Below are 72,089 nucleotides of genomic sequence, written 5' to 3' on the forward strand. Positions count from 1 at the left end.
AGAACGTGTGTGAGAGGACACAATACACATATTAGTGAAAGGTTGTGGTTAGCTAGGTAAACTCCCTATGGTAAGTTATTTCCTGCTATCATGGTTCAGTAAGCTAGGAAGGTGATCTACCACACTATTTCTGTCCATGTGGCACTCATTTCAAACCAACAGGGTACAGAAACCTCATCACGTACCACATTCTAATCAATCATTGTTTGTTAGTATTCTTTCCCCAACTTGTATTTCTTTTTGAAGGAATTCCCCCACTCCCACCCCATACTTCTTTACCCTTCTTTTGAGTAAGACATTAAATAAACTAGAATCAACAAGTTCAAATGATGCATTGAGCCATGCCACATTAAAAAATATTATGAAGACAAATGGCTTATCAATCGGATTTCTCTCTCTAAAGCTGCGTCCAAGAGAATTGTATGATGTCTATAAAAAGGACAAGCAACAATAAAAGTTACAAACACACTGGGTTTGAATTTAGTTTTAGAGTATAAAAGAATCCCAAATGTATAATTCAAATACACGTGCCTTCAAATGCAGTTGATGTAAGGGGAAATATTGAAAACAAAGTGAAAAAGGAACCAAAAGAGCATGCAAAATAAAGCCAGCCATACACACTCACTAAGGATAATCCACAGCCTCTCTCTTAATTCATCTGTTGGTCTTTGTCTTTTCTATTGAATAAGCTTTTCAGGACAGGGAAAGTGTCTTGCTCTAAGTTATGTCTCCATATTATCATTTACAGTGAAATGCCTTGTAAACCTATAGCAGCATAGTAGATTTTTAATAATTAATACTATTAATACAATGTAAGTTCAGTACTAACATGTGAAAAAGAGGAAAGCTTTGAGATCTCATTATTTGTTCATGGACAGCCCAACACTAGTGCTGCTGAATTCTGTAACATCTCCAGATTTGGAACAAGAGTACAGTCCCACAAGGAACCAAATTAGGGATAAAATGAAGGTCTGAATTTTCCTGTATTCTGATACCAATCTTGGAAGCAATAGTCCTACTCTAGTTTGGTTCCTGTGGTGGTAGCATTGCAAGGTATTTTCATAGTTGCAAGTTTCAAATGAAAGCTCAATTCTGTAAGTGATAACAATACATTTTTCTACATGCTAAAACCAAGTATTTCAGCACAATGTTTAAAAAAAAATTACTCCAGTATGAAAGGAGCAGTTCAATTTAGCAACTATATTACAGCCCAGTTATTTTTGAAACAGAGACGTGCCTTCAGAAACTGTCCCTTATTGCTAAATTATTGATGTGTGTTCCTTAGTGTCCATAATCCCAGGCATAAACTTCTCCAACAACTGATGAGTGACTCAAGCAGGGAAAAACCAGCGTGAGTTTTTCTTGCCAAAAACACACTGGTAGTTTAAGCCAATATATTTATATTAGCACCCTATAATTTAAAATAAACAAACAAACCTCCTAACGTATTAACTTTTCATTTCCCCTCCCGTCCTCTCCCCCGCTTTTTTTTTAATCTCCCCTAATGGCATGGACTGGGAGACGTGGCCAGCAGCAACTACATTTCTTCTCTAGAACCTATCCCCTCTTCTTCAGGAGGCAGAGATAGCAGCTGTAGGAACAAGAAAGAAGCCATTCTCCTTCCACAGCTTTCCCCACCCACTTCAAAGACAGAAGCAGCAGCAGGGACTGGGAAACAGTGGCAGACTACTTCAACTGCCACGAGCTTTAGGAGCTGCTGGCTTCCTCCCCTTTCAAAACAACTCCAATCGGAGCTACCAACTGCTGGTTGGTTGGCCAATTCTAATTTCCTCATTATGCCAATCTTCTGGTCTGTACCTCATAAAGCAAAGCCATGCTAGGCTTTATACAGCTATTAGTGAAGCAGAAAATAGATAATAAATGCCTAAAGGAGAGAAAAGAGATCCACAGTTACAGACTTGGAATGTAAAACTGATCTGTTGTAAAAAAAAGATTATAGCAATGGACATCTCAATGTAACCAGGCTTAAAGAAACTAATCAAATGTCAACAAGTGTAGTACATAATTCAGATTTATACTAAGTAGAATTTGTGAAAAAATCAGTTTCTTTATATAATAGTTGTGTGCTCAGTTTAATGGAAGGAGAAAAAAAGTAGATTGCTTGTAAAATTCTTAGAAAGTTGGGTACCATTCATATTGAGACTGAAAAAGGGAAATAGCTTAATGTATGTGGGGTTTGGGGGAGACATATCAGATTCTGCTGAGGTGGCCACGACAGGGAGGACATAACATTAATTTTTTGTGCTACTGATAGGCCAAAATAGTAAGAGGAGCAAAATAGCAATCTGAGATTCAATACCAACAAAGCAGGGTTTCTTTCCCAAAATCATTACATTTGCAGGTACTCAATCAAAAGTCAGGAAGCTTCTCTTTTAAAAAAAATATTTGGTGAAAGCAGGGACAGACATTTCTGTGCTATATCTTTATGCACCTTGAGTATTAAATCTCTCTCTTGTTGGTCAAAACCCACAGAATCTCACGAATAAAATACCGCACAAAGAGATTGAACCTAGACAATTTGAGGGCCAAAGTCCAAGAAGCCTAATACCCCAGAAAAAATGGGGAGAGACCAGAGAATAGAAGTCAGTCATAGTTCATTACACAAGAAACAGAAGCCATGCCTAACAAAGTATTTTGAGAAAGATATTGATACTTGTCCTTTTTATAACATCTGTTTACATATGTAACAGTTATGCCTCCACATAGCTATCTTTTCTCTTGACTGAAAATGCTCCATACTTTTAACCTTTCCTCAGTGGTCTTATTTTCTAAATCTTTTACCATTTCTGGTGCTGACCTTTTGATCTCTCTCCAATCCGTTTGTCTTTTTGGAATGTAGTGGCCAGAATAGAAAACAGGATTCTGAGTGTGACCTACCCAGTCACAAGTATAGTGGAATAATTAGAGTGGAATTATTCCTTTGATTTTGTTACTCTTGAAACACCTGTTAGTACATCTCAATAAGGCATTTGCTTCCCTCTTCCCACACAATTTAACCTCCACTACAACCTCCAGATCCATGTCTGTGGTACTACTGCCTAGCCACTAAGAACATAAGAACGGCCATGCTGGTTCAGACCAAAGTTCCATCTAGCCCAGTATCCTGTCTTCTGACAGTGGCCAATGCCAGGTGCCCCAGAGGGAATGAACAGAACAGGTAATCATCAAGTGATCTATCCACTGTTGCCTACTCCCAGCTTCTGGCAAACAGAGGATAAGGACACCATCCCTGCCCATCCTGGCTAATAGCCATTGAAAGACCTATCCTCCATGAACTTATCCAGTTCTTTTTTGAACCGTTATAGTCTTGGCATTCACAACATCCTCTGGCAAGGAGTTCCATAGGTTGACTGTGTGTTGTGTGAAAAAATATTTCCTTTTGTTTATTTTAAACCTGCTGCTTATTAATTTCATTTGGTGACCCCTAGTTCTCGTGGTCTGAGGAGGAGTAAATAACTCTTCCTTATTTACTTTCTCCACACTAGTCATGATTTTTATAGCCCTCTATCAGATCCCCCCTTAGTTGTCTCTTTTCCAAGCTGAAAAGTCCCAGTCTTATTAATCTCTCCTCATATGGAAGTCGTTCCATACCCCAATCACCTTTTCTAATGCCAATGTATTTTTTTTGAGATCTGCAAACAGTACTCAAGATGTGGGCGCACCATGGATTTATATAGAGGCAATATGATATTTTCTTATTATCTATCCCTTTCTTAATGATTCCCAACATTCTGTTTGCTTGACTGCTGCTGCTGCACATTGAGTAGATGTTTTCAGAGAACTACCCCAATGACTCTAAGATCTCTTTCTTGAGTGGGAACAGCTAATTTAGACCCTATCATTTTATATGTATAGTTGGGATTATGTTTTCCAATGTGCATTACTTTGATTTATCAACACTGAATTTCATCTGCCATTTTGTTGCCCAGTTCACCCAGTTTTGCGAGATCCTTGTGTAGCTCTTTGCACTCTGCTTCGGACTTAACTATCTTGAGTAGTTTGTATCATTTGCAAATTTTGTCACCTCACTGTTTACCTCTTTGTACAGATCATTTATGAATATGTTAAATAGCACTGGTCTCAGTACAGACTCTGGGGGACACCACTATTTACCTCTCTCCATTCTGTCATCCAATATTTGTACGTTTGATTACTCCCGCCTACAGTAACTGAACCACTCTGTTTTTCTTTATTGAACCTTATATTATTTACATCAGGCCATTTGCCAAGGCATCACAATCATGCTGTATTTTAATCCTAGACTTTTAAGTATTTGCAATCCTTTCCAGCTTTATACCATCCAGAAGTTGATTAGCATACAGTCTTCACTGTATTCCAAGACACAAAATGAATTAATAAATAGAACTGAACCAAGAAGATATTCCTGTGGGACCTCTGTCAATATCTTCTCCTAACTTAAAACTATTAAATAATTATTTTGAGTTTGATTTCATTTCAAACGATCAGGTATTATGACCAATTCAGCAAAGCATTTAAGCACATTAGTAGTCCAATTGACTTCAAGTTCTCACTGGCTTCAAAGTAAAGTATTTCGCTGAATGAAGGCTTACATCAGTCTTCCTGGAGTGACTGCTACATAAAGTCTCAAAACTATCATTAGGAAACACCAGCACCAATTTTTTTTCAGACGTTCTTAACTGTGAAGCAGTCACTTTTAGGGCTAAAATTGTACAGGTTTGGACTCTACTCAAAGGTGATCGCTCAAACCTTCCCATCATGCCCCCCAAATTATTTTGCTGAGATGAGGACCTAAGGGAAGGAAAAGACCCACAATCTTCCCCATTTTAAGAAATTCTTGAAGATGGTTTAGTTTTAGTTTTTTAGTACAATCCTGCAGCTGAGGTTTGAAAGTTACAACTTGGCAAGGAAGAAGCCCTCAGTGATAAGGCCATATACTTAGTCTAGAGGAAACAGGTTTTGCTTTGACAGACTCCTGCATGTTTGAAAAATCACATACTGAACACATGCAGTATAGTTCAAGGTCCCAATTCTGCAAAAACGTATGCACATTTTTATCTTTAAACATCTGAGTTATCACATCCCACTGAGTTCAATGGTACAACTCAAATGCATTAAGTTAAATGTGTGTAGATCTTTGAAGGTTCAGACCTAAATGTGCACCTAAGAAATGGCATTCTGTGTATGCATGCAGTACTTATGCCTAGGACAGTGGTGTTCAACCTGGGGGCCTCAGACTACATCTAAGATTTCCAAAGGAATCTGCACCTACATTCAAAATTTTTGGGGGGTCCACAAATGAGAAAAAAAAGATTGAAAACCACTGGCCTAGGAGAATGTGCACAAGGTTAGGAGCCAGCAGTTCTATTCTTACCTTTTCCCATTAGCTGTCCTTATTAGCTGCAAATCATAACCATTATTTAGTGAAGTAAATAACTTCCATTTTTCAGTGGTAGTAAATGAGGCAAGAGGAGTTAAGAAACTCGCCCACAGTCCCATGTGAAGTTTGTAGCAGAGCGGGAAATGGAGCCCAGGTCTTAACAGCTAGACCCACAATACCCAAACAGTGGTGCTTGGACAACTGATGGTCTTCCCCGAATTTAATCAAATTTGAACTAGATTAGGAAATATATTAGCTAAAACCAGCTTTTGTTCCTGGATTTAGCTGCACCTTGAAATCACATGCAGTTGAGACTGATCAAGGTGCTTGGTACAGAATAAACAAGCTACATTTTCAGTTGATCCCAAAACTAGATTAACTGTTGTGGCATCCTAGTAGCAATGGCTATTGCACTATAGCCTTAGTCAACGGAGGCTGTCCTGTTCAGAAGTGTTGCACACCTGATTAACAGGAGTTTACATCTTAACACTTTCATAATCCGTGTGAATAAACAAGATAAAAACGTTAGAGGAAGACCAGAGCTGGTAAGTGATGAAGCCAGTGACTTGCCTGGTTCTATAATTCGTTAAATAGTAATTCTCATTAGAAATTGTGCAGAAGGGAGGGATGGAGTAGATGTTAGGTGTATTGTACTGGTAAGATTTCCAAAGCCTGTGTACGTTCAGGATCTGAGGAGTGGAGGGGGGAAAAAGAAAAAGAGGTTTATGGGATAAGCTAGAAAAGAGAAATAAGGCATCCAACAGTATGAATGTGGGAGATGAGAGGCAGAAAATACAGATGGAAAGGGTAGAAAACAACATAGGTACAGAAAAACAGAATAAAGGTGAGGTGGTAAATAAGTGAGAAAAGCAAAGCACAATATTTTTAATCATTTGAATTGCACATGGGGGACTCTTGAGGGTGGCAGGAACAGGGCATGGCATAGGTGTATGGCATCAAGTACTCTTCACCCTTGGCTTCGCAGGTACTGCTAAGATTTTTGTGCTCAGGGTATTACTTTAAATTATGATTAATGAAGTTTCTTACAATTACAATAATGTTCAAGCAAAGACAACTTAATATAAACAAGTTTTGAGTAACAGATAGCAATAGAATTTCACTCAGATTTCAGAATGATTTTTTTTTTTTGTATTTAGCAACCTTCTTATAATGAGCTACAATGGATAAACACAGTTCAGAGACAAAAAACCAAAAGGTGATAAAACAAGCTATTTGCCTAGTAAGAACATTTTAGTACATCTAAAAAAATAAATGAAACACAGTAAGCCTATGGATCTTAAGAAAGAAAGATTTAGTGCACACACAGAAGCTTAGAAGATTGATATAGTACAGTCCATTCCATTTAACCAAGACATTTTTAATTAGGAAGTCTGCTTAATAGGTGCTGATTTCATCTAATGACAGTGAACACCAATGTCTGTTACTTAATTGGCACAATATTAGGAGAAATTCTGCATAATAGAGATGCATTTGGCTGGTGCATATGGGCTCAATAATACTGAGAGGTTTTAAATAAGTGTGAAACCCTAACCTCTTAATAGATAAGTTGTTTATTTCTTTCAATTTTTATTTGAAAAGAAATTCCATGAATATTCTTTTCTTGTGCTTTTATTCAGTACAATATTTCATTTTAAATCTTTACTTTTTTATAAATGGACTTCTTTTAAGCATAAATCCTTGCCCCATTAAAATCAATGGCAACCCTCTCAAAGCACTCAAGGGGACTCGTGACCCTTAGAACTCTTCAATGCCAACTGACAAGGGGGGTTACAAGAAAATCCTGATCCGGCTATGTACATTCTGTTTCACCAAAGAATATCATGTGAGGTCTTAAACAAAAGCCAGGGTCATGCAGGTCATTACATCATTGTGAAATGTATGTACAGACACTATGTAAGGAGTTATGAATGTATACCGAAAATATGTTCCTAAGGTGTATATCAAGGATCAGCAACCTTTGGCACGCGGCCTGTTAGGGAAATCCGCTGGGAGGCCAGGATGGTTTGTTTACCTACACCCGCAGGTTTGGCCGATCGCAGCTCCCACTGGCAGCAGTTCGCTGTTCCAGGCCAACGGGGGGCTGTGGGAAGTGGCATGGGCCAAGGGACGTGCTGACCGCTGTTTCCCACAGCCCCCATTGGCCTGGAACGGCAAACCGCAGCCAGTGGAAGCTGTGATTGGCCGAACCTGTGGATGCTGCAAGTAAACAAACCAGCCCGGCCCGCCAGCGGATTTCCCTGACAGGCCGCGTGCCAAAGGTTGCCGATCCCTGGTCTGTATCAAGAGAGAGTTGACAAACAGGTTTTCTGCCAAAGATGTGTATTCACCTGTCTCTGAGTAGATGTAAATTAAGTACTGTAGGCCAACGCCAGGGAAGTCCCATTTACATACAAAGTCAATGGGGCAGGAGATATAAAATCAACATGGGGGGAGCACATCCGAATAATGCAGGGATTATCCTCATTCTAGCTACAAACAATGAACTCTGGGGAATACAAGGAGAAGGTAAAGTAGACACCCCTTTATCCTGCCCCTAGGAAGTAATCATGCATTGCTGTCACAACCAACCTTGGCTGAAATGCTGCAAAGGACATTTGGGTGAAGTAAATTTCTTTATAGACAAGGTTAGTCTATTAAGTTTAGTATTTAGAAATCATTTTACTATTTTGTTTGATATGTAACCCTTCTGTTTTCATTATCCATTCTCTATATCTCTTGAACCTTTGATAATAAACATGTTGTTTTCACTACAAATAAATCTCAGTGCTGTGGTATTACACAAGGAGCTGATACTGAAATGAATCATTTAAGCTGGTTTGCACACTGTTCCCTTGGGGAAAGCAGCAGACCTGGTATTTCTGCAAGTGTTCAGTGGATAAGGGGCTGGACGCTACAGGGGAACGTTTCTTAGGGCTCAGGGACTAGTGTACACCCATTGTTAATCTGCAAGGCAAAGGAAGGGGTGGCTTAGCTCATAGGAGATTAAGTGGCTAACAAACTCGTGGTCTCAGGGAGCTGACACACAGTTAAGCACCCTCTTGATGAAGGGAGGGGAGTAACAAGTCCTGGGTTACCAAGAACCATCTCAGGTCCATCATCTGGCTCTAAATCAGGCTAGTTGTTTGGGGCCTGAGCCCCCATTCCTTATGAACCCTGCTCTTCCACTGAAGCAAGGGATATTTTGGGCATACAGTAAATTACAGGATTAGTTTCTTATTTGAAACAAAAGACAATTCACCTTGGTGGTTCCTGTTCAGAGAATTCTACATAATCCCTCTACACTGTAAAAAGAGCTTCTCTCATCATTAAAAGGAAAATTTGTGATGCAACATTACAAAAATTCTCATTAGCACAAGTTACATAAAGCTCTTAACTTCCTTATGAGAGTTTTGAGGTGTACGTGCTGTAATTCTCAAAACATTTGTTCTTTAACGGCTCAGTGGGACTTACTGAATTTAAGTATCCAGTTCTCCTTTATGAAAACTTTGAAAACTCACTTAGCTAATATGCCTTTTGATCTTAGTATAAAAGAAGCTGAAGAAATACTTAAGACATTTAGTGAAGTCTGCTTCATTCCCTTCGGTATATTCTATACTGTTTGCTTTAGTTATCTAAGTGACCAGCAATGGTACTTCCATTGTCAGACTATTCTATAATCTAAAAAACTTTACAGTTGAGACATTTTTCTTCCTAGCTAGAATACATTTCCTTTCCTTAACTTCATTCATTAGTTGTTTGAATCCCTATGAACAATTCTTCTCCCTCCTTAAAATTTATACCCTTCGAATACTTCTACATGATTTTCATATCTACCAACTCAATCATCAGTTAGCCAGAACATACTTAGCTATTTTATTCTTAATAAATCAATCTTTCTGTTTTAGTAATTTTCACTGTTTTGCTCAGCTTTCCTTTCAACAAACAATTTTGGGCATGAGATATCTAGAATTATATGCAATATTCTAGGTATGATGTCCCCAGGGCCCTGCAGAAACTACCAAGTCTCCAGTCCATGATGCAATGCATCTGTCAAAAAACATTTATTTCATTACCGTATCACAAAAAGAAAAGGAGGACTTGTGGCACCTTAGAGACTAACAAATTTATTTGAGCATAAGCTTAAGTGAGCTGTAGCTCGCGAAGTGAGCTGTAGCTCGCTTAAGCTTATGCTCAAATAAATTTGTTAGTCTCTAAGGTGCCACAAGTCCTCCTTTTCTTTTTGCGAATACAGACTAACACGGCTGCTACTCTGAAACCTACCATATCACAGTATTTCTGTTGCTTTTCCAATATATGTTTTGGTTTTGCTATCAGATCTTTGAACAGTCCACTTCAAGATATACCGGCCATTTATTGGCTTAACAGTTTACATTGAGAACGTAGAATGAAACCTGCAGATGGGCTCAACACCTGTGAAACATCAAGTCACTTTTTCAAGTGCTTTATGGTAGGTCTACATTGCAATGTAAGCCCACACTTGAGCATGGCCTCAAGCGTAACCTCCATTGTCTCTACGCTGCAATTGCGCTAACCCAGGACCCCAACTCAAGTCCCACTAACCCTAGGCTTACATTGCAGTGTAGACATACTCTAAAAGTATGGATTTGGGTGCCTAACTTTAAGTTTGAAAATGTTGACATGTGTGGAAGAAGGCTAGGACATCCTGAAAGACACCATACTTGTGGAAAAGTAAACAGAGATTGTCAAACGTAGAAAAAGAATTTTGTGAAAATTTTGAAGTTAGTCCATTCTGAATCCTGTAAAATGAGAACAACTTTTGGTGTTTTTGAAATATTTCATTAGTAAGTCATTGATTCCCTCTCGTCTCCCATTTTTCAGGTTCTCTTCCTTTATTCTTCACCCCTCCAGTCATTTTCAAAATAAACCCTAAACTTTCAAATATGATTTGGGAGGCGGGGGGAGAAAGCAAGAAAGGAGAGAAGGTGGTAAGGGAAAAGAAAAATTATAATCAAAAACATTAAAAATATTGTGAGCATTTTCATTAACAATTTATTGACATGGACAATATGTTGCAAAAAAATATTCTATTTTCAGAAAATGCCATTTTTTGACAAAAATCTTGTTGGTTGAAAAATTGTGACCAGTTCTAGTAAACAAGCAGCTACAATAAAAGGAAATTTCTCAGACTTCTTCAGGACAATATTTGCTCTATTTGTCAAATCTGTAAACTTGAACACATACAAGGAAAAGAGCAGATTTCCCCCTGTTCTGAGGGCATGGCTCTGTCAGGCTGTCACCAAGGAGTCACTGATCAGGATCACTTGCCACTTGTCCCTTTCAGTACTTTCTTTTTCTTCACTGATCATTCCATTATCTACCAGGATGTCTCTAGGTCAAAATTTTAGGTGGTACACTTTAACTTGCTGTAGCTTTATATATGTTCATTAAGTAAGGATGCTTTTCAGTGTTGTGTCATGGCTGAAGGCTGTATTTTTCCTTCTGCTTTAGTGCCTATTTCAGGAAAGCGTATTACAAGTTGGGCACTGGAATGACTACCACACACAACAGGTGGGCCCTCATATGGAATAGCTATCCCATTAAATTAGCATTGGTGACCTATGCACAGAATTGAGATGGAGATACATTTTATTTTCTCTTCTTCTGAGTGGGGCTCCACCTGTCCCAGTAATACCTTGACTAGGGTGTCTACCTCCAAACATACCTCCAAACATACACTCTTCAGTTGTCCTATATTCTTCCATCTTCTTACTCTGTCTATTCCATCTGGAATTTTCACTTACCAGAGACTTCAGCTCAAACCTTCATCCTCTTGTAGAAACAGGGACATTCAACATGTCTTACATAAAACTGCCTTTCATCCTTGATAACCAGTCTATATTTAAGTTTATGCTTCTTAACTGAAGTAGTGGCCCTTCACTGGTTGAAACTTATGGTGTAAGTACCATACTCTCTCCAAAATGCCTCTCTGCAGTCTTTTCGCCACCGTTCAGCTAGGCTTCCTGAATGTCAGCAATTATACTGGCTCAACCGCACTGTTCATTAACAATGACCCACAAAGCTGGTCTTTTCTCCCAATCCCCGCATAACACTTCCAAGGCAATCCCATAAAAGTTCTAGCAACACAGGGAATATAGGATGTTATTGTACAAAACCACAGTACCATAACAGATTACTACATATATTTCATACTAGCATGATTCCATAGCAGTTGTAATGCTGACTTTAACTATCTTTATGATAGCCATCAAATGATTCACTGTGCAGCCACTTATGACAAGAAGAAAGAGTGCATGGAGCGCACCGAATTTTCAATTAAAAAACACAGTATCAGGAGATGGTTCTCCCTGCTACAAAGATATGAAATTTATTGTGCCATTGACACATGATGGATTTATACGGGTAACTCCCATTAAAGCAAACATTTCTATATATTTTATTATTACCAAGACATTCTGATTCATACCATATCAATCACAAATCTAACGCTACAACTGTAGCTTTCAAATATCACAACTAAGTTATTCTTTATTAGTTATATTGTATACAACATGAAACAACAAAAAACCGGTTGAAGTTTTAATGTTTATCATTCTCTATAAATACTGCAAGAGAAACAATCATGATTACTTTATCTTGCATTGAGAGGTGTATAGCAAAGGGAAGGAAGCCATATACCAATTAACTGATTCATAGTGAAGGCTTTATTCATTTTCATTTCATATCAGCTTGCACTATTTGCCACTATCAAATCCAATTTAGATAGTCCAATGCAGGGCAAATACAGTTGATCCTCACCAATTTGCACTAGTGGCAGACTGATTCATTACAACTGGCTGCATTTTGTGAATTCTCATATGCAAAAAGCAATGGTTATATACCACAAAATATACTTTGAGAATTTTACAACTATAGTTTAGTTTAATTATTGATAATACTTCATAGTGTACAGTACTAGGCGCATGCAGAATAGCAAAAACTCTGTAATATGAATCCTTAACTACAGCACTCTGCTTAGTAACTGCTCTTCTTACATTATACATTATGCTTAATTTTTGTGACTACTTACTATAATAGAAGAACCTACTGAAATTTTACATTCCTGACACAAATATAAATATATATTTTCATTTTCTCATCTACACGTTGATACCAGAGTGAATTAATGTTTTCAGCAAAGCACTTAAACACGTGCTTAACATGAAGCCTGCAAATGGTCCCATTTGCTTTAAATTAAGTACTTAAAGCACTCATGTGCTTACCTGCTTTACTAAATCAGGATCACAATACTTACTGTTGTGTTGATTTTCCCGTTATTTAGCTAATTTCCCTTTCCCGATAAGCTACAGGTTAAATTCTCCCTTTGGGGTGGAAGCGATCGGCAAACTGCCTAATCAAAAGGTGGCCAGGGTTAGCCTGGCTATCCCCTGAAAATAATTGAGAGAACTGGTCTCTGCAGCATAAACAAATCTAGAACTTAAGAAGAGTTGTTTAAATATTTTTGGGCGCGTTAATTTTTAGTAACTGTGTTAGAACCATGTGTTCTACAGAACTATCACAGGTGTGGGATATTATTAATTACATATATCGCGATAGCACCAAGAAGCCCCACTTATGAAGCAGGACCTGACGGTACTAGGCACTCCATCAGCAAAAAGATTGTAAGCTTTTTGAGGTAAGGACAATTGAAAGGCTTCTCTAAATGGGACGTTATCCTGGTACAATTATACTAGTACAGTTAAATTACTTTAACGTTTCCATGATGACCTCTTACTCTGGAATAAGACTGGCTTTTTCAGCTTAGTTTCAAAGCAACATAAGCTAAACAAAAAGAAGGCCCTCTTAGATGAGAATAAGAGTATCCACAGCCGATGAAGTGAGCTGTATCTCACGAAAGCTTATGCTCAAATAAATTTGTCAGTCTCTAAGGTGCCACAAGTACTCCTTTTCTTTTTTACATGGGAGTTATATGAGTATAACTAGAGTGATATAAATTCACACCTTACCTTACAAATTGCCCTATATAACAGAAGTTCAATCCACTGGTCTGTACCTTCTTTCAGCCAGGGCCTCAAAATATTCAGATAATTTGGTCCCAGGGAAGAGTTTCTATAGGCATTGAAGACACAGAGATAGTCTTGTAGAAAGGATATATACCTTATTTCATTTTTGTTAATTAACCAGAATTCATCACTAATTACTCTGATTTCCCCCCTTATTATAATACACAAAAAGATTCCATGCAGCATCTCTATTAGAGCTGCCAATTTTTAGATATTTGTTGATTTGGTATTTTATAGTAACCTTATAATGAAAGATTAGTGATGTTATTTTATTATTGAGAACTACATGTATTTGGAATCACATTGATTTTTTTATTGCACTGTCATCTGTGTGTATTAAAGCATATCTAAAGATTAAAATACTATATTTAATTAAAAGATTAACACCACTTCTGGACAATTTGAGGACAAACATTTTTGAAGTTCCTCTATCTCATGTCTAAAGCTTTTGACTCTGCATGAACTTTAAAAGTACTAATAAGATTCCTAGAACATCTAGAAATTGAAACTTCCCATTACAACTGAAATTTGTCCATTTTAGTTAAAATAAGTCCTATTTGATTTAGGAAAAATGACAGTATGACTAATGTGAGGCCATGTACTTATTTAAGAAAGCAAGTTATTTAAAGTACTACCCTGTTCAAATTCTTTATAGCTAAAATAAACTGGGGAAAGATGTTGAAATACCCCCTTTCCCGCACAACTAACTCAGATCATTTTTTCTACTTTAGTTATTGCATATGATTTTTTTTTACCATATGGATTAGGATCTTGATTTAAATGCATCAGATAACTCAAATGAAATTTGGTCCAAAAATATCTAATGAATCAGTAATATCAGGATACAGTAAATATTCGGAGTATCATAGGCAGTTAGATTAATCACTTCACATACCTGTGGTTTTTCAGGTTCCTGTGCTTAGTCATGTGTACGCTCTCTTCATTTTCTTATAAAGAAAAGTAACTTCTGTCAGTTTTTGTTCTTGGCTTCTACACTGCCACCTGTAGTCATATAGGAGAAATTAGTCACGTATTATCCTGTAAAGCCTACCATCACAAAATATTTCATTTCGTTTATTTTACTACACAACCATACTAGTAAAATGTTCTCAAATGTATGAGCACAGTTAAAAGACTAACACTGTGTTATGTGTAAATGTCTTTGTAAGGAAATATATGATTCCAACATAATTTAATTCAATATTAAATTGAATATTTAAAGACTAAAAAAAACCAAACTCTTGTATCCCACCATCTACTTCTGAGTTGTTTAATGGATACTTTATAAACCTGAAAGGCAATACTATAACTTTTTCAGGCACAAAAATATCTGTACATAGTTTTCTATTAAATATAAGACTATCCCAACTTCCATTTAAACATCACCATTTCACAAAAAGGTACTTTTCATGGATAACTTGGTTACCCCATAGAATTTGTAATGATATGCACAAAAAATTAATCTTGACAACATGAAATTTATTTTCAATACGACATTGAACTATGTTAGAATCTGTAATTTTCTTATTGCATAAAAGTCAATTTTACATTTACTGTAATAAATTAGAAAATAACTTTTACTCCAATATGACACATTTACACACTGGTCAAACAAAACTGCCGGCTAGGTATTCAAAGACCTTACAGTCATCATATATTTTGGGGGGGAATATTTTACTTGTAAAAGCAAAAGCCTATTTGTATTTCCCAGATTTGTTTCATTCAGCAACTGAATGAGTTTCAAGGGAAAATAATCTTTTGAAATATTATGGATTTTTGCATGTGCACACTCTCTCTTGGCTCGACTTATTAATTTTTTGATATCCTGTCTACAAGTAACCGTAGAACCATTCTCTCGAGTACCATTCTACCTGGAAAAATGCTACAAAGTCATTAACTATCTGAAACTAAGTCATTTCCTCATGCCACTGCGAGCACATGCACGACAACGGCTCTTCTCAGATTTGAAATCTGAAATCCTAAAAGCTTTTTATAATTAACATAGCGTTGCATATGATGACAACATCAAAAAAAAAAAAAAAAAAAACAAAAGTCACAAACTTGGAGAAACATATTTTTCCCAAACAGAGATTAAACGTGATTTGCCAGCAAATTTCTCTAAAACAAAAGCCTGATGGTGCTTTATTGGGTCCTGCAGAGCACAAACACAAAAAGCCAGGTAAATCCTTGACTATACCTAGCCCTGCCTCCTTTGAAGTTACTAGCCAAAATTTCACCTCAAAGGGCATCGCGCTTTCCACAGTGCTCACTAAAAACGCCAATCGTTTCCCTGCCAAAACGTACGCGTGCAGCCACCTTCGGCACCCGCATTGCACCGCTTGGCTGTTCCCAATTCCCTCACGCAAGTAGGAGAACGAACTAAATGACCCGTAAGCCATGCAAGGAAACTACTGCAATCAATAACCGCCCCGCCCCCGCGCGCGGTGCCTCAAAGGCTCATACACACGGGATGAAGCTGAAGCCCTAAAAAAGAGCCGAGTGAAAGCAGGAGACGATGCGTCTCTCTCACACTCACGCACCCCTGCTTCCAGCTGGGAACAGACTCGTGCAGCACTAGACGACCCCGCGTCTGAGCCGCCGCCCCCCCCCGGGGGGGGGGGGGGAGGGTCACGCGCGCACCCAGAGACCCGCCAAAGCGGGCTGGGGGACGCTGGAGCCACGCGGCTGCCCTGCGGCAGCCGGCGCGCCCCGGGGGCAGGGGGCTGCCCACCTGCGCGCGCCCGGGCTCCTCTCTGCCTCCCGGTGCCGCAGGGATGAAGCGGCGGTGGCGGCGGCTCCTTGCAGCGCGGGGTCCCTCCTGCCGCCGCCGCCGCCTTTCCTCCTCCCCGCGCTACACAGCCAGGGGGAGCAGCTCGCTCCGGCCGCTTGGGATTCCGCGGGAGGGGCGGCGGCGGCGGCGGCTCTGCCCCGAGCCCGGCTCGCTGGCACCTTCTCCCGCGGCGGCGGCTGCTGCCCGGCTCCGCTCCCCAGCGAGCAGCACCTACCCGCCTCCGCCTCCGCCAGCTCCTCTTCCTCTCGCCGTCCTGCCCCCGCCCCGGCATCACATGGCCCAGGCCCTGCCGGCGCCTCCGCCGCGGCTTGGGGCGCAGCCCCCTCGCCAGCCAGCCAGCCAGCCCGGCCGCCGCCGCCTCCTCCTCCTCCGCCTCCACGCGGCGTGGCCGCCCCCGCCGCCCCACCTGCCACACACGGGGGTCACCTGACTCGCTGCTGCGCGCCTCCTCCCCTTCCTCCCCCGCCGCCCGCGCCCTCCAGCCAGCCCACCTGCCCGCGGCCCCGGCCCGTGCCGACGCAGCGGCCCCCCCGCCGCCCCACACCCACACCCGCTCCGCCCGCAAAGGGGCGCTGACCCCCCGAGAGCGGCAGCGCTTGTCCCTGCCAAAGCAGAGGACGTTGAGCTCTGCGTGCTCCCCAGGGCAGGTCTCCGCCTGTGGGGACTGGGGTCTTTTCACTAACCCAGGCAGAACGTAAAGGGTCGTTGGCTCCCAGGTCTGCTTGGCCGCCAGCACAGCCACGCTCGGGCTCGGCAGGCAAGGCAAAAGCTGCAATAAGTTAAATGTAGATATTAACTACCCATCTTTCTATCCTCCGAGATCTTTATATCGTGAAAGCAACAACGAAAACCCGACAGGAACCACTGTGTTTTGGAAGGCACTTCAGGACCTGGGAATGCCTGTCTGAAATGTAATTAAACGAAACAAGTGGACTTAGCGCATTTTTAAAAAAAAAAAAAAAAATCCTGCACGTAGCTTTTAGGAATATGTTCAAAGTCCAGTGTTTGATCACATGCAGGCATCTGATGGTGGAAGATGCCATAGCTGCAAGTCATCAGATTTTACACCACGTTTACCCACTTAACTAAATGGACTCTTTTTTAACATTTGGAAACAAATCTAAAAAAAAAAAATTACTGTAATTATAGATGGAGAATGGAGGAGAACCTTAGTTGGGGTAAAGTTTCATAGTTTATACACTGGCTGAGGATCTGCCCCTCTACCTTATTAAAGAATAGTTCACTGATTTGGTTTTTGTATGTTGTTTAAAATTTTGGAAATAAATGATGTATTTATTTTAGTTAAATTATTTGTCTTTGTTTCCTATAGATCAGATTTCATCCCTGTGAAACTGACTTCAAAATAATATATTTACATGACCCAGCAGTCCAACTGGGTTACAAGAATTATTTCTACTGCATTATTATAGGTTTGAACGGACTGATATAGAATTCTATTTTTTGGCTTTATAAAATAAAAATCCATGATTTTAATACCCATCCCAACTATATATTCAAGTTTTTTTGTTTGATGAAATTATGTTTTACCAACCTTTTAATCAAATCCTATATTTTAGGATCTATATATTTTAAAACCAATTTATCTGAAAACAAAAATCCATACAGTTTTACAAATTAAGCTATAGTCTCGTTATACTGTGAAGCATGCTAAAAGAATCACTGTTAACCCTCTGACCCTTGTCTGCTGAACATTCACCTTGTTTTCAGGTACTCTTCTTTAGCCTGAAAAGTGAACTCCAAAAATTGCTGTAAACCTGGTTATTCTAAATAATATGAATACTGGATAAAAAGTATGTATTTATCAAAGACTAAATGTAGCAAGTGCATAAAACAATAATACTTTTTAATATGGAATATAAAAATTTCATTTCTTTCAAAGCCATTTTAAAAATTCTTGGCTTCATAAAACTAGCATCTTTTCTATTATCTTTCAAAGGTTTATCTATAGATACAAATAAATATTGGTATTGTGTAAATATGTATTTGTTTCCTTTAAAAAAACAGCTTGTAAGCATATCTACAGCCTGTTTTCAATGGGAAAAGATCAAAGCCAAATAAAGCATCTTTACAAGGAAAATATTTGAATAGTCTTACTGAGAAAGGACAGTAACTGATTTGTATACTTTGAAATAACATTTCTACCCTACTTCTACCAGGCAAATGCTTTTGGACTTTGCAACAACCTAACTGTTTAATGGTACAATATTTTAAAAGAGGATAATATGACCATCATTTAGATTTGAGTTTATAATTCTGCTTACAAAGGTAATTGTTTCAAAATATGCCATAATTTTTAAATTCAAATAAATAATAAAAAAGCCTGAAGGTGCTTGACTTTAGACTTAAAGTTTGACCTCTTGTCAGTGTCTCTACATAAAATTATAATACCATCCAATGTGTCCCAAATAGGAAAGGTTTTCCCATTTTCCTCTCCAACTGACTTTTTACTAAAATTTCATTGTGTGTATTACAATTTTTATTAACTAATGAGTACCATTTGGAATTTCAATAATTACTTGGAATTAGGTCTGTCAATGTCTTCATTTTGGCTTGTTGATCTGCATCTCTTTAAACAAAAACTATAGAGTAGGGACAATACAGCCATGCCTCCAATCCAGAAGTATTAGGCCATTTTCCATTCAGTCCACTATATATATATATATATATATATATATATATTGCTTTGTCTGAAAGTGTCATACTTATACCTGCTACAAATGCAGTGAATCTGTAGGAGCAAGTTCTTTCACTGAACCATGTTGTCTGCCCAGGTTTTACCTTCCTTATAAAAAGTCATCAATCTTTCAGGTCTTATATTAAGCCTCCCTAAAATCTAGATATTTTAAGTGAAACCAGGTGGAGGTTCCATCTTTATTCTGATTCTCAAATACAGCAAATAAGCATTTGGCCACTTCCCTACTAATCCAACACTACCCTATTTGCCTGGAGTTCTTGAGCTGCAGAAAATTGCATAAAATCAGGTCCGTGCAAAGAATATCATGTTTCTTTCAGATAGCATTGCTTCTTACCAGCATTTCAGATTTGAAAGAATGAATTGTGACAGGTTTCAGAGTTGCTAAAATAATTCAGAACCAAACTGAGAAGTCAAATAAAATACGATTCTTCTTCTAAATCTGGGAGGGAGTCATAGTGTTGGCAAAAACAAAAACCAAGTAGTTAATTCCACTTTCTTCATATTTGCACCAAAAAAGGCTCCTTTCTGCTTTCACCAATGCCACCAGAATCTGTACTGCAATTGTTTAGTTGCTTCAGTGGTGAGAATTTTCAGTTTTCCAGATAATGAGTTGTGATTCAACACTCCTACTGATATAATGTCTCCACCTCAGCATCCATTTACTTTGTACAGTGTTAAATCAGGACTGTAATTCTTCCCCCAGAACCAAATCAGTGCGACCAACCCAATGATTCCTCATCTAGTCTGCTGCAGCATTCACCTTGTTTTCATTTTCTCTTCTTCAGTCTCATGTATTAACATCTGATCCGCAAGAAATCTCTAGGAATTAGAGGTATTAGCCCAAAGAATGTTCTCATCATCTCAAAGACTGTTTAAACTAATTTGCTCTTCATTTTGACTTTCACTACAATCCCCACTTTTCCTGCTGAGAAACTTTATCCCAGTTCTTGCCCATGTGGAGATAGATGCAGTTAGACTGCCTTTAAAAAAAAAAAGTTATTATTAGATTGGTTTTGGCTTTTCTAGATTGATTTCCTTCTCCAGCCGCCCTCTATAGGCTAATTCTGCTTACTTCCCAAAAATATTGAGGATTCAGGTCATCTTAAATCTGTCCCTCTTCCTCTTCTCTCCAGCTTGGACAGCCTTCTCATTTTTCAGTCAAACCTCAACAGTATCAGTGTCTCCAGTCATTCTATTTTTCCTTTCCTGTTTCCTCAATTCCTGCTCCAGTTGTCACTTGCTGCCTCTTTCTGTACCTCCAGATAAGTATACCTAGCAGGATATTTGCTGTCTGCCCTGTATATTATACCTCTCGGCTTTACTTTAGACCTTTTATTTCCTACAGTTCCCATTCCAAAATATAAAGGGCTCTGTTTCCCCAAATACTTGTGCAGCAAATTAAAATTACATGTAGAATTTAGAAATTACTACTAAGAGAAATTATTTGCTGCTTTCTTTACCCCAAATTCCAGCACAAGTTCTGCATCCCAAATTCCTGTACAAGTTCTTATGCACATGTAATGAGGCAAACTCCACACCATTTAAGTCAGTTTATACCACTGTGAAAGCAGAATTTGGCACCATAAAGTTAAAAGAAGACTGGAGGAAGATAGTGATGCCCATTAATTTTTAGAACTATTTGAAGAGCTTAAAACACCAAAGACAAAGAGACATTTAGTTCACCGTATGGAAGTATAACCATGAGGAATAGGATTAAAGTAAGAAAAAAACATTTACAAGTAAATTAAATTATACAATTCTTCACTAGGAAGTCATTTTACTTATTGCCAGTTAGCTACTATAGAAAGAATGTATAAAATATTTAAAATTCAGAAGTATAGTGCTACGATGGTAATAAGAAAGCTACATTACATAACCCTATGGACTATATATATTCATATCCCTTGTGAGCAGCTGGAAAATAGCCCCAATTCCAAACAATCACCTTGGCTCTTTTTGCTATTCACTGTGAAAATCAACAATCTGAAGAGCGTACATTTATATTTTTGAATCCCCTGATAAAGCTTCCACTTTTGTAGTCAGTTAATTTGCCAGAATGAGATCAGAGATGATGGCTAATGAAAAGGAAGGTAACTATACTAGTCCAAAATAACAATAATGCTCTCTAAACCACTAATTTTCCTCTAACATATAGTATTTAAAACCATTAATTTGTTCATGCATGAAGGGTGAAAATTCACCTCAGTGCATTGCATAGGTCAATAACAGATCCAGTCCCTCAACACAAAATTCAGAAGTAGGATATGAATTAGTGGCAACTGGGAGGGCACTGTGTGGGTAATGATGGGAGAAATGGCCACCCTTGGGTAGAAGTGGAAGGAAGAGAACATATTTATGCTACCAGATATAAACAAACTTTAGTACAAGGCCTGTGCTCCAGTCTGGGGCTAGACAACCTGTAGAAGAAGGCTGATCAGCTTCCACAGATCAAGTTCCCCCTTAAAGGATTTCATTGATCTGAATTCCCTCAGACAAATTAACAGTTGCCTATAACACCTGATATCTTCACAGGCTGCATATTTCCTCTCACGTCAAATTCTTCTTCTATTAATAGGATCTTTCAAGCCTTATTACTCTTTTTTAAAAAATAAGTATGTGAGTTATATATTTAATTATAAGTTCAGAAACTAGACCAGAATGTTAAGAGACTAGACTTCAGTGAAACTGTCTGTTTGATCTTAAATTATAATCCTTCTAAAGACACTGAAATCTTTGAAACAACACTCCAGTCATATTTCAAGGAAGAGAGGAAGATTATTCTCTGACCCCCTCCTGCTTTTTTAAATTTTCTGGGTTTTTAAAATTATTATTGCTCAATGTTTCTGATTTCTTCACTCCATTATAGTCCATATAATCATCCTTGCATAACTGATATGGGCATACCAATAGTGATGGCATTTCATCCAATGTCAAGAGAGAGTACGAAGTCAAGAAAGACACCACTGATTAATAATATTATTCTAGTTCAGCTCTTGGCCATTAAAATCTCTGTCTGTGGAACATATATAGCAGGTTCTTACGTATTCTGGCTTCTAAACTAAATGTTTAGAATTTTTTCAATATTACATCTTTTCTGGCCTTCTGTCATAGTCTGCCCAATCACTTCACAATACTCTTCAAACAGTAGATCTCAGCAGAGCCTAAGTAACTTCTTAGTGCAGACAAGGGGGGCATGGATTAGCGCTAACTTCTCACTTCCCGTCAGTACCTGGCCCGGGCCAGGGAAGCTAATGATCAAACCAGCGGACCAAAATTTGGTGATGAATCCTGGTCATGTGCCACCGGAGGCACGTTGCACATACGCTAAGAATTGCAGACAAGATGCCATTTAGTTTTTGGAGCATCCAAGAGACTTTGGGCAAGATGTCATCTCAACAGCCAAATGATTTAAAAACTGAATTTTTGTATTCATAGACACTGTACATCATTTTTAATACCACTACCATTGTTTTTAAAAGAAATGTTTTTCCCTTCAAAATAAAAGAGAGCTTACCTTACAACATTGAAAGTCTGCTGTTTTGTTATACATTTAAAAGCAGCTGCATTCTTTGTGTATTAATCTACAGAAACACGTTAGCTGGTTGTGGTTAGCCACAGGTTGACATGCTATCTTGTTCTGGAGGACACTAGGATTAGCCATGATCAGCTAATACATTTTGAAATGTTGCTGTCTTAGGCCACACTAAGAGCTAGACAGTGTTTAACTTTGTGTTAGTTAACATGTTTTTCTAATGCAGTGCATTTTCCTGGTATACGCGTATCTTAAGACCTGTGAGGCAAGGTTAAAAAAAAGGGGTATGTTTAGTCTTGAGGAAAAAAAGACTGAGTGGGGAACCTTTAATAGTTTTCAAATATGTTAATGCCTGTTATAAAGGGGACTGTGATCAATTGCTGTCCATGTCTACTGAAGGTAGGACAAGAAGTAATGGGCTTAAGTTGCAGCAAGGGCCATTTAGGTTACATATTAGGAAAAACTTTCTAATTATAAGGGTAGATAAGATCTGGAATAGACTTCCAATGGATGTTGTGGAGTCCTCATCACAAGTGGTTTCTAAGAACAGGTTGTACAAACACGTCAGAGATTATCTAGGTTTACTTGGTCTTGCCTCAGCACAGGGGGCATGACTAGATGTTCTCTCAAGGTCCCTTCCAGCCCTACACTGTTATGATTACCATTCCAAATAATAGTAATGGAGATAATGTGTATGTCTGAAAACTGTGTTCCACATTAATTCTATATATATTTTCCTACATACTAAATATTTAACTGCATACATTATAATGAATCACCACGGTTGTTTAAAACATCTCCCACCGTGTGCGGTCTTCGCTTCTTCCGTAACCCCTCTGATTGGGAAGAAAATTGTTTAGAATCCCTAATCCCAACACTCTGTTGCCACCTCTTCAGCCATGATCATTTAAAACTATACTACGCTATTCTACTAATTGACTGAATGTGTTCTCTACTGTTTAGAAGTCAGCACTCTTGCACATTCTGTTTCTGATGACACTGCTACTGACTTTCCATGCAACGCCATATGACCTTGGTCAAGTTATTTAAATGTCCTTGTAGATCTATAAAATAGATATATAATAGTAATCATGACATAAATACTATGGGTAGTGAGGTGCTTAACTAACTAATCTGTGACTGTAAAGTACTAGAGGTCTTGGGAGGGCAGATACTATGGAAATCCCAAATATTATGTTAGCATTATTAGAAATCCATCATTGCTCAATTTGACATAAATAAAGCCCTCAAAACTCTTTCTGGGATTTTCCCTGAATTTCCAAAGTATGAAAATTATTAATGACAATACTCACACAATGACTAATATTTCTGAATTTAACACTCATTGCCTTTTCCATAGACATTTTCAAAGTGATGCAAACTTGATGAGACTGTGTGGTAGGAATGAATATAAAACACTAAGTCAAGATCATCTAATAGAATGTTGAACTATAATAGTTGAGCATGGCAGTTCAAATTATAAAATATATCACTTTTATGAAACTCATTTTGGGTTAATAGACACATCAAGTAGGCACTGAAGAACATTTTCATAGTTTTATGCTGTGTTCATTCTTTGTTGTTTGTCATACTCTCTTAATATATTTGCAAATAGCATTTTTCCCCTATCAGTTATGTCTGGAGATGTTTGGTCTTTTAAGATCAGAAGGCATCAGCCATGAGGATCAGATCATGATTTGATCAAAATTCTCCCAAAGTCTGGTAATGTTTGAATCTGGGGTTTTGGTTTAGGCTTTTATCTAGTTTTGTCCTTTACAATGCCCAATCAAGAACTGATTTTTTTTCCTGCTTTGTTATGTAACATGTGCAGCAATCGTTCTCTTTCATTTCCTTCCTTGACTCAAAGATGATATAAGCATAGCTCATGGAAAAAAGCATGTTAGTTAACTAATGATACATCACTGGCAGTCTGGCTCTGCATTATCAGAGCTCTAAATTGTTTACACCCTTCATAAACGAGGCTTTTTTGCTCAGTGCTGGAGGGTTATATTTTAAATATATTAATCCAGGGGATATTCTTCACAAGATTATAGTAATTTTATAGGAAGGTCAACTGTTGGGTTGAAAATACTTTACTGCCTCCATTTAATCATGGATTCATATGTTACAAATACTTCACAGATGCACAAAAATATCAAGGCCAATAAATACCCAAATACATGGTTCAACATTTTCGTATATTTCGGCATGCTGAGTTTTCATTTGTTATTAGCAATAAGTGGTTTTTAAATAAGCTGCAGTAAGAGTTGGAATTATAAGACAATTTTATTGGCAATTATAAGATGAATGGAATGATTACTGAAAACTGGTTGGCCAAGTTACAACGGACTAGAGCTAGTAACCACTTCATCAAGTAAAAAAAACCAACCAAACAAACAATGTGCAAAGAGCAGGAAGAGTAGGATGACCAGACAACAAGTGTGAAAATCAGGATGGGGGTGAGGGGTAATAGAAACCTATATAAGAAAGACCCAAAAATCGGGACTGTCCCTATAAAATTGGGACATCTGGTCACCCTAAGGAAGAGCAACAACTTGCAATTGCTCTTGGAAATGGCAAGTCTTAAAAATAAGACATTTGTGGTCTCCTCTCACCAGATTAATTTTCATAGAAGTTAAATCAATGCTTTCAAAGTGAAAAAATATGAGTTGGATAACACTACTACCAGCACTTCTGTTCCTTAATGTTTCTATGTTGGTTTTTTGTTTTTGATATTTCTCCCAAAATAGAAAGAAAAATTAGATTGTAAACTCTTTGGGGCAGGCACTGTATTATTCTCTCTTTGAACAGTGCCTGGCAGTCTCTATGACTCTATGATTTTGAGGCCCCATTTTTGGTTTATGTAATAAACATAATTAATCAACCATCCAAAATGAGAGGATGACCTTTAAAACAAACCAGTAGTAAACATATGATGGTGGGTTTGTTAAGATATAGGCACAGGAGTACGTGTAGAAGGGTACATATGACCTAAACCCACTTAAGAGGATCATAATGGTTTCTTCTTGTTTAAAATCTTTGGGCTAGCAGACGATCTGGCCCCATGAATCTAACAGCCAACAATTACTGTCCTTCTGATCAGAGTTATTTAATATTTGGGTAGTTATCCATAGGGATTTCTTGGTCAGTACGAAATAAATAAACCCTCTGGTGGGCAAAAATCTACCAAAAATACGTGATTCTATGTCACTGATATCCGTTCCAAGAGGGAAATTAACTTGGAAGGGCCTTGATATACGCTAATGCTTGATAAAGGGGCAACAGTGTGATATCAGCAGTAGATGTATGTTGCCCCGGGATGTGTAAATTATCGTACTGAAGTTCTCAAACGACACTTACAGTATTTATTCAGGGAATTCAGATCCTACTACTAAAGTAGTTTGTGTTTGGTTCTTTTTAATTTTGCTGATCACTTTTAATTTCTCAGAAAAGCCTACTGCAGCAGTTGTGTCACTTAAATGCCTCCTTCCCATGGAGGTTTTTGAAATGCTGTGACAGCAGGGAAAATGTTTATATTTTTAATATATAAGAAGATTATAAACAGCAATAACAACCTCAGCACAGGGCATCTTCTGGGGAATTAATGACTAGCTGAGGTTAATAGCCCTTGGCTTCACTTTGGTCCTTCAACTCTCCCAGTCAGTCATTAATTCCCAGGAAATGCCTTGTGCCTTGATTGTTATTACATTAATACATTAAATTCAAGTTAAGGGTCTGACTTAATGTTTAGCTACTATAAACTAAAACACAAGGGAGTGTTCCCCATGGACATATTTACTGTCAAGTATATTTTTATTTACCTTATTTTCCATTGTGTGTTTAAGTTGAGGAATTATATACATTTACTGATTGTTTTGTTTTTACGGCTCATAATAGATTACATAAAGTACTAATACAATTCTACTGAACAGCTCTGATACATTTAATATTTCATTTACAATATCTTGTCTCAAGCCAAACAGAAATGAATGTATAAACAAATAACTATACTTAGTGGATAGAGAAAACAGCCTGATTGGACCAGAGCAATTACAATTTTATGATGTCAAGTTAGCATCATGTCAGTTTTATTATGCCAAATTGAAGATAGCATCGTTATTTATAAAGTCTCAAGCAAAATGTAAAAAACCAGAGTGAACATTTTGGCCCTAAAGTTCACTAGTTTTGAAAGGTGGAAATCTCATGATGCCTGTTGTTCTTGTAAGATTACTGGCATCTTGAGCTGAGATCTCATGAGAGCAGCTGTTCACAAGAGATTTTTGTACATCTTGATGCATATCTGAATTGGATTTGAAAACAGGGCCTGAGATTTGGATCCAATCCAGGACTAAAACCAAAGGAGTATGTTTGAATATTATCTTATCCCCGAGAAACTAAGGAAGAGGGAGGGAAGATTTGGAGCGGAGTTTCATTTAACTGAACCTTATCTTCACTGATACTTTTAATTTATGCAGTGATGTTCACTATTTGCTTTATTTCATTTCTTTGATCATTTTAATGGTTACTAAATTATTCTTTTGAAGGACTAAACCATCTTCCTCAGCAGAAACAAACACTCTTCCGTCAAATCTGTGGGTAGTTTAGATGAAAAAAACCACTTATCATCACTGCACTCAAACTGTTTGTGTTTTTATTTCATTCAAGTGCTGTAATTTAGTGACCAAATGTGTTACTGTTTCCATTGTGGAAAACGCACGTGTTGAAAATGTGGTTTTGAAACCTACATTACTTTACTTAGATGTAGTGGGCTAAACTAGTCCCAGGCGTCACTCCATTAAAGTCAGTGGAGTTACACCAGGCATAAGTGTGGCTCATTGTATCATACTTGTATGCTACAATGGACTTAGATTTTGTGTGTGCATAAAAGCAGGTAAAAAGATTTCTGTAGTATCTTTGCAGCGCTCTGGGAAATGCCACATGAGAGCATGCGAAGATCATTCAAGATAATATATACTAAAAGAGTCTTAAAATGTGGGTTAGTGCTAAATAAGACACAAAACATAGGAAGAAGTATTGTCTATAAAAAAAATCATGTGACTTAGGCTTTATTCCTGACTGAAACACTCTTGCTGATTGACTTTGGGAAAGTCATTTAAACTCTCTCTGCCTCACTTTAGCCATCTGTAAGATGGGGGAGAATATTCACACATCTTACAGAAATGCTGTAAGGAATAATTATGAAATGCTTTTCAACTTAAGCTAAACTGAAAAAGACCATTGCTATTCTGAATAAAAGTGTTAACATGGGGAGTTATACCAGCATAATAATAGTGGTATATTTATACAGGTATAGTTATATTAGTAAGTTTCCCCATGTAGACACAGGTATAGTAATATTAGTAAGTTTCCCCATGTAGACAAGGCCTAAGCTGCCAAAACATATGTGATTGAGCCCCGTAAAGGCACCAATAGACATCCCCAGGCCAAGTATCCTTCTCCTGAGTGGGAAACAGGCAAAGGGAGCCACAAAATGAGAAGAAAAGAATAAAAAAAAGGAAGCATAATAACAGAGATAAAGAAAACAAGATAAGAAAAAAAGAACAGAGGCACAGAGAGAAAGTGGACAGAAAGAAAGGTGGTAGCAACTGTGCTGGGGTACTGCCTAAAGGGACACTGGGGACATGGGTGCCATCTACCAATCTCTGCAAGAGAGGACTCCACCAGCAAAACGCTGGGAAACATTGGTTTATAACAAGGATCACACTAGCAGTTCCAACCATGTAAAATGTGACTATGCAGCCATGTAAGTAGATGTATAATTGCTGATTTTTAAAATGTTACTGTATGTTTATGCACCATAATACTGTAGATGCAAAACTTTATGGTTATGAAGCTAACCTTCCAAATGTGAACTGAATATAAACCAATGCAGTGAAGTTTGCTCAAGTCTGCAGACAGCCTAAAACAATAGCACTAACAATGATTGTAAACGGCTCCCATTCATCTCAGTAGGGTATTCGCTTTGATGCCTAATTATGGTCATTAAATGTCAACATTATCTATTTCCACTGTTGAACATTTCAGCAGAAACATCAAGCTAGTGTACTTATAACTGCCACTAAATGCAACAATGGGAGATTACTCCTGGGGCATTCTGCGCCAAAAAATTAAAAATTCTGCACACAGTATTTTAAAATTCTGCAAATTTTATTTGTCAAAATAATACTACATAATCACACCAGTTTCAAGTATTTTGGTAATTTATTTCAAAATACCTATCAGTAAATATGTCTGTAACAAAATACAGACACACACAAAATTCCCCCAGGAGCAGAGAGTTAAAGAAACCACTTTGACAACCCAGTTCCTGTTTCTCTGCCCCCTTCCCCCTCCCCCACAAGAGGCCAGCCTGGTGGCCAGACACCACAACTCCTCCCCCCCGAGCCCATCTGTGCACCCCCCACAACCAATACACCCAAACCCCCTCCTCCCCAGACCCCAGTCACAGGGCACCCCAGTCCAGATATCTGCAACCATCCCCCGCACCAGAACCCAACCACGGTACCCCCCGGGCCCAGATATCCCCCTGCCCCGAGCTCAGGGATTCAGAGGGAGAAACAGCTTGATGCTCGGTCCCAGGCTTACATGGAGTTTTCTGTGCGCCACCCTCTCCTTCCCTCAGGGCATGTTGGGAACTGCAGTTACCAGGAACCCTCTAGCTCCCTCTCCCTCTCATAGGCTATGGGGCCTTGATTATAGTGAAACAAAATCAGTTCAGCCAATTAGAGTGCAGGGATAATGTACTGCTATGGATCCAAAACAGTGCGGTTGTTTCTCAGTAGCCATACATAGATGAATCCCTGTGCTTTGACAATCTACTACTTATTTCTCAATAACCACACAGTAAGCATATCCTTGCATTATGATTTGCTATGGCCCTCAAAACTGTTCATCCACAACATACATGGCCACCTCAGTTTTAAGATTACCAACCCTTCAGAACTGGCCTGGAGTCTCCAGCAATTAAAGATTAATCTTTAATTAACGATTATGTCATGTGATGAAATCTCCAGGAATATATCCAACCAAAATTGGCAACCTACTTAGTTTCCCAACCTGGCAGAAGGGGGTCTTGACCAGGACAGTTAAAGAGTGATTTAGCAGCTCTTTTGGGAATCAGCCACCATGGAGCTTCTGTGGTGTCCTACTGGGAGTTAAAGCTGCCTGCTCTCCACACCTAAGCAGAAAATTCACCCACGGTAGGGGCAGAAACACGGTGTTTGAAACTCTGCCTTCCTTCCACAAGGGAGACTCTCCCTTGGGCACAAGGAGCAATGCTGGTGCTCCTTGTGCCCCATGTCAGCTTTGCTGAATTTGGTCCACTATGTGTAATGGTCTGTGTAACCAATGTAAGTTGATTAAACTGAACTGAACTGAACTATCCCAGCCAGGAGCAAGGTGCTATTTAAGTCCACATTTTCAGATATTTCTCTTATGTTAGCTTCTCTTTGTCCCCAACCCTCTACCCCATCCCCATTCACTTCACAGTCCCTGTAACCTTTAGAACAGGAATCTGAATCAAACAAGGCGCAAATACACCCCCAAGGCTGTTGACTGCCTGTTGACAGCCATTGTCTGTTTCAGCTCTAAGAAGTCAATCCCAATAGGTAAGGTCTGTTCAAAGTACAAATCTGAGTTTCATACTGTGACTAATCAACGGTTCAGGAACTGAATTAGAGCAGGGGCCACAAAAGCCTCATCGTCACCCTGCCACATGGGAATGGACCCAACATGTGTCTCACAAGCATCTCTATAAAAATGGTATGAGAGCGAGTTTGAGATTTGAATCTTCCTTCTCTTTTTGGCTCAGAGCGAAGACAGCTGCCATTTGATCCTCTTAATATTAAATCCTCTTAATAATATGATAAAAAAAAGTCAGAATGTGTTCAATACCATGCCATCAGATACCCCTATGCACCCTTTCTCCTTACAGCCATTTTAACCTCTTCTAGAAGCATGAAACATTAGTCACTATGGCCACCCAGTACGATTTTCTTTAGGTCGGCTAATACTACCTGCCTAGTGCTTCAGACGTGAGGCATTAAGTCTGCTTTGACTTTCTCACTTCAAATGAAACTTTGCAAACTGATTTCAAACTTCAAATAAGTTGTGATGAATATGCAGCAGGAGGATTAAAACAAGATTTTTGGCAGTAAAATTATTTTTATTCCATTATTTAGTCTGTCATCGACAGGGATAATGTAGAGACCACTCCTTCAGGCAAGCTTTTTTATCTGGTCTGGTCACATTTTAGAAATTAGATCACCAAGACCTTGATATGATTGGATATGATCTTTGCTATCTAAAAACTCTACTTTGCATTTTATGAGTGCATGTATCTTTGGTTAGGCCAGGTCCTATAACACTGGAGCATTACATATTTTGTTCAGTATCTTGGGTATGACCCCATGTGTCGCCTCTGATGTGGACCTCCTGCAGGGATGCTACTACAGTGGCATGCGCTCTTGTGGAATGGGCCATTATACCACCAGGAGGTGGGATGTGAGCTAGTCTGTAGCATTTGATAATACAACCAGAAACCCACAGAGAAATCCTCTGAGAGAATGTAGCTTGACTAGATATCTATCTGCTATCATGATGAAGAGTCTTGAAGACTTTCTGATGGACTTGGTTCTTTGCAAGTAAAAGGCCAGTGCATGCCTGATATCGAGGAAGTGAAGTCTCTGCTCCTCAGGAGAAGCATGGGATTTTGGAAAAAGGACAGGTTGGGATGTTTGTCCCTGCCCCTATCCTGTATCAGGAGTTTTAGAAAGGGGTGGATCTTGATTGGAGGGTGGGCTGACACCGACAGATTCTCTGGGAACCAAAACTGCCTGGGCCAGTACGGTGCTAGGAGAATGACACTCGCTTTGTTGCAACATATCGTTTTCAGTACTGGGGCAGCAGGGGGATGGGAGAAAAGGCGTATCTGAAACCACTCGTCTATGATAGGAGAGCGTCACCTTGAGAGTCATAGCCTATGACTCCCCTAGAACTATATAGGGAGAATTTCTTGTTCGTTTGTGACACAAAGAGGTTCCATAGAGGTGTGCCCCAAAGCATGAAGATATCAGTCAGAATGGAGTCATGGATTTCCCACTTGCGGTCCCCTGAGAAATGCCAGATGAAGTTGTCTACTAAGGAGCTATGGATACCTGGGAGGTATGCTGCCTGGATGGTGATGTTGTACCTGATGCACCAATTGCAAAGTCTGACTGCCTCCAGACAAAGTGGGATGGATCTTGCTCCTCCCTATTTGTTTATGTAGGCCAAGGTGGTGATATTGTCTGACATCACTTGGATGTGGAGGGCATAAATGAATGGGAGGAAGGCCTTCCATGCAAGGCAAACTGCCTGCAGCTCCAGGATGTTGATTTGTGGTTCATGTGTCCTGTGCAGTGTGACTGTTCAGGTGGGCCCCCACCCCAGAAGGGACACATCTGTTACATTAGTGGAAGTGGGAGTGGAGAAGGGAACTCCCACCAATACCCTTGTCTGGGTGATGATGAAGGAGGTGATGATCCTGGTCTTTGTTGGTCTTTCCTGGTGATGATGCAGTCTTTGTTGGGCAAGTAGACCGAACTGAGCTAGGCCTGTAGGCAATGTAGATGAAGCCTGGCAAAGGGTGTTACATAAGTATATGTTGCCATATGACCTAGCAATGATAGGTACATCCACACTGTAGTGCTTGGTCAGCCAAAAATTAAAGAAATTAGGTTGTTCATAGTTTGAAACCTTTCTGCAGGGATGAAGGCTTTTGCAGAAACAGAGCCCAATGCTGTCCCGATAAAGTTAATTGTCCTTGTGAGGGATAAAATGGACTTTTCTCTGTTCATGCAAACCCCTAGGGCTGTGATACTTTGAATGAGGTATTGAATAGCTGATCTCACCTACTGTTGAGAGCGACCTACCAGGAGCTAGTCATCGAGATATGGAAAGACTGTGTAGTCCTGACATCTCATCTGGGCCACCACTGGGGAGAAAGTTTTAGTAAACATTCTGGGTGCTTTCACTAGCCCAAAAGGGAGGACCTGGAGTTAGAAGTACTCCCAGTGCACCATAAACCAGAGGAACATCCTGTGGGAGAGATGAATGTCTAGATAAAAATGTGTCCTTCACGCTGAGAGTCATGAACTACATTCTTGCAAAGAGAGGGGATTATTGATGCCAACATGACCATCCTCAATTTTGACTTCTGAATGGGGATCTGTCCTTGCGCCCATAAGAGTGTCTCTTACTTTCATGGGAAGACCTGGAGTAAAAGTCTTTGAGTTTAGAATTCTTAAGCATGTGTTCGGAGGGGCGCTGCTCATTTGGTGAGGCTGATGTGTGTGTGTGTGGCGGGGGGGGGGTCTTCCTGACCCAGATTGGAGAGGGGCTTTGTAGCCTTCTCCATTAAAGTGAAGGTCACAAGCTCTGCAAGTTCTCAGTGAAAACAAGCAACAAATGCTACACTTCACTGGAATATTTGTCTCACCCAGACAGTAGAGGCAGCATTGGTGTTCATTACTGAAAGAGAAGGATCAAGGGCAAGAGATGCTGTTTTTGAAGCCTGGGAGTCTGGGAATTGTTCCCAATGGTGGGGACGGAGTCCCTGATCTGGGGAAACAAACTACACTAAAAACTAACTGAACTAAGCTAAGAATAACTATTTACAATCTTATTTACAGGTTTTTAGAAAGGCTGAAGCAAGAGAGGACACTGGATTCCGACTCAGGCCATGCAGCGGTACCAAGGAACTGAGGGGGCAGTTGACCCGCACTGCTGCTTATACCCTCTCTTGGGAGCATGAGGAGAGCTACTGCACATGTGCAGGCCAACAGACACTACTTATTAAAATCTCCAGACTCGGGTGCACGCGTACTACATGTGGAACAAATATAAAGACCAGCACTCGAAGAAGAAATTTATCTTTTAATAGCCATTGAAAAGATAAAAGATTGGACAGCTAGCTCCTCAAGATTTATAATCCTGTCTAAATTAGGGTAGCCTTCCTGGGATACCGTATGTCCCATAGCACTGCCTGTAATCTCCACACTGCTGTGCACTATACACTAGTCCTGCCCCACCATGCCTCCTATGCCAGGCATTGCAAAGTGGTCTTCGGAAGGTAGGTTTATGGCTGTCCTCCACAATACCTTCACCAGGGAAATACCACAGCTGGAACTGGGGCTTTTAGGAACACTTTACATTGATCCAGCCCCTTTACTTGGCATAAAGGGGCCATAGCAAGGGTCAGGCTCTCACCCCTGGTCATTTTCACATGCTCTTCATTCCACCAAAGATAGCCTTGACTCTCCCCTCATTTTCTTCTGCTCTCACTTTGAAGACTTCTTCTATGATTTTTTTTCCCACTGAATGCATTCGATGAAGTGAGCTGTAGCTCACGAAAGCTTATGCTCAAAAAAATTTGTTAGTCTCTAAGGTGCCACAAGTACTCCTTTTCTTTTTGCGAATACAGACTAACACGGCTGCTACTCTGAAACCTTCTTCTATGTTGTTCCTGTGGCTAGAACACCCTCCTGAAACCTGTTCTTCAAATACCCTCCTGCTACTGGTACAAAGACCGCTGAAAAATGTCATTTCTGCTGTTGGCATTGGCCCCAGGTACAATGACTTTGCATAGCCAAATGAACAACTGCCTAATTATAGCTTATTGTTTAAATGTCAGCATTAACTATTTCACAGCTGATCAGTTTAGCAGAAACATCCAGCTAATGAATGGTCTTATTTGTCATTGTTCACTACATGGCCAGCTATTGGGAGAGGGTGCAGAAAGGTAGCTACTTGCTGTCAGGATTTACTAGGATCAGGAAAGAGAAATTCAATTGCCTTCCTCCACTAATGTAAAGTCACCCTCTATCCCTGCTTTAAAATAAATCGGACATTATTAATTTGAAGTTTTCAAATATAATTGTTTTAAAAAGGTCAAACATACATTGTATATAGGAAAAAATACAGGAGGCTAGAAACATACTGTTTCAGAAATGAAACCTGAGATTCTCTTGTATTCACAAGACTTCAAGTTCTGGGCTTTTAAAAAATGATATCAATTATGAGACTCATGATACATCACAGTAATTGACAACACTAAATTTCTCATATGAATCTTGACTTAACTAGGGGATCTTCATGATCTGATCTGAAACTCAAAAAAAAAAAAAGAAGAGTTCTACAAAAAATGGAAACTAGGTTAAAATCCAAAGGATGAATATAAACAAATGACACAAGTATGTAGAGACAAAATTAGAAAGGCTAAGGCACAAAATGAGATTAAACTAGCTAGAGACATAAATGGTAACAAGAAAACATTCTACAAATACATTAGAAGCAAGAGGAAGACCAAGGGCAGGGTAGGTCCATTACTCAATGAATGGGGGGGAGAAGGGGGACAGAAAATTTGGAAATGGCAGAAGTGCTAAATTACTTTTTTGTTTCAGTTTTCACCAAAAAGGTTAGTAGTGATTGGAATCTAACAATGAATACCAGTGAAAATGAGATAGGATCAGAGGCTAAAATAGGGAAAGAACAAGTTAAAAATTACTTAGATTTCTTCAGGTCACCAGGGGCTGATGAAATGCATCCTAGAATACTCAAGGAGCTGACTGAGAAGATATCTGAGCCATTAGCAATTGTCTTTGAAAAGTCATGGAAGAGGGGAGAGATTCCAGAGGACTGGAAAAGGGCAAATATGGTGCCCATCTATAAAAAGGGAAATAAAGACAACCTGGGGAATTACATACCAGTCAGCTTAATTTATCCAGAAAGATAATGGAGCAAATACAGTAATTAAGCAATCAATTTGCAAACACCAAGAAGATAACACAGTGATAAGTAACAGTCAGCATGGATTTGTCAAGAACCAATTGTATTAAACCAACCTAATAGCTTTCTTTGACAGGGTTAATAAGCTTTGGGGATGGGGTGGGGGAAGCGGTAGATGTGGTATATCTTGACTTTAAGGCTTTTGATACTGTCTTGCATGACCTTCTCATAAACAAACTAGGGAAATACAACCTAGATGGAGCTATTATAAGATGGGTGCATAACTGGTTGGAAAACCATTCCCAAAGAGTAGTTATCATTGATTCACAGTCAAGTTGGAAGGACATATTGAGTGGAGTCCTGCAGGAATCAGTTCTGGGTCCAGTTCTGTTCAATGTCTTCATCAATGATTTAGATAATGGCACAGAGAGTACATATATAAAAAGAAAATGAGTACTTGTGGCACCTTAGAGACTAACAAATTTGCCACAAGTACTCCTTTTCTTTTTGCGAATACAGACTAACACGGCTGCTACTCTGAAACCTACATTTATAAAGTTTGTGGAAGATACCAAGCTGGGAGGGGTTGCAAGTGGTTTGGAGGATAGGATTAAAACTCAAAATGATCTGGACAAACTGGAGAAATGGTATGAAGGAAATAGGATATAATTCAGTAAGGACAAATACAAAGTACTCCACTAAGGAAAAAGCAATCAGTTTGCACACATACAAAATGGGAAATGACTGCCTAGGAAGGAACACTGTGGAAAGAGATATGGGGGTCATAGTGGATCACAAGCTAAATATGAATAAACAGTGTAATACTGTTGCAAATAAAACAAACATAATTCTGGGATGTATTAGTAGGAGTGGTGTAAGCAAGACACAAAAAGTAATTCTTCCGCTCTACTCTACACTGGAGTATTGTGTCCAGTTCTGGGCACCACATTTCAGGAAATATGTGGACAAATTGGAGAAAATGCAGAGACGAGCAACAAAAAATGATTAAAGGTCTAGAAAACATGACCTACGAAGGAAGATTGAAAACATTGGGATTGTTTAGTCTGGAGAAGAGAAGACTGAGAGGGGACATGATAACAGTTTTCAAGTAGTAAAAGATTGTTACAAGGAGGAGGCTTTAACCTCTGAGGATAGGACAAGAAGCAATGGGCTTAAACTGCAGCAAGGGCAGTTTAGGTTGGACATTAGGAAAAAATTCCTAACTGTCAGGGTGGTTAAGCACTGGCATAAATTGCCTAGGGAGGTTGTGGAATCTCCATCATTGGAGATTTGTAAGAGCAGGTTAGACAAACACCTGTCAGGGATGGTCTAGATAATACTTAGTCCTGCCATGAATGCAGGGTACTGGACTAGATGCCCTCTTGAGGTCCCTTCCATCCTACGATTCTAAGCAGAAATTGGGCTTTTCTGGGCTTTGAATTCAGTTCAAGTCAAAATCTAGACAATGGAAACAGAATCAAAATCCACATACTTCGAAAGTTTAGGGTCATTGGGACATTGATTTGTTTTGGGTCTCTCTCTCTCTCCCCTTAAGGAAGAATGTGTTTGCTTGAAACATTGACTAATAATAGTAAAACTTATTGCTTTTTGATAGCACATATGCTCCTAAACCCTAAAGAAATTTATAAGATTTCACCAGATGCCAATTTTAATTTAGAGCTTTTTCACCCAATAAAAATAATATTACTTTAAAGCATTTGTCTCTGTTTCCTTCTCCATTTCATACTTTCCCCAGTCTCATTAAGATAATTATGTATTTTAAAATAAGTCCATAAATTCTTCATGTCCTGAGGAATTAGCTGCAAAGATTCTTAAAATAATCAACTAGGAAAGAAAGGTTTTTTCTACGCTAGACTCCTCATCAGAGGTTAAAAAGGCCATCTGCACTTTTTATCATGTAATTCACCCATTCTGTCTCTTTCCCCTTCAATTTGAAAGATAAGCAATCAGCTAGTTTGCCTGCAAATTCACAATATTCTAGTCTCAATTTTATTAACAGATTTTCCATTTGTGTACATGAAAGAAGAACTGTAGTTTTAGTTTAGACAGTAGCTTAAAAACCTGAATGTCCTGGGAGTTTAATTAAAACACCAGCTACACAGCTGTTCCACTAGGCTATTAGGGAACTTATACCTATTAAGACATAATAGTCTATTAGTATCTGCAGATTCTTATGATTTATTATTTGCTAAGCAATATGCTCAACTCTATACAAGACACAGATAAAGATTTTGACCTTGTCCTGAGGAATTTACAATCTAAGGTCTTGATCTTATGAGCAGACTCGTGCAGGTGAAACCCTATTGGCGTTCTGCACAGCCGCTGAGGTCTGACTAGGTGGATTCAGCACTGGCCATTTTAAAATCAAGATGGAATGTCTTTGCTAAAAGATCTGCTCCTGTTCAAACAGGAATTAATTTAGGGAAATCCTATGGCCTGTTTTATACAGGAGGTCAGTCTGGATGTTTCACAGTGGTCCCTTCTGGCCTTAGAATCTATGAATTATGGATTCAGGGACAATAAAGGACAAATATCAGTATGACATTCCGGGTTGCAATCCAGACCAGCAAGGGGCTGTATCACCCCTGCCATGCCACCTCGGATGCCGTACAATGCTTGCTGCTGTTGCTTCTACCTGGGCCGCTCATCAATAGCCTTCAGGTGTGCAAGTCATACCCTGAGTGTCTGTGTGTAACTGTAACTTGCCAGACACACACGAATTACATGCTGGCTTTTACCAGCCTTGGTTATTTCTGCAGGGTGACCCCAACACAATCCCAGGCCTGGATTTTGCCCTCAAAATGTATGTTCTATACTGTCCAGCCCTCTCCGGGACAATCCAGAGGTGTTAAGTTCATTATTCCTTTAAGGGAATAATACTCAACAGTTTACAAACCTAAATGGAGTTACCTACACACTAACTTATACACACTGCATTAGATAAAAACAAACAAAACAATTAACGACAAAGAGACAGATTTTGAGTACAAGTAACAAGGCATAAAAGTCAGAAATGGTTACAAGAAAAAATAAAGAAAATGTTTTCTAGTTCCTAAGGATTCAAAGCAAAGGATTGCTTTGAATCTAGTACCTAAGGATTCAAAGCAAAAGTTTCTCACCACATGCTTCCAGCAGTATTACTGACTAACCTTCAGGTCAGGACCCCAGAGTCCAAGGCTGGTGAGAGCCAGCGTGTGATGGGCAGGCTGCAGTTACACAAACACATCTGGGAGTGACCTGCATGCTGATGCCTGTTTGTGAGCAGTCCAGGTTGAAGGCTACAGCAGCAAGTCATTGCAATGTTATAGGGCAGGTGTGACAAACCCCTCCCACTGGTCTGGATTGCACCCCAATATTTTACAGTCAGACAAAAAGTGATACACAAGTGAAACCCAGAAGATCAAAATAACATTTTTACTGTTGTTGCTCGCTACCTATAAGTCTAGGTAGCATGCAGACACAATGCTGAGAGTGGCACAATGAACAGATGGGAGACCATTAGTCATCTTCTTCGAAGAGACAAAGTAGGACCCAATGCAAAGGATTACAATGACTTCAATGGAATATTCTTCTCCCTTTACAAGTCCCCTGTGCTATGAGATCCACAAAGTTTACTAGATCCAGGCTTTATATTTTTATGGCCATGATAAATTGTGAGAAGCTATTCTTCCTATTTTCCCCTATCATGAATATAAATATTGTACCAAAAATACAAACAAGGAGAGTTTGTTTATAGAGCACAGTTCTATATAGATGTGTTTCTTGATGGGAAATATCATCTCTCCCCTTCTACAATGCTAAACAGGTAACCATTCTGTCTGACTTGTTAGTGAACTGAAATAATGCTGGTTTTTAGAACAACTATTTTTATATTGTTATGAATCTAGTGGGTGTTCTAGCTAATTTTACCACCTTTTTAAAGCTTTGAAGATGAGATAAAACTGTGACTTTCATATTAACTGTGAATTTTAATATCATACCAATGTCGTTGTGATGATCTGTGCTAGTTGATAGCATCACCTAATGATTAGTGGGTCGCATCCTCCTTAATGTGGAAGGAGGTTGGAAGGGGAGTCTAGGCCCTCCCACTCCACTAGGCTCTGGGTCAGGGCCTTGTCATGGTTAGCAAGGGTTCGGCAGCCAGCAGCACTGTATGGCTGCCCTCCCTGGGCCACTTCCTACCACCCACACTCTATAGTCCAAGTTTTGCATGGACTCTGTGGTGAACCAATAGTAGAAAAAGGCTCTGACTGCCCTACAGTCTGTCTGGGCCCAGCAGTTGGGGTCCTCTTTTTCAGAGGAAGGCTCCTGTTAGTGTGCCTTCATGGGATCTCCCAAGGCAAGTCCTTCTTCTTGCCTGGTCAGCCCCCTTCTGAGCTGTCTGGCTTCCCTTTAAGCTCCCTCCTCTGTCTGGAGCATGCTCTGCAGGTGCAGATGGGCAAGGTCATTTGGGCCCAGAGTTGCTCTTTAACCCCTTCAGTTCTAGTGCATGGTTTATACATCCCATCACAGGCATTCTGATGTATGAATTACTAAAATCCAAGGGAACAGAATAAGATGTCCTACCATGGTTTGAGAGTGCAACCATTTTTCAACATTGTCTATTTTGAATGCATAGCAACACCTACCAGACTTGGAAAATGTTATCCTGAAAGGTGACAATTTGAAGAGTGATAAGCAACTGAACCAGGTTATTTTCAAAATTTCACCTCTCAAGATGATATTTTCCAAGTCTGGTCTTTGCTTGTGGGCATTTTTTTTTTAAAGTTTGAGCAAAAACAGTTCACACCTTGAGTTTGTCAAAAAGTTTAACATTATAAACAAATGTGTTTGGGTTGGTTTGTTTTTTAAAACAACTCTTGTGGCTCAGTGATTGTGGATAGAAATTTGATATTTGGCATGAGGATAGTTCCCAAGCTTGGACATGTGCCCTTTGGTGTACACATTTGCCAACATGAAGAGACTAAGACAGGTGTCTTTAGTGACTGAGTGTGGAGACCCTTGACTCATTAACGACTAAGTATGCAACTTGGATGCTATGAAATGGAGTCACCCACTGAACAGTGATGATAAAAATAAATACTGCTTAGCTGCCTCAGTCATTCCACAATCCCCCACCATAGCATTGAATAAGACAGTAGTCCTGCAAAAATAACCTTACATAACCATGTAATTAAATACTGTAATGCATAAACACAATGGGGAAGAGTTAAGAGATATATTGGCATTTCCTGACTTGAATGATGCATCTGGCAGCCTTAATGTTCTTTTAATATAGTGTTTGTATGGAGTTTTGAGTGGCAATATATACTCTTACAGTTATAAGACAATAAGCCAAAATCAGGTATTACTCTAACTTCACTAGAGTTACATGAGGAATGAATTTGGCCTAGTAACATATATATGTAATAATGTATAATGTAACCAGTGAAAAAGCAAAGTGAAAGCAGAACAAACGACAGGAACAAAAAACTTCTCTATTGACAGGACAAGAACAGAATCTCTCTGTAAGTGGTCTTACCCCTTTATTCCTATCTTATTTATTAATAGCACAAAAGTAAACTATTTGCCTCAGCATTACATACAGAATATTTTGAAGGTTTTCTAATAAAATAAATAATAATAATAATAATAATAATAATAAATCCACTAAAAGAAAATAGCTCAAGAAAGTAGTCCAATCCATATACATTTTCTTTCAGAATGCCACTGAAAATATACAAGAGGAAAACATTCAGCTTCTTCTGCTAAAACGATGAGATTTTCCCCAGGAATAACATACAGGTAGGTGACTCATTTCTGGATTTAAGCCTCAGGCTCTGAATTTCATCAACCACACTTTCAGTTCCAGAGAACATCTTTGACTTTCCTTACTAGAATCTGAATAAACCTGCTAAATAAAGTTGCCATGATTTATTTGTCTCTTTCTTCCAGCGGCACTAAGAACACCTTCGTTATCTTGAAATCCCAGGAATTTAACAATTATTGCTTTTGGCTGTTAATTGGGTTCAGGTTATGGTCTAATGCACTTTCTCAATCTCCATGTCAGATGTGTAGGAAAGCTCTGGTAAATCTGTTGCCAGCAAGTTATGTATAAAATGCCACCGATCACAATTTCTAACGCTCTCTGGAGTGCCAGTAAATCAATGATATAAGTTGCCAACTTTTCCCATTCATTCTTTGATCTTTTGTGCTAATGTCAGGTCTCTAATATATTCACTACATATGTACATCTGTGTGCAGATTACAAGTACTAATTCTGATTTCTGTCTTTTATTCTGGAAATACTCAATGGGGTCACAAAACCCCCACTGATTTCAAGGTGGTCAATTTTACCCAGTCAGTCTTCCTATGTATCCATTTACTTAGAGATTTTTGTCCTTACTCAGGCAGTGCTTCTATTGACTTCAGTAGGAGTTCTGCCGTAGTAAGATATGGCCCCAAAATTATGTATTTTTCTAATAATGAAATGCATGGAAGCAAGGAGGTAAATTTCTATGGAGATACATCTTCTAATGTAATGTCTCTCTCCTCTTAATGAAGGACAAAATAGAACTTTATTACAGTTTATGATTTAACTTAGTTTAAACAAAAGATACTCTTGCAACTAGTAAAGTAGAAATAAGGTAAGAGGTATATACTTTCACATGCTCCTAAACTTTTACTATGAATACTGTGTGCTTGTTTTAAAAAAACCTGAATGATATAAAACCAACATTAGAATATGATTTTTTTCTTTTAGTTTATCATGACATTTTTGATCTGTGCATGATATACTCTTCAAACTGCTCTTTAATGGAGAGAATTTTAATTCTTCCATGTGTAGTTCCATCAAGAAGCTAATAAGGCCGTGTTATGGTTTTCAGTGTGAATTGTATGGTGTATAAATCAACAAAAAACATGGCCCACAGACTTTCCAGTTTGTGTGGTTTGGGTAATATAAATCAATTATATTTAAATACAACATATCTTTTCCTATTAAAATCTCTACATCAAGTCATTAATGTTCATGTAGTGTTTCAACCAACCATGTGTTTTACTAATTAAGATTTAAGGGCCCAATCCTTCAACCTTGATTTAATTCTCATTCACACAATTAGGCCTTGATCCAGAAAATACTTAAGCTGATGCATAATTTTACTCCTGGGGAGTTCAATGGGACTACTTACATGCATAAAGTTGCTCAGAGGCTTAAGTGTGTGCAGGATTGCAGCCCCACACCCAAACCTTTGGAAAGCCTCTTCTTCATTGCACTTTTTGGAAGTATAGTTTAGGTATATACTGAAGTCACATCTGTTAAAACAGAAGTAGAATTTTAAAATCATATACTTTCAATTATCTTGATCTCTCTAGAAATGTTTAAGGAGTATTTTAATTAAAACATAGTAAAATCCTGAATGAAATATACATGTATACAGTGTTATAGTCATGTTGGTCCCAGGTTATTAGAGAGACAAGGTAGATGAGGTAATACCTTTGACTGGATCAATTACATGCTTCCCAAGATACACAAACAAGGGAACCCAGGCAGATCCATCATATCTGGCCATGGCACCCTTACAGAAGGAATATTGGGACTCACAGAAACCTTCCTCAAACCACTTGCCACACAAAGGGCCAGCTTTCTCCAGGACACAACCAACTTCCTCCACGAACTAACAACCACCCTTGCCACCATGGATGTCACTTCCCTATACACCAACATCCCTCACAATGACAGGATAGCTGCCAGCCTCAAATATTTACAAGACAATGAACAAACCTCAGATATCCACCCCAAACACATTGGCAAACTCATCCATTTTATCCTTACTCACAATAATTTACATTCAACAACACGCACTTTGTCCAAACTATGGGTACTAGGATGGCTCCCCAATATGCCAATCTCTTCATGGGCCACCTTGAAGAAGGATTGCTGGACAAATGGATCACAAAACCAGTGATATACCTGAGATATATAGATGATATTTTCATCCTCTAAACAGAGGACTTAAACTCCCTCATAGATTTCCATGACAACTTCAACAACCACCACCCATCCAAAACGCTCTCTGGAACACTCCCACACTAGCATCAGTTTCCTGAACACCATGATCAGCTTCAACAATGGAACTCTACAGACAAAAAAATCCACGGATCACTACACCTACATTCATAGATTCAGTAACCACCCTGGATCACCAAGTCAGTTATCTACAGCCAGGCACTCAGATATGCTACTATGTAGAGCCCTGAAAATCCACAGATATCCATGGACCATTTTTTCCGACAGTGGATTGGATACAGATACAACTGTGCAGGGCTCTACTCAATGGCTGTGCCTGGCCCGCGGTATCTGGCTTGGGCAGCCCAGGGGGTGCAGTGCACTCAGGGCTGGCAGCAGCAGGCAGTGGTTGGGGCTGGGTGGCAGGTAAGAGTTGGGGCTGTCCAGCTTCCTGTCCATCAGCTCAGGCCCCTTGGACAGCACCAGTGTCCCCACCACGGCCTGGCCCGGCAGCACTGGCCACACTCCTGGGCCCAGCCTACCAGGTCATGGGTAGCAAGGCCTGCCCCTGGACATAGTGACTGGAGAGGGCGGGGCCACAGCCTCCAACCTCTCTTCCCCACTGTGATGCAACATGCACTGCTGCCGCCATGTGTCATTGCTCGCGAGCCCCTGGGAGCAGCACGCTATGCGACACCCCTTCCCCTCAGCCTCCCTCTCCACACTGCCCCTTCTCCTTGAGACCCCACCCCTTACCTCCACCTCCTACCCCCACACTGCCTCTTCCCTGCAAGACCCCCCCCACTCCCTTCCTCCTCCTGTCGCTAGCCCTTGTGAGATGGCTTGCTGCTGTGAGTGCGGATACACATTTTTGCATCTGCACAGGGCTCTACTAATATGCTCTAAGGAGAAAGTTGGGGATACACTCCCATACCACACTCAAAACCACCTTCACCAAGCCAGGACACTCCACCAGAGAAGTAGATTGCATCATGAAATGGGTTGCCCAAATACCCCAAGAGAACCTGCTTCAATACAGAAATAAAACCCCCTCTGACCTACCACCCCATACTGGAACAATTATATCAAACAAATACAACCCATACTTCATGGGGATCCCATCCGGAAATAAATCTTTCCTGAACCCCCTCTTCCGGCCTTCAAAAAAAAAAAAAAAAAGATAAAACCCAACCTCTCCAAGCTGGTCATCAGAGGTAAGTTCCCCACAGACCACGACATGCCAATTCAAAGTGGCACCAGACCTTGACAGAACAACAGATGAAAAACCTGCTGACATATCTCCACTGCTACAATGTTCAACACCCCCCACAACACACCTTTCAAGATCCCTGGGTGCTACACATCCCTATGAGAACATTTGATGCACCTCATCCAGTGCACTAAATTCCCCAAATAATAACTATTTGGGTGAAATGAAACAATCACTACGCTCTCAAACAGGAAAATGATACAAGACAAAAACACCACATCACCTGTGAGTGAACACTTTTCACAAAGCAATCACTATGTCTGATCTATCAGTCCTCATCCTCAAAGGAAACCTGCACAACACTTTCAAAAGATGAACCTGGGAGCTTACGTTCATATCTTTGCTAGACACTAGAAAGCATGGACTGAATAGAGACACTGGATTAATGTTTTATAACAATCTATAATCCACTAACAACCCCCATCCCAGCTGCCTTTTCCCCCTATGACTGGAGGGGTGTTAACAGACCATTTCACCTTGAATGGTCACCTTGAAGTGTGTGTTACCTAATTGGGCTAAATAATCTGTTCCACTTGGTATTTAGCTGTGATACTCTGAGTACATTTCCCTGACCTGAAGAAGAGCTCTGTGTAGGTCAAAAGCTTTTCTCTCTCTCTCTCACCAGCAGAAATTGGTCCAATAAAAGATTTACCTCACCTACCTTTTCTCTCTACTGGTTCATGAGTAGTTAAAAATTATGTTCACAGCATAGAAACAAAGAAATTAAATTAAAATATAAAATACCCTCTCTGGAAGGTTGCAGTGTAAAACTTCTTTATTTCTTAAAATCCAGAACTTGAACACACAAGAACCGAGAGACAGAGTAAAAACAGGCTGTTCCTGTTTTTAAAAGGAACAATTCACCCCATCTTGCTGTTGGCTGACTCTTTGCGGGGCAGACTGAATGACTGCTGCTAAACCCAGATTGCATGCTTCCCTACAGAGACCTGCAAGCAGGACCAGGAAACACCTGGAAATTTGAAGTGATAGCCTACAATTTTAACAGTTTTCAGTACACCACAAAAAAGGTGCTGCTAGACCAAGTTTGGCAAAAAGAAAAAAAAAGACCTTGTAAAAATAAAATTTACAGAAGCTGACACCAATAGAACTTTCTATTATTTTTTAAAATCAGTTAAATGTTTGAAAAAGAATTCTTCCTTGCAATGTTTCCAAAATCAAAATACCACAGAAGAGTGCTAATGCATAAGAAGTAAAGTTATTCAAACAAAATTAAACTATTCCATTTTCATTGTTCTAACTCAATCAAATGTAAAAAGCAAAGGCAAGCAGTAAAAAGTACATTAAAATGATTTGAGTTTTAATCATTTCAGGTGTTACTAGCTGTTCAACCTCAAAGGTTAATTTATTTCTCAAACTTATGGATTTTCCATAAAATACTACATTCAGAATTTTGAAAACAACAAGTGCATTATAACTGCGCAAACCTGACTGTACATTGAAATTGCTCCCTATGTATGGGAAACTCATTTTGTCAGGGGTGGGAGGTAGGAATGAAGGGCTAGCAGGTGGATTCCCATGGTCATGTGCCTCTCACAATTGACCACCAAATTAGTCTTCTCCTGTTTGAGGGAGTAATGAAAATGCCCTGATAGATAGATATCCTTGTGGGTTAATGCTCTGCCTCATCTGGAGAATTAGGTCTTGCTCAGTCATAGCCTTGCTCTACATAAATATTTTTCAAATTTCAAGAATGCCGTGACTGTACATCTCTACTCATGAGTGGCTCATAAAAACTTGGGAAAGCAAAGTCCTCTTTATGGGTCTGATCCTGCACCATTAAAGTCAATGAGAGCTTTGCCATTGATTTCAGTGGACAGACACAGAATCAGGCCTTGTGTAAGGGCTGATATTTCTCAGCATATCTAGATCAAGAATCTTGTAAAATGATCTACCCCAAACTTTCATGTATAATAAACTTAGAAGTAACTGAAATGAATGCACCATTTAGTTTTCTATTTTAGGACCACATGGGTGGCTGCCGTTCTCTGCCCTCTACCTCTGCCCATACCCCCAATACAATGTGTGATAAAGCTCTGTCCTGGCCTCCGTGGGTCCCGCATTTCCTGGCAGATTTTGCTAGCCTCAGAGGCTCACTGTGACCCTCCACGTAACCCTTCTTTCTCTAGAGACAAGGGTCACAGTCTACTGAGCCATTTTCATCATAAGCCTGTGAGGGAGGTGAGGAGAAGTTATCCTTCCTTGCACAGTCTCTGATGTCTCTCAGTCTCAGTGATTAATCAGGGGCAAAGGGGAGGGGAGCCCGGGCCCTCCCTCTACTCCGGGCTCCAGCCCAGGGACCCTAATAGTATCAGCTATGGTAGCTGACCTTTTAGAAACATGACATGTACAATTCCCTGGGCTACTTCCCCCACAGCAGCCCTCACTTCCTCAAGCTCCACTTCACCCTTACCTCAGGGCCTCCTTCCTTGTACCTGATATGGTGTGTACTACTCAGCCTCTCCAACCGCGCAACTTCTTCCCACAGCTCCTGACATGCACACCCACCTGACTGACTGGGAGGCTTTTAACTAGTTTCAGCCAGCCCCTGGTTGGCTTCAGGTGTCCCAATCAACCTAGCCTTCTCCCTGCCTTCTGGAAAGTTCTTAATTGGCCCCAGGTGTCTTAATTGACCTGGAGCAGCTGCCATTTCACTTATCCTGGTCCCAGGGATTTTTTTAGCCTGGAGCTAATATATCTATCTCCCACTACTCTTCCATAGCCATCTGGCCTTGCCCCGTCACATATTCCCCCCCCCCCCCCGCTCAACACCATAGAGTTGAGCAACTTGGGACACCAGGCAGTATGCCCATGACAGACCATCAGCGTTGCCATGGTGGCATCCAGCCCTGTGCCGTATGCAGAACGAGAATGGTTGGAGGGATAAGAACCCCCTGGTAACCCTTGCATTCTTTTCCTTATTCCGCTGCATCCACTGGAGGAGTGCATGGTCCGTCACAAGAGTAAATCACCGGCCTAAGAGATAATAATGCAGTGTCTCCATAGCCCATTTGACAGCAAGGCATTCTCTCTCGACTGCTGCATATTTCTGTTCTCTTGGGAGAAGCTTTCTGCTTAGGTAGAGGATTGGGTGTTCCTCTTCTCCACCATTTGCGACAGAACTGCTCTCAACCCCACCTCGGAAGCGTCTGTTTGTAAAACAAATTCCCTGTTAAAGTCCGGGGCTATGAGTATGGGGTCATTATAGAGAGCTGTCTGAAGGTCTATAAATGCACCCTCCACTGCATCGGTCCACTTTACCATGTCTGGACCTCGGGCCTTCACCAGGTCCGTTAGGGGACTTGCCCTAGTGGCAAAGTGGGGAATAAACCGTCAGTAGGAGCCTACCACGCCTAGGAACGCACGGACCTGCTTCTTTCGGGTCGGCCAGGGCCAGTTTTGAATTGCCTCTAGCTTATTCGTTTGGGGCTTCACTATGCCCCTTCCCACAATATATCCCAGGTACCTAGCCTCTGCTAGCCCTATGGCGCATTTAGCCGGATTAGCAGTGAGGCCAGCCTGCCTTAAGGTGCGCAGTACTGCCTCAACTTTCTCCAAGTGGGTTCTCCAGTCTGGCATATGGATGATGACATCATCTAGGTATGCAGCTGCATAACTAGTATGGGGGCGCAGCAGCTTATCCATGAGGCGCTGGAATGTGGCTGGGGCCCCATGTAGCCCAAAAGGGAGGACGGTGTACTGGAATAGCCCATCCAGGGTAGAGAATGCTGTCTTTTCTTTAGCTTCTTTGGTCAGAGGAATCTGCCAGTACTCTTTGGCCAGATCCAGTGTAGTCAAGAATCGGGCACTACCCAGTTGATCAGCCAGTTCGTCGATGTGTAGTATGGGATATGCATCAAACTGGGATATTTCATTCAGTCGGCGAAAGTCATTACAGAATCTCATGGAACCATCAGGTTTAGGCACTAGAACAATTGGACTGGACCACTGACTGTAAGATTCTTCAATAACCCCTAATTCTAACATTTTCTTTACTTCGGCCTTGATTTCCTCTCTTTTGGCTGCTGGGATTCGGTAGGATCTCAATGTTACCTTGGCTCCAGGGATCGTGCGGATATGGTGATAGGTCTCAGTCGTCCGCCCTGGTTTTGTAGAGAATACATCTCTGTTGCGATTAATCATGACGGCTGCCTCGATCTTTTGGATCGGTGTCAAGTCGGATGATATCCTCACTTGCTCATGTAAGTTATCCTCTTGGGAAAGGGTCTCCTGCATGACTAAGCATGTCTCTCGATCGTGCCAAGGTTTCAGAAGATTGATGTGGTAAATTTGCTCCAATTTCCGGCAGCCTGGCTGTCGCACCTTGTAGTTCACCTCTCCCATGGCTTCGATTATTTCATAGGATCCCTGCCACTGGGCCAACAGTTTACTTTCTGCTGTGGGCACCAGTACCATCACCCGATCCTCTGGTTGGAACCATCGACGCTTCGCTTGGTGGTTATAATGGGTTCGTTGGGTCTCCTATGCTCTCTCCAAGTGTTCCCGTACAATGGGCGTAACTTGGGCTATCCAACCTCTCATCTGCAGTACATGCTCAACTATGTTCCTTCCGGGATTTGGCTCCTTTTCCCAGGCTTCTCTTCCTATATCCAATATGCCCCGAAGGTGGCACCCATATCGTAGTTCGAATGGAGAGAAACCTGTGGAGGCTTGCGGAACCTCCCGGATGGCAAAGATGAGGCAAGGCAATAGGGTATCCCAATCTTTCCCATCCCAGCTCACCACTTTCCTGATCATGGCCTTGAGGGTCCTATTGAAACTTTCCACAAGGCCATCTGTTTGCGGGTTGTATACAGAGGTCCAGAGGGCTTGTACATGGAGCAATGAACAGAGATCTTTCATCAACTTGGACATAAAAGGTGTCCCTTGATCAGTCAATATCTCCTTGGGTAGCCCAACCCAGGCAAAGATCTGTACTTGCTCTTTAGCTATTGTCTTGGAAGCTGTGTTGTGCAGGGGAACAGCTTCCGGATACCGGGTTGCATAGTCCAGTACAACAAGCACATGTTGGTGGCTCCGAGCTGTCTTCTCTAGGGCCCCTACCAGATCCATGGCTATCCGTTCAAAAGGAACCTCTATTATTGGAAGAGGTACCAAAGGAGCCCGCAAGTGCAGGTGAGGGCTATGTAATTGACACTCCGGACAAGGGGTGCAGTATTGTCGGACATCTTCACGTACTCCTGGCCAGAAGAACCTCCGCAGGATCCGTGCCTGGGTTTTCTCTACCCCTAGGTGTCCTCCAAACAAATGACTGTGGGCGAGACTCAATATGGCTTTTTGATGTTTTCGTGGCACCAGAAGTTGTTGTATCTCTTGCTCCTGCATTTGCACCACGCGGTACAGGAGATCTTTCTTCACTATAAAGTAAGGTCCGGGACCCCGGACCTTCCCATCCATGGGTATCCCATCAATCTCGGCCACCTCTTTCCTGGCGTTATCATATCTGGGATCCTCCGCCTAGTCCCGCCCAAAAGTCTCTCTCCTGGGACTAACCTGCCCAAGCTCCCAGGGGCCAGATTCTGCTTCTTCCAATGGCTTGCCGCCGTCATGGCTGGGGGCAGCTTCTGGCTCACCTTCTGTGGTGGGAGTTTCTCTGTTGGCTGCTTGTGTCCATCTGCCTACTAGGGAGGTCTTCTGGCCCTGGGTCAGGATCCCAAGGCCTTTGCGGCCTTCCTCTCTTTTTTTTGTCTTCCGGGTCTTTTGGGGGGCCGAGAACAGATCCTGAGAAATCTCAGCGAACATCGGGGGTTGAGATTCCCACGGTGACGAATCGCTGTCCTCAGAGTCCCCACCTCCCTCCAGCCTCTCCAGGGGGAGTAAATTATCAAACCCTGGATAGTCCCTCCCAATGACTACAGGATATGGGAGTTTAGGAACTACACCCACGGTCACCTCAATGGGGTTTCCCTGAACCTCTATCTCCACTGGGATGGTGGGGTAATGGCTCACGGCCCCATGCACGCACGTCACTGCTATGCGTTTGGCTTGTAGCAGCTGACTATTTTTTGCCAGCTTACCCGATATGAGGGTGATAGCACTCCCAGAGTCCACAAGCGCTGTAGTCTTTGCTCCATTTATCCTTACTGGCCTGGTGTAATTATGTGTGGCTAATGTGACCCCCGCGAGGTGGATAAGGGAGCATGGGACCTCCCAATCCCCCAAGTTACATCGCATAGGCTAACATTGTGCTGCTATGTGTCCCCACTTCCCACATGCATAACATCTATAATTGCTTTTAATCACTCCCCTATCCCGAGGGTTAGGGGGTTTAGTCCTGGGGCTCCCCCCACTCAGGCCAATCCCTTCCTTCTGGGATCCCCGCTGGTTTTCGGCCCCCCCCTTCTTCCATCTAGGACTCCCCAGGGGTTTGGCTGCCCAACTTTCCAGGGTTGGGGTCGGGTGCTTGCTTTGAAAGGGGCCTTCCTTGGGTAGTGGGGTCAGTCCCCGGCTGTCATCCGTCTTTCTACCAGTGTTATCATCTTGTCATACGTGGACGAATCATTTTGGCCTACCCATTTGTGGAGATCCGGTGGCAGTCCCCGCATGTAATGGTCTATGACCAGGGTTTCCAAAATCTCCTCTGTCCTGCACACCTCGGGCTGTAACCACTTCCATGCGAGGTATATGAGGTCGAATAGTTGGGACCTTGGGGGTTTGTTCTCCTGGTATTTCCACTCATGGAACTTCTGGGCCCTTACCGCTGCCGTTACCCCTGCTCATACTAGGATCTCTGCCTTCAGACGGATATAGTCAGTGGCATCTGTGGCAGGCAAGTCAAAGTAGGCCTTCTGGGCCTCTCCACACAAAAAAGGGGCGAGGATGCTGGCCCACTGTTCCTGGAGCCACGACTCACGCTCAGCAGTCCTTTTGAATGAGAGGAGATATACCTCTACATCATCTCTTGACTTCATCTTTGGCAGATAACTAGTGGCCCTCAGAGTTTGCGTCCCATTAGACCCCTGGGCTTGGGTGGTGAGGATCTTCAGCTGGCCCACCACCTCTCTCAAGAGAGCATGATCTTGGGTCGCCTGGCTCATCAATAATTGATTGGTTTCCTGCTGTAGCCGCATAGACTCCTATTGTGCCATTGCCTGAACCCGGGTGGCCTCCTGCTGGGCTGCCGTGGCTTGTACCAGAGCTCTTACCACCTCCTCCATTGTGGTACAAAGCAAACAAACAAAAACCAAAACAAAAAAAAATCCAAATCCCAGTGCACTTTTTTTAAAAAAAAAACCAACTCTTTCTTCCGCCACGCTGTGAATGAAATCCCACTCCTGACACCAGTTGTGACAAAGCTCTGTCCTTGCCTCTGTGGGTCCCACGTTTCCTGGCAGATTTCGCTAGCCTCAGAGGCTCACTATGACCCTCCACTGTGACCCTTTCTCTAGAGACAAGGTTCACAGTCTACTGAGCCATTTTCATTATAAGCCAGCGAGGGAGGTGAGGAGAAGTTATCCTTCCTTGCACAGTCTCTGTTGTCTCTCAGTCTCAGTAATTAATCAGGGGCAAAGGGGAGGGGAGCCCGGGCCCTCCCCCTACTTCAGGCTCCAGCCCAGGGACCCTAATAGTATCAGCTATGGTAGCTGACCTTTTAGAAACATGACATGTACAATTCCCTGGGCTACTTCCCCCACAGCAGCCCTCACTTCCTCAAGCTCCACTTCACCCTTACCTCAGGGCCTCCTTCCTTGTACCTGATATGGTGTGTACTACTCAGCCTCTCCAACAGCACAACTTCTTCCCACAGCTCCTGAAATGCACACCCACCTAACTAACTGGGAGGCTTTTAACTAGTTTTAGCCAGCCCCTGATTGGCTTCAGGTGTCCCAATCAACCTAGCCTTCTCCCTGCCTTCTGGAAAGTTCTTAATTGGCCCCAGGTGTCTTAATTGACCTGGAGCAGCTGCCATTTCACTTATCCTCGTCCCAGGGATTTGTTTAGCCTGAGCTAATATATCTATCTCCCACTACTCTTCCATAGCCATCTGGCCTTGCCCTGTCACAATTGTTTACTGTAATTGTTTACTTATTGTGTTGACAAACTACACTTTTTCATCCACAACTTCTCCCTTCACAAACACACTTACCTTACCGGCAATTCTCACAACTTCTGTACACTTTTGTGTGTGTGTGAGATGGGGGTGGGGTTGGGGGAGAAGAACTGGATTTAATCATCAAGACAAATCCCAAAAGGGACATAGCCTCCTTGCAGATCAAGTACCATTCAGATTGATCTCTAACTAGGTACTTAAGACAATCTGGTTGCATATTCAGTTTATGTCCAGCATTGGTGATCCTATTGCAACACCATATGATCACCAAGACCTTTGATTGCCAACCATGTAGCATCATTCCTTGGTAAAATGCTTCAAAATGCACTGGTCTTCCATTCTAACAATATATCCTTACCTAGAGAGCTGCCGAAACTGCACCTGTGCTGATGGAGGTTGTTGCTGGGTTCAGTTACAAATATCCTCATTGTGATCTCCACCTGCCACTCAATATGTAGCAGCTGACAACGGGAAGGATCAAAAATATCAAGCCGCTGCTCTTCAGCCTTCCTCAACACTCCCTTTTCACTTCTCTTCAATAGGAGTTGTGTGCCCATGGTTCTACAGACCCATAGCTTCACAGAAAGCTTGATGTCACCATGTCCCCAGAGAATGCTGAAGGGCCTGAAACCTGGCAGCAGCTCTATGAGTTAGTCCTGTGCGCTGAGACATCCAGGCACTAAACTGACATTTCTCCACCCCAAGGGCTAAGTAAAGATTATAAACTGAACTATAGCCGCTTCGTACCTATTCTTAAGGAGTGTATTGTGTGGTTTTGATGCAGCAACTGAAATCCTCCACCGTGGGCTGTGGAGTAGAAGTGGATGGCTTCACTGAAGACTGCTCCAGCACGGCACTTAAGCACATGCTCAGCTCTACTCATCAACTAACATGGTACATTAATGCATATTTAAAGTTAAGCTCATTTGTAAGAGCTTTGCTGAATAAGGATGAATTTAGGCACAACCTTGAAGTTAAGCAAAGGGGTGACAAAACCCATAGCTTTTTAGAAACCACCCCCGGGCCAGTGATTTTATCATAGTCATGACTATGAAGAACCCCACGACTCTAACTGCAAACACAGACGCATGTGGAAAACCTCAATGTACACAGCATAACGAAACATACATTTATTATAGTGAGAGGTCCAAGCCTAGTACTTTATTCATATGGCTCAGAGGCTATCTTTCTAGATCAGAGTAATTAAGATCCACAAATAATTTACAGGGAATTCCAAGTGACCCCCATTAAATGTGTAACAAGCCCAGTGAACAAACTTAAATGACAAGGAAATACTTTAATCATTGTTCTTGTCTTCCAAATGCTGCTTTGTTTTCAGCCACATAAATCAGTCCATTTGATACCAGTTTGTATAGTATTTTGCACTCATGCACACAAAAGTTCAAATAAATTCATTCATCCTTGCTCATGAAAGTAAACCAATATTCTAGTTCCAGTAACTATGTGCATTACTATGACATGGAAGGGATTTTATGCATGCATGTGCACCGCTGTGACTTTATTCCAATGACTCAGGGACACACAGCCATGTGTTCTCTTCTCTCTCTTTAATGATTGTGTAGTAAAAAGGTTTGACTGGCATGAGTTTAGGATGGTTGTTTATGCAGGTGAACTCAAACATCTGCCAAAAAAGCTTTATACCACAACTTCTTCTATTCTGTATATACTACATATATATTACAGAAAAGGTATTTTAGAAAGTTTTATTGAGACTATTTCTTCCCACTGCATGTAAAGCCAGGTGCTTTAGTTAACACAGTTCTGATCCAGCAAAGCACTTCAGCCTGTTTATCTTTAAGCATGGGAGTTGTCCCATTGATGTTAATTGAACTATTCACATACTTAAAATTAAGCACTTGCTTAAGTGTTTTGTTGGATGGGAGCCTATAAATCCTACTGTACAGAGCTCAGGGAAAGTATATAAACAAGGTGACAATGTACTTGGTCTATCAAAAAGCCTTTGTCAAAGTTCTTTAGAAGTGGCTATTAAGGAAGCTAAATAGTCGTGGGTGAGAGAAATTTTTGCCATGGATTAGAAACAAAATCCATGGAGAAGGAATAAATGGTTAGTTTATCATGGCAATCATTTTAAAAGGGGTGTCCACCAGTTCTGCATGATTAGCACTGGTGTTAATCAATGTTTATTACTGGTCTGGAAAAGGGGGTGATTAGTGAGGCAGAAAATTTTGCAAAAGACAACAAATTTGTTAGTTAAGACTGAAGAACCCTGTAAGGAACTTCAGGGAATGTAACAAAGCCAGGTGAATGGACACACAGTATCCAGGACTGATAAATACAAGGTAATACACACTAGAAAGAATAATTTGAATGACTCATCCACCTTATTCCATTCTAAGGTATCTAACAATGCAGGGAAAAGAGTTGGGTGTCACTGTGGATGGGTTAATGAAAAAAAGCTTCCATTCAAGGTGTTGTGGCAATCCAAAAAATCAAGTGAAATGTTAGGCTGCATTAGGAGCAGGATGGGAAATGACATGACAGTGAAAATGTTCTAGTGTCATTATGTAAACTAATAATACGTCTTCACCTGGAATACTGTTTTCAGTTTTGGTCACTGCATCTGAAAAAAGGGTAGAGCAGAAATACAGGGAGTTCAGAGACAAGTGATAAAAATAATTAGAGGAATGCAAAAATTTCCCTATGAAGAGAGACTGAAAAGACTGAGACTGTTTAATTAAGAAAGGAAACAAGAGGGGATACATTAGAGGTATGTGAAGCGAGACTGGAAACTGGGTGTACTCACTGTAGGCCACCTGGCCTGCCAAGGACTTTTTTACCTTTGGTGGAGAATGTGGGCACAATAGTATCCCAGGCCTGACAGTAGGCCAGAGAAAGAGAGAGAGAGAGAACAAAAGAACCACCCACCCAGATATGGATTTTGAGAAACTGCTGAAGTGGGAGAACCTCAAGAACCACCAGCAGCAATAGCAGAGTCAACTGCTCCAACAGCTTGCTGTCCAGCAGCAGCAGATTAAGGAAACGGTGGTGCAGCAGCAGTGGTTCATCCAGCAATGATGTTGATCCTACAGCCATCTGGGGTGGCAGCAAGTCTAATCAAGGGAGGGGGAAATGCCAACTCGATACCATCAATCCAGATAAATCTCACAAAAATAGGCCCTGCAGATGACCCAGAAGAGTTCCTCGTCACATTCAAGAGAGTGGCCACAGTGCCCTGATGTGTAGCTCAGTTCTCCTTGGGCCTGTTGGCCCCCTACCTGACAGAGCTGACCCAGATGGTGTACGAGGGCCATGATGTGCCGGTGGCACAGGACTACACTCATGTCAAGGTGATCATCCTAGATGCCCTTACCATCTCCCCTGGAACCTAGCTACAGAGGTTTGCCCGTGAAAAATACCCTTGCAGAACATGGCACTGGACTGTTGCTCAGAATCTGAAGGAGCACTGCTGGTGTTAGCTCCAGACTGAGGGCTACACAGGGGTTCAAGTGACAGAAAAAGATCATCAGGGAGCAGTTCACACAAATTCTCCCCACAGGAGGCCATGAGGGGATGGTAAGACATCAACTGGAAACCTTGGCAGAGACTGTTGCTTTGGTAGAGAATTGCCAGATGTCTCTCAAGCTTGAGGCAGAAACACCAAGAGTCAGCTCTGCGCCAATCCAGTCCCTGCATACTCCTGTTATGAATATAAAAGGAAGGGTAAACACCTTTAAATCCCTCCTGGCCAGAGGAAAAACCCTTTCACCTGTAAAGGGTTAAGAAGCTAAGATAACCTCGCTGGCACCTGACCAAAATGACCAATGAGGAGACAAGATACTTTCAAAGCTGGAGGGGGCAGAAACAAAGGGACCTGTCTGTCTGTGTGATGCTTTTGCCGGGACCAGAGCAGGAATGCAGGTCAGAACTCCTGTAAAAAGTTAGTAAGCAATCTAGTTAGATATGCATTAGATTTTGTTTAAATGGCTGATAAAATAAGTTGTGCTGAATGGGATGTATATTCCTGTTTTTGTGTCTTTTTGTAACTTAAGGTTTTGCCTAGAGGGATTCTCTAGGTTTTGAATCTGATTACTATGTAAGGTATTTCCCTTCCTGATTTTACAAAGGTTTTTCTTTTACTTTTTCTTTAATTAACAGTTTCTTTTAAGAACCTGATTGCTTTTTCATTGTTCTTAAGATCCAAGGGTTTGGGTCTGTGGTCACCTATGCAAATTGGTGAGGATTTTTATCAAGCCTTCCCCAGGAAAGGGGGTGTAGGGTTTGGGAGGATATTTTGGTGGGGGGAGACATTTCCAAGTGGGCACTTCCCCTGTTATTTTTGTTAGACACTTTGGTGGCGGCAGCATAAGGTCCAACATAAGGTCCAAGGACAAAAGGTAAAACAGTTTGTACCTTGGGGAAGGTTTCAGAGTAGCAGCCATGTTAGTCTGTATTTGCAAAAAGAAAAGGAGTACTTGTGGCACCTTAGAGACTAACAAATTTATTTGAGCATAAGCTTTCGTGAGCTACAGCGAAATGCATCCGATGAAGTGAGCTGTAGCTCATGAAAGCTTATGCTCAAATAAATTTGTTAGTCTCTAAGGTGCCACAAGTATTCCTTTTCACCTTGGGGAAGTTTTTAACCTAAGCTGGTAAGAATAAGCTTAGGGAGTCTTTCATGTAGGTCCCCACATCTGTACCCTAGAGTTCAGAGTGGGGAAGGAACCTTGACAACCCCCAATACCGAAACCAAGACAAGGATATCTAAGGGAACTTGGATGCCCAACCTGAATGGAGGGGGGTACAAAGGCCAAGAGAGGAGCCCAGAAGCCTGCTTCAGCTAGCCAAGAGGGATTTGTGGCTGAGTGGCTGCATCCAATGGGCTCATCCCACTTGGTAGAATCAACGGTAGGGAAGTGTTTTCCAGATGGACAGCACGGTTATTTCCAATGGGACTGCCATTTGTACTGTAGTTACAGACAGGCCTGGATAGCTGATAACAGGGCTCAGAAGAGGGGCCCAGGGAAAATATTAGTCCCTGTTTGGGATTGTTGCGCTTCATGCCCTGAGAACCAGTGGATAGGACAAAAAAAGTCCAAAAGTCCCCCTGGTACTACTACCCATTGAAAGGATAGGTATAGACCAGGTGAGTCCATTACAGAACCAGACAGAGGGAAACAAATATATTCTGGTAATCTTGGACTATGTCACCAGATATCCCGAGGCTATTCCCAACCAGTCAGCAAGAGTGGCTGTTGTCATTAGTGAACTCAAAATTATTTGCCCAATTTGGGGGTCCCCAAAAAAATACTAACCAATCAAGGGACAAACTTCACCTCACAACTGATGAAGGAGCTATGTGACCTACTGATGGTGAAGGGCTTGAGGACATCACTATGCCATCCCCACTGATGAACTGGTTGAATGGTTTAACAAAATATTGAAAAAGCATATTGAGGAAGTTTGTGACCACTCTTCTTCGACACTGGGACCATATGCTCTCCCCTCTCCCGTTCACAAACTGTGAGGTGCTCCAGCCATGAGGTTTCTCCTCATTCAAATTATTATATGGGAAGCAGCCAAGGGGAATTCTGAATCTTCTCGGAGATTTGGGAAGAGCAAGACTCCAGAATAACCACTGGGGTGTGGTACATTATACAGCTGAGAGAAAAACTGAAGATTCTGGGGGGAGTTCATGAGTGAAAATCCACAAAAGGCACAATGCAACCAGGAGCAGACCTATAACAAAGGGGCCCAACTATGCGCATTCCAGCCCAGAAATCAAGTGTTACTTCTGCTGCCAACATGGGAATCCTAGTTACTGGCCCACTGGCAATGCCCCACTGAGGTAGTGAAATGGGTGGGGGTGGTCAGTTACGAGATCCGGCAACTTGGAAAAAGAAAGTTAACCCAGGTGCATCACATCAACCTGTTAAAGGCCTGGAAGGAACAAGGAGGCCTCATCATCACTGCATTACTTCTCAATCCTGAACTTGGCCCTCAGGCTTCTATACCACAAGACCTTTCCCCAGTACCTTTAGGGAAGGATTTATGGCCCAACCAAGAGCAACAGTTACACATAGGATGACCAGATGTCCTGATTTTATAGGGACAGTCCTGATTTTGAGGGCTTTTTCTTATATAGGCATCTATTACCCCTCACCCCCGTCCCAATTTTACACACTTGCTATCTGGTCACCTTAGGTACACCAGCTGATTGAATCATTCCCTGAAATGTTTTTGGTAGTACCCAGGCAGACATACTTGATGTTCCATCATAACAGGACATTGAACTCAGGTTGAAGATGTGTGAGACCCTATGACCGTTCCCAAGGAGGATCTGGGACACAGTTCAACAGGAGCTCCAGGCCATGTTAGAAGTAGGAGTTTTTGAAGAATCACACAGCGAGTGGAGAAACCCCATTGTGCTTGTGACCAAACGTAACAGGTTGATAGGATTCTGTAGTGATTTCCATAAAGTGAATGCAATTTCAAAATTCGATGTCTGCTCCATGCCAAGAGTTGATGAGCTGTTGGGAAGACTGGGAGCTGCTAAATATACATCCACCCTTGTCTTACAAAGGATATTGGCAGATCCCCTTGACACCTGAGTTTGAAGAAAAAAACCCATCTCCTTCACTCTGTTGCGACTTTACCATTTTAAAACCATGCTCTTCAGGCTCTATGGGGTTGCTGTCACCTTTCAGTAGTTGGACAGAATGTTATGACTGCACAAGTCATATACAGCTGCCTACATTATGATATCATCATCATCTACGTTGAGGGTTGAGGTGAGCACATGAAACATATTACTGCAGTATTACAAGCTCTTAAGGAGGCAGGGTTGATGGCCAAGCCAATCAAGTGTTGACTGGCCATCCAGGAAGTCACCTACCTAGAGTATACAGTGGTGGGGAGCCAGCTGTGATGCCTGGTGGACAAAGTCCAATCCCTACCGTGCTGCCTCATCCCCTGCACAAAGAAGCAAGTTTGCCATTTCTTGGGATTGAATCCAAACTTTTCATTGGATGGAGGGAACACGAATCAGCCTCCAACACGGTGACCCAAGGTCTGAGAGGGAAGGTGTGTGATGGGATATATAAACCTCACACAGTGCCTGAAGGGGTTAAAGGACAATACTGGGCCTAAGTAGCCCCACCACTCCAGACCTGCAGAGCATGCTCCAACTGAAGAGGAAACTTTAAAAGGGAGCAATTCAGCCAAGAAGCGGGAGGAAGACAGATCTACCCTGAGGGATCCTGAACAAGGGTGCCAAAGAAGCCTCACTGTGATGAAGAAGATTGCCTGTCCGGGGCTGAAGGGTTAGTTGTCTTTTTTGGGGAGGGGAAGGTTATCTCATATTGGACTTAGAGCTATGTAGGGAGACTGATGGTAGAAAGTGACCCAGGGAGGCAACTCTGAGGGCACTCCAGGGTGCTGGACACTGTTGGCTCTCATAGAACCCTGGGTCTGAGCTTGGTGCTCCTCTCACTAGGCAACTTGGCCTTCTGAGAACTCTACTCCAGGGACATTCAATGAAATAAAGGCAGAAAATTTTAAAATGATGAAACACTTTCATGCTGCACACAATTATCCTGTGGAACTCATTGTCACGGATTGTCAACAAAGCCAAGAGCTTAGCAGGATTCAAAAATGGACAGGGCATTTCTATGGAAAATTAGAACATTCACAGTGGCATTAGACAGGATCAAACTTCTTCTGAAAGGATATAAACCCAAACACTATAGGGCATAAGCTAACATCTCTAGGAGAAGATTCTTCCACAGTTATCCTTGTCAATATTTCTTGCACCTTCCTCTGAAGCATCTGGTACTGGTCACTGCTAGAGACAATATACCTGATTAAATGTCCCTGGGCTGACACAATATGGCAATTCCTATGTGAAACCTGGAAAATAATCTAAAAATTTCATAATTGAAAAATCAGATCTCTGTCCCTGTTGAAGTTAGAAGAGAATGAGGAGATGCTTCATAGCATCCCAATGGCATAACGCGCCTGTTCCTATTTCAGCAGGGCCATGAGTTCTTGGACTTTAAATTCTGACACGTTCCTGTATTAAAAACCTGTCACTGCTGCAGGACTTACTCTTGCCCATGTTTTGCTTCAGGCCAGAGTAATTTTGAGGGAAAATTCCACAGCTGGGGAGAACAGGAGGAAACATTTCTTTGGCAGGTTGATTTAAACAAAAATAATATTAGGCGCTGTCTGTAGCTAGTCAAGTGTTTGGAAAGTTAAAATAAGTCCCAGGAGAAATGGACTGGTAGGCAGAGAGCTGGTGAGACAGTACGTGGTAAAGGTGGTGGAGTAGCATTGTATATCAATGACGAGGTAGAATGTAAAGAAATAAAAAGCGATGCAATGGATAAGACAGAGTCCGTCTGGGCAAAAATTACATTGGGGAAGATAATTAGTAGAGCCTCTCCTACAATAGTGGAGTGTGGGTGTGGCTGTGCTATAGACCGCCCCGATCTAATTTGGATATGGATAGAGCCCTTTTTAATGTTTTTAATAAAGTAAATATTAATGGAAACTGCATGATCATGGGAGACTTTAACTTCCCAGATATAGACTGGAGGACCAGTGCTAGTAATAATAATAGGGCTCAGATTTTCCTAGATGCGATAGCTGATGGATTCCTTCATCAAGTAGTTGCTGAACCGACTAGAGGGGATGCCATTTTAGATTTGGTTTTGGTGAGTAGTGAGGACCTCATAGAAGAAATGGTTGTAGGGGACAACCTTAGTTCAAGTGAGCATGAGCTAATTCAGTTCAAACTGAATGGAAGGATTAACAAAAATAAATCTGCAACTAGGGTTTTTGATTTCAAAAGGGCTGACTTTCAAAAATTAAGGAAATTAGTTAGGGAAGTGGATTGGACTGAAGAATTTATGGATCTAAAGGTAGAGGAGGCCTGGGATTACTTTAAATCAAAGCTGCAGAAGCTATCGGAAGCCTGTATCCCAAGAAAGGGGAAAAAATTCATAGGCAGGAGATGTAGACCAAGCTGGATGAGCAAGCATCTTAGAGAGGTGATTAAGAAGACGCAGAATGAATGGACACAAATCAGACGTCAAGAATTATAACATTCAAAAACCAGTTGGAGAACACTTCAATCTCTCTGGTCACTCGATTACAGACCTAAGAGTGGCTATCCTTCAACAAAAAAGCTTCAAAAACAGACTCCAACGAGAGACTGCTGAATTGGAATTAATTTGCAAACTGGATACAATTAATTTAGGCTTGAATAGAGACTGGGAATGGATGAGTCATTACACAAAGTAAAACTATTTCCCCATGGTATTTCTCCCCCCCACCCCACCCCCCACTGTTCCTCTGATATTCTTGTTAACTGCTGGAATTAGCCTACCTTGCTTGTCACCATGAAAGGTTTTCCTCCTTTCCCCACCCTGCGGCTGGTGATGGCTTAAGTGATCACTCTCCTTACAGTGTGTATGATAACCCATTGTTTCATGTTCTCTGTGTGTGTATATAAATCTCTCCTCTGTTTTTTCCACCAAATGCATCCGATGAAGTGAGCTGTAGCTCACGAAAGCTTATGCTCTAATAAATTTGTTAGTCTCCAAGGTGCCACAAGTACTCTTTTCTTTTTGCGAATACAGACTAACACGGCTGCTACTCTGAAACCTGTCAGAAAGCATACAGGGAGTGGAAGATGGGAGGGATCAGCAAGGAAGGCTACCTTATTGAGGTCAGAACATGTAGGGATAAAGTGAGACAGGCTAAAAGTCAAGTAGAGTTGGAGCTTGCAAAGGGAATTAAAACCAATAGTAAAAGGTTCTACAGCCATATAAATAAGAAGAAAACTAAGAAAGAAGAAGTGGGGCCGCTAAACACTGAGGATGGAGTGGAGGTTAAAGATAATCTAGGCATGGCCCAATATCTAAACAAATACTTTGCCTCAGTCTTTAATAAGGCTAAAGAGGATCTTAGGGATAATGGTAGCATGACAAATGGGAATGAGGATATGGAGGTAGATATTACCATATCTGAGGTAGAAGCGAAACTCAAACAGCTTAATGGGACTAAATCGGGGGGGGACTCAGATAATCTTCATCCACGAATATTAAAGGAATTGGCACCTGAAATTGCAAGCCCATTAGCAAGAATTTTTAATGAATCTGTAAACTCAGGAGTTGTACCGAATGATTGGAGAATTGCTAATATAGTTCCTATTTTTAAGAAAGGAAAAAAAAGTGATCCGGGTAACTACAGACCAGTTAGTTTGACATCTGTAATATGCAAGGTCCTGGAAAAAATTTTGAAGGAGAAATTAGTTAAGGACATTGAAGTCAATGGTAAATTTGACAAAATACAACATGGTTTTACAAAAGGTAGATCGTGCCAAACCAACCTGATCTCCTTCTTTGAGAAAGTAACAGGTTTTTTAGACAAAGGAAACGCAGTGGATCTAATTTACCTAGATTTCAGTAAGGCATTTGATACCGTGCCACATGGGGAATTATTAGTTAAATTGGAAAAGATGGGGATCAATATGAACATCAAAAGGCGGATAAGGAATTGGTTAAAGGGGAGACTACAACAGGTCCTACTGAAAGGCGAACTGTCAGGCTGGAGGGAGGTTACCAGTGGAGTTCCTCAGGGATCAGTTTTGAGACCAGTCTTATTTAATCTTTTTATTACTGACGTCGGCACAAAAAGTGGGAGTGTGCTAATAAAGTTTGCGGATGATACAAAGCTGGGAGGTATTGCCAATTCAGAGAAGGATCAGGATATTATACAGGAGGATCTGGATGACCTTGTAAACTGGAGTAATAGTAATAGGATGAAATTTAATAGTGAGAAGTGTAAGGTTATGCATTTAGGGATTAATAACAAGAATTTTAGTTATAAGCTGGGGACGCATCAATTAGAAGTAACGGAAGAGGAGAAGGACCTTGGAGTATTGGTTGATCATAGGATGACTATGAGCTGCCAATGTGATATGGCTGTGAAAAAAGCTAATGCGGTTTTGGGATGCATCAGGAGAGGTATGTCCAGTAGGGATAAGGAGGTTTTAGTACCGTTATACAAGGCACTAGTGAGACCTCACCTAGAATACTGTGTGCAGTTCTGGTCTCCCATGTTTAAAAAGGATGAATTCAAACTGGAGCAGGTACAGAGAAGGGCTACTAGGATGATCCGAGGAATGGAAAACTTGTCTTATGAAAGGAGACTTAAGGAGCTTGGCTTGTTTTGCCTAACTAAAAGAAGGTTGAGGGGAGATATGATTGCTCTCTATAAATATATCAGAGGGATAAATACAGGAGAGGGAGAGGAATTATTTCAGCTCAGCACCAATGCGGACACAAGAACAAATGGGTATAAACTGTCCACCAGGAAGTTTAGACTTGAAATTAGATGAAGGTTTCTAACCATCAGAGGAGTGAAGTTTTGGAATAGCCTTCCAAGGGAAGCAGTGGGGGCAAAAGATCTATCTGGCTTTAAGATTCTACTCGATAAATTTATGGAGGAGATGGTATGATGGGATAATGTGATTTTGGTAATTAATTGATCTTTAAATATTCAGGGTAAATAGGCCTAATCCCCTGAGATGGGATATTAGATGGATGGGATCTGAGTTACCCAGGAAAGAATTTTCTGTAGTATCTGGCTGGTGAATCTTGCCCGTATGCTCAGGGTTTAGCTGATTGCCATATTTGGGGTCGGGAAGGAATTTTCCGCCAGGGCAGATTGGAAGAGGCCTTGGAGGTTTTTCGCCTTCCTCTGTAACATAGGGCATGGATCACTTCAGGGAGGATTCTCTGCTCCTTGAAGTCTTTAAACCACGATTTGAAGACTTCAATAGCTCAGACATAGGTGAGGTTTTTCATAGGAGTGGGTGGGTGAGATTCTGTGGCCTGTGTTGTGCAGGAGGTTGGACTAGATGATCAGAATGGTCCCTTCTGACCTTAGTATCTATGAATCTATGAGTTAATTTATCATCTGACTCCACAATTTATCACATGGTTATCACCTTCGTATAAACGATGTGCGAACACATAGAACATTACAGCTGTTACTTATGTTGACCAACATAAGTCTGTCACTTAAAAAAGAAGTGTTCTGAGCAAAGAACTCGTACCCTAGTGAATTTCCAGTCAGGTGTGACTCATTTCATAACACATTTTATCAAACTAATTTTTTCCAAAAACAGAAGAAAAAAAAGCAGCAAGGCCCTAGTAGATTACCCAAAAGGAGAGAAAGAAAGAGAATAAAAAAGCCTGGTCTTATTGACCTAGTTCCTCCTACGTACATTTCCCACAAACTGTCAACCTCCCACAGGAATCCACCCACATTACACATCACAGCACAATGCTCTCAACAAAGGCATCTCAGCCCATGATATTTCAGGCAGCCGTTCAAACCGTCTTCAGTGTATCTAGGTTCACCAGCTCTTTAATTAGGTGTTAAGCTGAGGCAACCCAAGAATTCATGCAGGAAGATCCTTCTTTGAATTTAGCACTGTATGATCTATACCAGGATGTAAATACAAAAATCTGTTTAACACATAAAATGATATATTCTCTCTTTTTCCATAAAGCAGTTAAGCATATGCTTAAATCCATCCCTATTCAGGACAGCACTTTAAGTTCCATGGGACTTTAGTACATGCTTAACTGCTGTCCGGAATAGGGAGGCTTTCTTGAATGGAGGCCTAAAATCAGCCAGGCTTCAGTTAAAATAATATATGATCTATTCTGCTTGGTTTTCCCTGACATCATCAGGTTTCAAATCTGAGCTGGTGAAATGATATCTGAGCTGGTGAAATGGATACGTTATCTCCATAACCAAAGAAGAGTGCAGGTAACTTAGTAAATATTAACCTCATATATACTATTTTCTTTTGTATATAGTGGAATATAACAGGATTGCGGGCCTCTTAGGCATGTGCTTAACTTTATGCACATGGGTAGTGCCATGATCCAATAATTACAATAAAATCTCAGAGAGCATTCAGTCTCCAGCATAAGAAGCTAGAAGGAAAGAAAGAGCAAATCATTCTATGGGATCTGAAGGATTTTGATGGAGGAAAGGAAAATACAGGGAGGTGAAGGAAGGTTTAAGTAGGACTAGGTGAAACAAACAGCTGATTTTATGGAAGACTTCCTAATAGGGTTACAAGTACTTTGCTAGTTAATTAATTTGAGTTTTCTTATGTGTGTTGAGAGTGAATTGCCTCTGATTTTTCTATAGCTTTTCCAAAAGTTTATACAGAAACTGGGAAAATGTTACCTAGAATTGGGCACTAGCTTCTCAGATTTCTAGTTGTCTTATTTCATCACCTATCTCATGTACCATATTGATCTAACACACATATGCTGCCACTTTAACCACACACACATATTGCCTGTAAGATAAACTGATGTGCAGTAGTATCCCTTAGTCATACATTTCAGAACCAAACCTAGCTCAGATCCACTATAAGCAAGACAACCCACCTCACCTCTCCAGCCTCCAGAGTATTAGAGGCAGTAATACTCCACAGCACTTCCTTATATTTTACCTCCTTATATGTCTCAAGTACCACACTGTAAAAATACATGACTGAACAGTGCGAGTATCCTCATAACACCCAAAACAATGCTCCATGACAGCTATGCCACTTATATTCACCTGTATCCATGAGTGCATTATAGGTATCATGACTGGAATGGAGATACAGAATCAAAATTAAGGCTGTTTGTGGTATCAACATTTCCAGGTGATCATTTTGTTTTTCAAAATTTAGCTTTAACTCACAATTTGTCTTTCAAAGATAATTATAGCATTCTTTCTACTGGTTATTTTTCCTGAAGTAACTGATCAAGTCTTAAAACAGAATTATGGATATAAGCCCTTTTTTTCCTAGAAATATGCAGAATGGCACTGAGGAGCAGCCTAGTGCTCAATGGGTTTATGCATCTAAAATCAGGGTGCTGGAACAATATTTATAGTGGGGGTGCTGATGATGGAAACCATATATTTGGTGTTTGTTATTACTACTTGAAGCCAGGAGGTGAGGCAGCACCCCCAGCACCCCTAGTTCCAGCACCGCTGTCTAAAATAGTACATTGTGTAATTTTTCCATTTGATCTTTACTGTGATGACCTTATACAAAACCACAAAGCATCAGGAAATGTACTGCATTTTCTATTCAGTGGTTTTCAAGCGACACTTATTCACTGGTTCCATGTAACACTCCTTAAGACTATTTTCAGGCATATTACAAAATTTCTCATTCCCTGGAAAGGCCGGGGGATGGGGGAGGGAGGGCAGCAGGAGGAGGGGTCTTAGTTCATTTAAGAAACTTACATTGTTCAACATTTATACTAGTGACAAGCATATCTCTGTGAGCTTCTCAGTTTTGATTTACTTACTCTCATGCTGATACATCGTGTAAGCCCATCTGGGAGGCTGGAATAGCCATAAAAAATAAAAATAAAAAAAGGCTGATTCCTGGTTTTCTGAGACTTTTGGTCATGGATGTGTATGTGTGTGGGGGGTGCGGAGTAAAGTGACAACATGTCATTGACCTGATCAGGGTGGTCCCCATTCCTCTCAACTTTGAAAGCTGCCAGTGTGTGATACAAGACATCAAAATGTGTGACAAATGCATGAAGTATGGAGCACCTATTTTGTTTCATGTTGCACCATTAGCAACAGACAGCGGTGATTTTTTTTCCCCCACTATACAACCAACCGCTTTTAAAGAATGCTTTCACACTTGTGAAGTGGTCAGGCCACTTCACAAGTGTGAAAGATGGGGAGGGTTTGTGGGATTCCTACCTTGGGACTGTTCTTTGGGGCTGGGGAGAAGAGTATAAAGAAGAGGGTCCCAGCACTGACTTCTTGTGGGTTGTCATGGTGATTTGGGGAAGGAAGAGTAATCTTTGCCCAGGCTGCCCCTATTCAGGCTCCCCACTCCCATGACATAGTTAGTGCAAAGATTCCTTAAAACAGGGCTGGATTAAGGTTATGAGGGACTTAAGGTTAATGAGAGGGAAGGGCCTAAGTATGAATTACGTATTGCAAAAAACATTATGAAGTCAAACATCTACATACATATTTACATATTAATTTATGTAAAATTAACAAGTTTGTTCTACTCTCACTACACTCAATTCTTCAACTAGATACTTCTGAGTCAGAGGTAGCACGAGGGATGCTATGCTGTCCTTCTCTTAGGCGTCCTTTCTCCTAGGTAGTGGAGTGCTCATCTGTATGTGGATGAACACTGCAACATTCCCCATCCTGCTCACCTCTTTCAGCCTTGTGCTTCTACCCTTAGCTCTCCAGAGAGCACAGTGCAAAGGCAAGCCCTGCAGGTGTTTCCCCCCAAGCTATGAACTCTATGCCACATACCCTATCTCACTCTGACTGCAGTCTGGGAGGAAGCCAGCTTTTATTATGTAAAAGAAAACCACTCAGGTGTAAAATCCACTGAAGTAGAGGAAGTAGTAGTGGGAAAATTAAATTGGGTGGCATTGTATTTTAGGCTGTCTTGCTCTGAAAGCTGCCTCCCAGTGTTTCATTGGTTGAGGACAATGAAATACTGTTTTCACATTGAACCCAAATATTATTTGTGGGATGATACCTGGTTTGTGTAGTTAATCTCTAGTGATTCACCACACCAGGCCATTCTGTCTCCAAGCTCTTCCATAATTAGAATAATAGAATAGAATCATAGGACTGGAAGGGACCTCAAAAGGTCATCTAGTCCAGTCCCCTGCACTCATGAAAGGACTAAGTATTACCTATTCTAGAATGTGTGATCAGCAGCTGTGACGAGGTTTTTTAAGAACGAGTTCTGTGTGCACCAGCCCCCTACGGTTTGCATTTGTTTGTTTTAAGCTTTCTGTAAGAAAAAGATAACATCTAGAAATGACACAGATCTTTAGATGGTTGCCCAGTCATAATACTTTGCACTTCTGTACTATGTTAGCTCTTCAAAATCACTGTACAAACAACAAACTTAATCTAAAGCCTTTCAGCTTTTGAATGACTAGGAGTTGACAAAACAGAGCTATTCCCTGTTGTGTTCTCTGCCCCCCCCCCCCAAAAAGACTTCATTGAAAATCAGCATCTTAAAAGAACCATTAAGGATCTTTCAAAAGAACAGTCCAACCAAGGCTGCTGTAGTGAGACCCTTGTTACATCAGGTCTGGTGTTTGTTTAAGGCTGGTATAGATTGAAGGGAGAGCTTCCTGTTTCATTTGCATGTGTAAATCAAGCAGACCTTGCTTATTTTTTTCCTTAAGGTGCTCAGAGTTTAGGGGAGGAGAATGAATGAGATTATGCTTATACCAGATGTGAAAAAGCAGAAGGGACCAAAAATCTATTCTTGTGCAAAAATCTGTTCTCCCTGAAGTCAATAAGGCTACACAGGTGTAACTGTCAGCAGGAATTGGCCTGTGTCCTCATTCCCTTCTCGAATAACACACATTCCATGTTTACCCAACTTTTTCCACTTGGGAAAGAAATTAGTTTGAGTTAGGGCAGAAAAATGAGGACTAACTTCAGGTTTATTTAGCTTTAAGTTTTTGGAATGAAACTTAAAAGAAATCAAATGTGAGGTACTTTTATGATGGATTGTACTGCTAGAGAACCAGCAAATGGACAGAACCTGCCTGTAGCCTCTTCAGACAGTCTTTCTATCACAGCCTGTTAAGAAGTGGATTTAAAATCCTTGAGGGAGAGGGAAAGGAGAAACCTACAACACTGTGTGTTGAGATTCCTCCAATGCTTTGCCAACCCCTTAAAAGTACAAAGATGCATTGGCTGTGGAACTAGGCTGAGCATAAGGAAAGAACTTGGTTGCCTGTGCATCCCAGTTCAGAAAAATACAAAGAAAAAAATTTGGATTTCTTTTATTTTTAAGATAGTTCAATACAGTATTGAACACAGTGCATCATAAATCTGAAGCCCCTCGATGGAAGGTACTGTAAAAGTTAAAGTACTGGTATCCAGGATGGGATGTTTTGTTTTGTTTTTCCTACAAATGTATGCATGGGAATTCATTCCTTATAGATGGGAGGGGCAATAGTTCTGGCTGGAGCTGGATAGAGCGTGTGCAGGTTCTGTGCAAGCTTCCCACCCTACCGCTCTGGTACTGCCTCTCTTTCCCCTGCCACCCTGTTGCCCTGCCCCGCCATAGGCACTCATCAGTTGTCCAGAAACAGGACCCAGCACACACAGAAGTGACAGCGACAGGCACCAGGATCCAGGAGGCAGCATCCTGGATCTTCCTGCCAGCCTCAGCAGAGGAGAGGGACAGGGAGCTTTTTCCCTCCCTGACAGCTAAGCAGAGCTCGGGAGAAATCGAGGGTGAAGGGTGCTGGGGGGACGATGACAATGCCTGCTGAAACTACACCCACGGCTGGCATGGGGTCCCATGGGTAACTGGATTTTTAGTGTCCAGTCACCAGTGTTAACCGGATACCCGGCAGTATGTTTCTGCAGCAAGGGGAGATGCAGACGGGAGGGAGTGGAAGCAGCAGGTTGCTGGCTGAGCTCCTTCTAAGCCACAGGAGGCAGCTTTGCCTTTTCTGCTGGCAGGAGCGCTCCAGCAGGGCTGTGTGACCAAGCTCACTCCCTCCGCCCCGCCGCTCACCCAGCCCCAGCCATGCCCCTGCCTGAGCAGTAGGGCCTAAAAATAGGAGGGCCTAAGGCTAAGCCTTATTAGCCTTCGGGTTAATCCGGTCCTGCCTTAAACTGTTTCTTCTCCACCAGCAGCCCTGAGCCCCTGCTCCCCTCTTTCCCAGGAGCCAAGGTCTGTGATGGAATCTATCATAGCCTGCTAAGAAGTGGATTTTAAATCCTTGAGGGAGAGGGGAAGGAGAAACATAGGATTTGGACTGTGGAGGAGAGAGGGGACAGGCTGGGTCCGCACTGATTTCACAGGAGTGGAGAAGGAAAGAGGGAGCAGAAGGAGCCCAGCTTTGCTCACTCTCTGCTCCACCCCTCCTGTGAAAATGGTGTCAGTCTAGCTTGCTTGCACCTTCTGCCTCTATTCCAAGTCTCTGGGTGGCTGCTGGACAATTTATCCTTCCTTTGGAGGCCTATTTGTATTGTGGGAGGGGCATGGCCAAGAGGAACTGGGGGCCTAACTCTGCCTAAGGAGGGGCACTTCTTCCTTCTCTCATCTCCACTGGCATCTCCTTGTCCCAGGACACTGTCTGAGAACATGGTGTGGCAGGATGAGGAGACTGAGTTCCAGTGTAATACATCCTGCTTCACACAGTAGGCTAAGGGTTCAGGTGATTCCGGAGTCACCAGCAGCTTCCTTCAGAAGGGCAGGGTCTGCAGATTACAGAAACCAGCACAGACAGTTTTTCCCCCCCTAAAACTGAGGAGCACATAAAAGAAACAGCATAAATAAAGCTTACTGCTCATATCTGTACTTCCTAGAAAGAAATGTTCATGGTTTCAGTCCTAATTAAGATACCAGTATTTAAAAAAAAAATTAATCAGGAAATGCGCATAAAGGACTCAAAGGACTGGCCAACAGAATAAGTAGCAATTGTAAAGAGTCTTTATGAAGGTGGACAGTAGGATTCTTACAGCATACAAAAGAAAAAATACCATTATTCCTAGTTCTAGTCTCTGTGATAATTATATCTGATGGCTGTAACTTTCACAGCAACTCAGTGATAAGGATACTAGTTTTGAATATTTATTTAGTTTTTACAAGCACTATTCCTATTATGCCAAGGCAGTTAATCTATAAAGGATCACCAAACACATACATTCTAGAACAGCTCTACAGTAAGAAATCCAACAACCGGGTGGAAAAATCTACATAATCTTGAAGTAAAGGATGCTCAGGACCTACACCACTTGTGCCTTGACATCAATTTCACTAATACTGATCAGTTCCTCACTTTAATTGAAAGTTGCTGTCAAGATTCAAATCAAGATCCAAACTTCTCCACAGTGCAAGGATGTTTGGATTCTGGGTTTTGATCTGGGTACAGTTTCATTTGTATTTTAAAAACTTAGGAGCTGTTGAATGCTCCTGATCAAATTTTCCAATGCAAAATTAAACTAAACACTGAATTATTCTCCTGAGGGAAATGTTAGAGAACTACACAGCTGCTTGTGAAATTTAAATACTTTCCCCCTTCTCTCTGGGCTATGGAAGAAATGGACCCTTCACAACTCCCTTCTGTGGTTTAGCCCACCTGCTTAGTTTCTATTGAAAAAACTCAAGTTGGATTGATAAACAACTAACTCTCGCTTCAACTTTTCAGTCAGAAAATAAAACTTGTCAGAGAATCAAAGCCCTCAGCAGCACTGAAGAGGAAGGAAAATCAAAATCAGAAGAGCAGTTCAGGAAGATAGTGTTATAAGAGTCGGGGGAGAACTCTATGTCCACATCAGATATTACCTCCTTTTGTTAACTTAACAACAAAACAAATCCCAGTCTGGGCTTTTTCCTGAGAATAGCTGTTTCT

General features: G+C 41.2%; 2 long non-coding RNA genes across 3 annotated transcripts; one reads left to right on the top strand and one right to left on the bottom strand.

Moving 5' to 3' along the window:
• Window positions 1-10,399: 10,399 nt before the first annotated feature.
• Window positions 10,400-16,547, bottom strand: LOC119842572. 2 transcript variants are annotated; one of them, XR_005288769.2, is made up of 5 exons: window positions 16,449-16,547; window positions 14,339-14,445; window positions 13,387-13,489; window positions 12,675-12,807; window positions 10,400-11,496 (listed from the first exon to the last, which is right to left on the bottom strand). It is a non-coding gene; the product is annotated as an uncharacterized LOC119842572 (long non-coding RNA). The 2 variants fall into 2 exon arrangements; XR_005288770.2 differs by lacking the exon at window positions 16,449-16,547 and adding an exon at window positions 16,175-16,276.
• Window positions 16,548-27,553: 11,006 nt separating this feature from the next.
• On the top strand, window positions 27,554-33,516 carry LOC122458336. Its single transcript, XR_006278332.1, has 3 exons — window positions 27,554-27,790; window positions 27,829-28,246; window positions 33,174-33,516. It is a non-coding gene; the product is annotated as an uncharacterized LOC122458336 (long non-coding RNA).
• Window positions 33,517-72,089: the final 38,573 nt, after the last annotated feature.

Source organism: Dermochelys coriacea, chromosome 1 (assembly GCF_009764565.3).
Source record: "Dermochelys coriacea isolate rDerCor1 chromosome 1, rDerCor1.pri.v4, whole genome shotgun sequence".
Taxonomy (NCBI): domain Eukaryota; kingdom Metazoa; phylum Chordata; order Testudines; family Dermochelyidae; genus Dermochelys; species Dermochelys coriacea.